The 52536-nt window shown below is 53.1% G+C and overlaps 1 protein-coding gene and 1 pseudogene across 1 annotated transcript; one reads left to right on the top strand and one right to left on the bottom strand.

Annotated features, from left to right (window-relative positions):
• The first annotated feature begins 17252 nt into the window (after window positions 1–17252).
• On the top strand, window positions 17253–18473 carry LOC117797483 (annotated as a pseudogene).
• Window positions 18474–27593: 9120 nt separating this feature from the next.
• Window positions 27594–45135, bottom strand: PPIE (peptidylprolyl isomerase E). The gene is made up of 10 exons (XM_034649905.1): window positions 45046–45135; window positions 44008–44106; window positions 42143–42186; window positions 41647–41673; window positions 40404–40485; window positions 39793–39893; window positions 37495–37618; window positions 32087–32272; window positions 30969–31111; window positions 27594–30788 (listed from the first exon to the last, which is right to left on the bottom strand). Exons 1-10 carry the CDS (start codon window positions 45074–45076, stop codon window positions 30720–30722), a joined length of 906 nt encoding a protein of 301 aa, XP_034505796.1. The 5' UTR covers window positions 45077–45135; the 3' UTR covers window positions 27594–30719.
• Between the last annotated feature and the right edge of the window lie 7401 nt (window positions 45136–52536).

Genomic DNA, 52536 nt, shown 5'->3' with positions numbered 1-52536 from the left:
GAAAGGACCAGCAGGCCCCTTGGACCCTCGTCGTTCTCCCACACAAAGCCCAACCTTTCCTTTCTGCAGAAGTTTTTCTCCAAGTCACGGAGCCATTTGTGGTTAGAATACTTGAAGTTGTCTTTCCCATTACTAAATGCTCTTTAATCTACAGTCATGAATGTCCCCTATCCACTTTGCTTCCTGTCTGTGGCCAGTGAGGGTCAGGGGTCCGGGCTGGAGCAGACACCACACTGGATCGGGGGATTCAGGGACTGCAGCTCAGACTGAGGTGGGGACAGGACCCTTGCCAAGGCCACCAGCATCCCTTCACCTACAGCGTCACCCTTCCCCTCCCCACAACCCTGGGAACAGACATGATATTCATTCCCATCTCCCCGATGAGGACAGTGAGGCTCCGAGAGGCAGTGTCATGCCCAGGATAGCACAGCCCCTCCATGGCCCAGTCAAGACAGGCCCAGGTTGTTTGGCCCTACATCCAGGCCTCAAGGAGGTGATATTTCTGTCAGGAGGGCAGGCTTTCAGGATGGAGAGAGCTTCCAGAGGGGTTTAGGCAGAGAAACCCAGGGGATGGGGCAGCAGCAGGTTTTGTGGGGTTTTCAGCCATTTGCTTCCTCTACTAGGGCAGGCAGAGTGGACAGCCAAGGAGACCTCTGTCCCCCACACCCCAGAGCTGGTGGGTGGCTGAGGTGAGGAGTGAGCAGCAGGAAGTGGCTGTTAATCTCTGCTGAGAGCCGGGTGCCAGGCATAGGCCTTGGTCAGTACGCTCTGAATGCCACCTTCTTGGTTAAGGGCAAGGTAGGGGATTCGGGACAAAAGAGACCATGTGTGAAACTGAGGCCGGAGCCCTGTCGTCAGGACAAGCTGACCTGGGCTCAGGACCAAGAGGGGTTGTGGACATAGTCATCCTGAGAATGACCCTTAGGGCAACATCCATTAGAGTGAGTCACTGCCCAGCCAGTGTCCTGCTTCCCCAGCATCCCCGGGGTGAAGGCGTGCACAGCTTTGGTGGGAGCTGTTACTGTGAATCAAGCAGCACCCTTAGCTCAGACCAATCTGATTCCTCTCCTGCCTCTGCTGTGTGACCTTAGGCAAGTCTCTTGCCTTCTTGGAGCCACAGATTCCTCCTTGTTAAGTGGGGCTCCTAGAGATCAATGCATCGTCAAGGTTATTGTGTGATTGGTTGATAGATGGGAGGAGCAGAAAATCAGCCCTTTTGTAGGTNCTTGTAGGTGTGCCTGGGCTGGTCCCTGCTGACCTCGATCCCTCCCAGCTGCTGCCCAGCCTTGGATGGGTGTGTTGGGAATGTCCCACACTTCTTACATGCAACCCAGAAACAGATTTTAAAAGCCAATCAAAAGGTGTCTATACCTATTTTTAGAATAAAAACTAGCCCTTGAAGTTCTATAGCCTGAAGGGTCCTTGTTTCCTCCATGTAGTAACATGTAAACTGTTTTTCCAAGCCATTTCCATGGGCTCAGAGAGGTTAAATGGCCAGCCCAGGGCCACACAGCCTATCCATGACATCATCCAGGGCCTGTGGATTCCAGATGCCACCTTCTTCCCACGCTGTCTGTGCGTGTTGCATTAAGATCGAAGGCCTCTGATGCTGTGGGATTAACAAGGAGATCTTTGTTTGGTGGAAGCCCGGCCTGTGGGCGGGCCCAGCCGGCTGTCAGAAGGGCCTTCTTTATTCTGATGTACTAATTGCACGAGAACTCTTTCAGTTTGAGTGGTTTTAACTGGTAATTACCTAGGCTGTGGGGGCAGGGTGGGGGGGTTAGACACCCAGCAGGATTCTTTGCTTGTTGAAGGACCAGGCCCCAGGCCCTTGAACCTCCACGGAGTCTAATGGCAGAGTCGCCGCGGTATCAGCGCCCACGCCCGGGCTCCTGTACCTGTGCCTGCAGCCCCACCTCTCCTCTTGGCCTCACCTGGCTCCTGAGAAGCCAGAGCCGGTGCCTGCCAGGCCCCTGACCGTCCACGGCAGCCTGTGGGACCCAGAGACCACGGGCCTGTCCCAGGCCTCCGGCCCACGGGTCAGGCCTCTGTGGCCAGGCAGATGCTTTAGGAAGCCCGTGTCGTGGCTGACTGTCTCTGTAGGGAGGCCAGGGCTGTGGTCAGAGCTGGGGCCCCTGCCCCGCCTGTCAGTCAGTCTCAGACTCTACACACTCAGCTCCCCTTGGTCAGGACACGGTAGTGGGGGCCGATACCCACATGGAGCTGACAGGGTCTGTCCTCGGTGTCCCCTGTGCTCAGGGAGAGGGGAGGCCTGAGCTGGGAGGCAACCTCCCCTTCTTATACCGCCTGGACCCGCCCGCCACTGACTCCTTCCTGTCCCGAGTACCTCCCTTCCCTCCCTGGGCCTCTGTTTTCTCGTCCAGTCCACAGCCATGGTGTCAGAAAACAAGGGGCCTCCCAGCCCTGACCCCGTGGCTGTGTGTTGGAGACAGCTCGTCACAGCACCACCCCGTCCCCCGGGCCAGAGCGTGGGTCTGACTGGCTCTACCTCGGGCACCTCGGGCCAGCCCTGCCCCTGATAAGGGAGGAATGAGGCCGGAAGGACCAACTCTGCATGTTCCTCTTGGCCTTCTCCACCTGGAGTCAGAGGAGCAGTGGGTGCAGTGTTCTGGGTTGAGAAACTGAGGCACAAACAGCCCTGCAGGCAGAGGTCTAGCCAGAAATGCATGGAACCGTCTTCACTGTTGTCCAGACCCTTCTCTGACCAGACTTATTCCTGTGCCTCGGGCAGCCGAGGATGGGGGTGTTGACCTGAGGTGTTGGATTTGGGAGCGGCAGGACTGAGTGGAAATGAGGGACCTGGCCGGCGTCCTCATCAGCCCTGTGACCTTGGTCTCCATGAGCCCACGGTCACTTTCCTTGGTTCTTTTTTCTTTTTCTCTATTTAAAAAAAATTTTTTTTAATTTTAAAAATTTTTTTTAAAAGATTTTATTTATTTATTTGACAGAGAGAGAGACAGCCAGTGAGAGAGGGAACACAGGCAGGGGGAGTGGGAGAGGAAGAAGCAGGCTCCCAGCGGAGGAGCCTGATGTGGGGCTCCATCCCAGGACTCTGGGATCATGCCCTGAGCCGAAGGCAGACGCTTAACGATTGTGCCACCCAGGCACCCCCCAAAAAAACTTTTTTTAAAGATTTTATTTATTTGCTTGTTCAGAGAGAGAGCATAAGCACAAGCAGGGGGAGCGGCAGGCAGAGAAGGCAGAGGGAGAAGCGGGCTCCCCACTGAGCGAGGAGCCTGATGTGGGACTCGGGATCCCAGGACCCTGGGATTGTGACCTGAGCTGAAGGCCAGACGCTCGACAGACTGAGCCACCCAGGCGTCCCTCTTTGGTTCTTTACTAGGGAATTCTTTCATTTTTCGTGAATTTTCTCGACAAATAGTCGTGCCAGGCACAGTTCTGGTTACTGGGGTGTGACAGTGAGCCTAACCAAGTCCCTGCCCTCACGGAGCTGGCCATCTAGGGGGAGCAAATAATAAATGCATAAGCCACTGAGAGGGTTGTCAAGTGGTCCAGACAGTGACACCCCCATCTGGAAACCAGGAGCAGACGGACAGTGGGAGGGCAGACCAGACCTGGGTGGGGAGTTCTGACCTGGGACTCAGACCGAGTCTGCATCCTGATGCAACCACCTGCTGGGCCTTCCAGTCCACCTCTGGGAGCCTCAGTTTCTTTGTAAAATGGAGGCACTCGTGGTACCCAGCCTGCGGGGCTGTTCGGGGACCATGTGAGATGATGCCTGGTGAGGACCACGTGCCCAGAACCTCCAGGTCTGTGCCTTCATTTGCATCACAATTACGGTCACATCTATGTTTTGGAAAAGAGTGTAGCTCGGAGAAGTTAAGTGATTTCCCCAAGGTCACCCAGCAGGTCTGCTCCCTGTCTCCTGTGGTCTTCTATATAGAAGCCGCCTCTCCGCCCAGGTGGGGGCCTGGCCCATCATTAGGTGCATTCAGTGTGCTGAATTGGACTGTCTTGAATGTATGTTGTAAACTGAGAATCTCATTTTTAAAATATCTTGAGTTGAGGATTTTATAGAACTAATGAATGTTCATTGTAAAAAATTCATACCATATAGATTCATTGTAGAATTTCATCATAGAAAATCAGACCATACTTTCAGAAACATATAATATGGAAGCTGCTTCTAATCCTCTCTCCACTTCAGAGAAAAGCAGCATTTTAATCCTTTGGTGTAGTCTTTCCAACAAGCCCCGACATTTTATCAATATAGATACTAATATTTTATTTTTTTTTACAAAATGGGACATAAATGCCTACCGTCTTGCTCCTTCATCTTTAACAGTAAATCCTTTGTCCGTCTTAAAAGCTACTAATGTGACCATATGCCCAAAGGTGACATCTCTTATTAAAAATTAATTAATTTAATTAAATTAAGCTAAATTAATTTAGTTTTATTGATGTATAATTGACATATAAAATTATAAGATATCTAAAGTGTACTATGTGGTGACGGTATACATAGGCGTTGTTACGGGATTCTCCCCAGCTAGCTAATTACCACACCCGTCACCTCACAGATTTCAGTTACTCAATACTGTGTTATCAACTCTAGTCCTTATATTTTAAATTAGGTCCTCAGACCTTACTCAACTTATAGCTGAAAGTTTGTACCCTTTTACCAATCTCTTCCAATATCCCCCACCCCCCAGCCTCTGGGAACTACTTTTCTATTCTCTATCTCTATGGTTCTGACTTTTTAAAAAAAGATTTCACTTAGCATAGCATTTTTCACCATGCAGTATTTGTTGTTCTCTGGCTTATTTCACTTTGCACAATGCCCTCAAAGTCTAGCCCATGTTGTCACAAATGACAGGATTACCTTTTTTTCATGACTGAATAATATTCCATCATATGTACATACTGCATTTTTTGGTCCATTTATCTGTTGATGGACACTTAGGTTGTTTCCGTATCGTGGCTGTTGTGAGTAATGTGCAGTGAACATGGGAGTGCAGAGATCTCTTCAGGATTCTGTTTTCACTTCCTTTGGATATATTCTCAGAAGTATGTTTGCTGGATCATATGGTAGTTCTGTAGTTTTTCAAGGAACCTCCATAATGATTTCCACAATGGCTGCACCAATTTACATTCTTACCAACAGTGAGCAAGGGTTCCCTTCTCTCCACATCCTCCCCAACACTTGTTATCTCTTGTCTTCCTGATGATAGCTATTCTAACAGGTGTGGGGTATAGCTTATGTGGTTTTGATTTGCATTTCTCTGATGATAAGTGATGTTGAGTACCTTTTCATGTGTCGGCCATTTGTATGTCTTCTTTGGAAGAATGTCTATTCAGTTCCTCTGCCCATTTTTAAAGATTTTTTAAAAATTTATTTATTTGACAGAGAGAGAGAGAGCACACGTGAGCAGGGGGAGAGGTAGGCAGAGGGAGAGGGAGAAGCAGGCTCCCTGCCGAGCAGGGAGCCCCATGTGGGCCTCAGTCCCAGGACCCTGGGATCATGACCTGAGCCAAAGTCAGATGCTTAACCGACTGAGCCACCCAGGCACCCCTCTCTGTCCATTTTTAAGTAGGATTATTTTTTTTTGCTATTGAGTTGTATGAGTTCCTTATCTAGTTTGGATATTAGCTCCTTATCAGATCTGTGGTTTGCAAATATTGTCTTTCATTTCACAGGTCACTTTTGCATTTTGTTGGTTTCTAAAGGTTTCTCTTTCCAAGAGTTAAAGGTGGTTCCCTTTTCTCTAAAACCCTGTCCGTCCACCAGGACGGTGTCCCCTGTGAATCCTGGTAACTGCCTTCTCCCCCCCATCCATCTCCTCAGTGTTTTCTTACCCTTCTGGGGTAAATGACTAACTACTACCACCCCCAATTGACAGGGGAGGAAATGGAGTCTCAAGGAGTATAAGTGACGGGCCCAGTTCCTGGGTACCCAGATCCACAGGAGTGGATGTGAAAAGTGGATCACAGCAGTGTGGAGGCTCAGCCCTGCAGCTGGGAGGCCAGGGTGCTGGGTTACTTTGGAGGAGGACACACCGGGTTTCAGCCCTAGGTCTGCTACTTAAGAACTGTGAGATGTTGAACAGGTTACTAAGAGTCTCCATATCTCAGTTTCCTCACCTTTAACATTGGGATATGGACCTGTATCACAGTGCAACACTTAAATAGCTTAAGGCATTTGAACACTTAGCAAGTGCCTGGCAGTGCTCAGTAAGGGCGGCGAGCTCGGAGGGAAGGGCCCGCCGTGTTTATCCACACCGTCCCCCCTCCGCAGCCCAACCATGCCATCGACTTAGCGACCTGCGGCTGAGTGGGAAGGAACACAGGTTCAGGATCAGGCTGCCTGGGTTCAGGTCCCCATTCTGCCACTTGCCGTTGGTAGCAGTGGCTGCTGTGGTGTTTCCCACGTCTTCTCTTCAGGAGCGAGCTCCTGGAGGGTGGGCTGCTGACCGCCGGGTCCTTCTCTAGGCGCTGGTTAGCTAGGTGCACAGGAGCTGCTTACCCAAGGGTAGCCACCCTCCTTGGCAGCACCCCACATTTAATGACTGGTTGATGGGGGTATAAATGCCCAGCCCCCTCATCTCAAGGAGGGCAGCTCCGAATGGTCTCTAGCCCCAGAGCTCCCTGTGCAGGTGGAAGGGGCTGAGGCCTTTGTGGGGTCGCATCTCTGTTCAGCTGCGCTCAGTCCTGCTCCCTCCATTCCCTACAGAGAGTACTCTCCACCAAACCCCTGACTCAGTGACTTTTGCCCAGGAAGCCTGACCTAAGATACTTTTTATATGATTTTTTGCATAAATTATTTAATGCTCTGCCTCGGTTTCGTCATCTGTAAAGTAGGAGAGGTGATAGTTCCTATCTCATAGGATTGCTGTACTAAATGAGGTAATCTGTGTAAAGTGCTGAAACAGTGCCTGCTAAATACTCAGTAAATGTTGGCTTTATCTGTTTTTAGCCCAAGGCTAGCTAGTTAGTAGCAAGACCAGAAGTAAAACCCAGTTATTCCCTTTAGCTGCTGGCTCTGTGCCCTGAGCAGCAGCCATGTACCCTGAGCAGCCAAGGGCTCTGAATACAGTAAGGGTTCTGGGGAAGCTGAAGGCTGCAAGACTTGGGTATGGAGAAAGTTAGATTGTTCGGTCTGTGGCCATTCCTTAACTAACACTGCTAGGAACACACTGCGTGCCGTTCCCCTTCCTGGTTATCTCGGGGCCTATTCCAAAGTACAGCCCCAGCCCAAGGTCGGCTCGTTATAGTGGGAAAGATAGGCCCAGCTCAGATAACTCAGTATAGATGATGGCAAAGTGGGAGGAATGTCCCTTCAGCCACTCGGCAAACAGGGGCGTGACGGTTCAGCACAGCAGAAGACAGACAAGGTCTTCCTCTCATTTTGTGGGAGACAAACTAGGCCAGAAGAGGAGGAGGAAGGGTCTCCTGGGTGGAGGACAGAGAAGTCTTGGCAGGAGGTAACATTCGTGCTGAACCTTGAAGAAGGGTAGAATTTAGTCAGAAGGGAGTTGGAGGAGAAGGTGTTCAGGCAGAGGGGAGGCATGGAGGTGAAAAGTTCTCAGCATGTTTTGGAACTCCAGTTCCTCAAGTGAAAATCTATTCAAGATACTTTGCCTGCTCAGATTCCTTCTGTGTGCCCCTTCATGCCTGCATTCGAGCTCCTCAAGTCTCATACTCCGTGTCCAGGGTTCTAGTCCAGCTGAACCACGCGGTGTTCCCTTGACACGCCCCCAACGTGGCAGGGCTGTGAATGTGAGGCAGAAATGCGGGTTTTGGAGTCAGACACACCTAGACTCTCATCCCACCTCGGGTCCTCCTGTGAATTCATGCAGATCACGTATCTCCCCTGATCGTCAGTCTTCTCATCTATAGAATGGGTTGTGTTGTGTCCTCCAGCCTGGTTCTCAGGGATCCTGCCTCCTGGTATTCATGCCCTTGTGTAGGTCCCTTCCACATTGTGCCAGTGCTGGTCTGTGTGACCAATAGAACATGACTGTAGTGATGATATGTCACTTCTGAGATTAGGTTATAAACGACTGCAGCTTTCATCTTGGGTCCTACACCCCGCCACTCCCCGCACCCCTGCCAGATTGCTGGTTCTGGGGGAGGTCATGCTCTGAATGCCCTGAGCAACCCCACGGAGAGGCCGACATAGTGAGGAACAGAAGCCCGCCGCCAGCAGCCACATGGGTAAGCTCAGAAGTAGATTTGTTCATCCCAGTCAGTTCTTCACAGACTGCAGCCCCAGCAAGCAACTTGACTCTCACCTCATGAGGGACCCTGAGCCGGACCCACCGGCGAAGCGCCTAGATTCGTGACCCTCAGAAATACGTGAGATAATGAATCTCTTTTGTTCTAAGCTGCTACGTTTGGGTTACTGTGTTACACAGCAGTAGATGACTGACACGGTTAGGTAGGCACGAACAGAAATAGCGTGTGTAACATGCCCGTGGTGATGCCTGACACAGTTCAGTGCTTAAAAAATGGGAGCTGCCACATTATTTCCCACCCCTGTGCCTTTGCTTTGAATGCTGTCTTCCATTTCTGCTTGTCAGAATTCTCCCACCACTCTCAAATATGTTTTCTAGAAAAGTGTTCTCTGACCCCTTCTCCCCATGGCACCTTCCATGATTAGAGCATTCATCCCCTATCGTGTGTATTTCTCTTAGGATTTGAGTCACTTTCTGCCCGCCTCATTCAGGGCCACATCTTGCCCCTCTTTCTCCTGGTCCCTGAGAAACCATGAACAACCCGAGAACAGGGGCCAGATCTGACATCCCCCCTCCCGCTGTGTCCCCCAGCCCCCGTGTGGCAGGTGTTCAGGGCAGGCCTGCAAGGTGAAGGGAGGAGGAACACAGTAGGAGGCAGGGGCTGAGCACAGGGGCAGGAGCCCGGGCCTGGTCGGCTGGGGCAGAGCACAGCCCACCCTCCCTGTCTTTGTGGAGCCGACCATGGGTGCAGCATCTCCCTGGATGCTTCCCTGGGACCTCCAGTCCTCCCAGGGCTCTGCCTGGAAGAAAGTGGCTTCAGCAGGCATTCTGGGGGGTGGGGGGACCTCATTGACAGGTGACCCCCCCATCCCAATATCGCCACCTCGAGGGAATCTGGGGCCACTCATTTCACATTGTCTTTAAGTCTGAAAGAATGTGCCCACCCCTGCCCACATGGGGGCTCCTCCAGCGCTGAGGCCCAGGGCAGGGAGGTTCACCCAGTCCACCTCCTCATGGGAACCCATTCCCCACAGGAGAGAGGGATGTGTCACTGTGACCACATCTTTCTGGAAAACTCCCACAGTTCAGTTCTTTCCCCGGATTTGCACTGGGGAATCGTACCCTTGCTCAATCTCCTTGGATCTATTCTTGGCCTTGACCGACTTGATGTGGTGGAGTGTGCGGGTGTTCCCTTTTAATTTGGGGTCTAAAGCCGTCTGAGGCCTGGACCGGCAATCATGAGTGCAGAGCCATTTATGGAAGCAGCTCTCAAAAAGAGCCAGTAATGAAGACTGACTAAAAATACCTTAGAAATGAAGCCTTGGCCTCTCTGGGCAGCACTGAGATTTCTGGGTGGGAGGAAGAAGCCCTTGGATGCAGAATTGGTAGGTGATCAATTCTGCAGCTCCCCCTGGCCCCGCATCAGCCACGGAGACCTGGGTCTTGCTTTAGGTCTGAAGGGGGCCCCTCAGCCTTGTCACTAGCAGGACTAGCCGGACGGGGCCAGCGCGTCTGCCTCTGGGACCCTGGGGAGCCCGCTGTCCACCTCGGCAGCCTGGCCATGAAAGAGGGCCAGTCCCACAGCCAAGTGAAAACGTGAGGGTTTCTGGTGGAGACCCGCTGTGCTCTGGAAGCCGTTCCCAGACCAGCAGGCTGCCCCACTGTCCTGGGGAGCTCAGGGGGAACCTGCAGACACATCCCTCTCTGGGCCCAGGACAAAAGGAGCTCAATGAGAGTCCACTGAGAGCCTCCCGTTTCCGCCCCACAGGATGCGGTCCTGCCCGCAATTGCTCACCGTCCAGAGGGGCACACGAACCAGAGATAGGACCCCGGGGGCAGGGGAAAGGGAGAGGCCAGCAGACTGATCTGTGTGGGGTCAGAGGAGGACAAGGGGCCTTGAGAGCTGGACTGGGAGCAAAGTAGCCATTAGACACAGCAGGATGAGGGCGACTCAGGAGAGGGTGGTTTGGGGAGGGCCTCCGGGGGAGGGAAGAGGCGTTTGCAGCCAGAAGGCCCAGGAGCCTGTGAGGTTGGGCTGGCCCAGCTCAGGGGGGCCTGGAACCAGAGCTTGGGCTCCTCCTGGGGGCCCCGAGGGGCTGGGAAGGGTTTGAGGGCAGACAGGTTGGGAGAGTCNCGATAGAGTCTATTCTCTTAACAGCCACTCTGGGTGGCTTACTTTTGGTCAGAAACAAGACAGATTTAGGTCTTCTGAGTGATTCTGAGTTTTGTCCAGGATACAAAAACAGCCAAAGCTTTTGTTGGTGTAGGACTGGTGGGCTCAGGGTGTGGCATCTGGAGATCTAGCCCGTGAGCGGTGCAGGGCCTCAAACGTGGAAAGGTAGAATGTGGATGGTGGTCATGGAGGGTGGAGGCCACCACCTCCCCACAACGGGCCTCTCCCAAACGTGGGATCTGGAGGTTGGGTTATCAGAGACTGGAGGAGAAGGCCGGGGGTCCTATTAGCACCGTTGGTGATTCATGATCGTGTCTTGTTCCGGAAGCCACATTATGCTGATTCAGAAAATAAATTCATTTGCTCCTTCCCCAGACAGAGGCTGGTTTAGTGTTTGATTGTTTTTGGCAGCTTTTATAATTATGTAGAAAATAAACATTTTGAAGTGCCTGTTAAGCCAGGTGTAGTCTGTTCCCTATGCCCAGTGAATACTTTGAGCGGGGCCCTTCATATTTTGCAGTGTATCTTTGGGATTGTTGTGTTAAAGAGCAGATTCGTTCGTAATTTTGTCAGGGTGCTGCAAAAGGATATTGCCAGATTCCTTTCCAACGCATTCCTACCAGCCATGTAGGAGAATGTTCTTATCTGCTCGCACCTATCTCAGAGGCCACACTGAGCACCATGTGGAGTACTGTCTCCCCTTCCCCATTACTTTTGAGCCCATAACCCTCCATATTCCACTCACAATGGAAATGGCATCCCCTGTCTTACTTGTTTTGTTGGTGGTGTTCATATTGTGTCTCCCGCATTAGATCATAAACTCCATCGCAACAGAGACCTGACTTACTCACTGTATTCCCAGTGTTCAGAACAGTCTCACATATAGTAAGAACTTAATACATTTGTTTCTAAATTGAACTTGATAAACTAATGAAAATTAAATGAGCAAATTAGTACATTTATTTAGAAAAAGATCATTCCAAATCTCTCCTTCCTCTCCTTCCCATGGCTTTGAAATTTCTGACGTGGCCTCCTGAGGGTATCACATCTTGGCACAAAGTAGGGAGGCTGCAAGTCAGGCTCCTCCAGAACTCCTGTTGAATGGCTACTGTTCCCAGTCCATTGCCTGGCTGTTTACAAAGCCCATCCATGGCCCCGTGAGGAAAGCTGGACCGTGCCCTTACTCCCCATTCATGGAGGAGATGAGGCCGGGGGTAAGTTCGGACCTGGTTGGTGCAGGGTCTGGCCTGACCACTGCCACAGCTCCCAGTGTAGCCCTAAGCTGCTTCTTGGGTTAAAGTAGGCTTGGCCTGGGGACACCTGGGTGGCTCAGTCGGTTAAGCGTCTGCCTTCAGCTCAGGTCATGATCTCAGGGTCCTGGGGTCGAGTCCCGCATCTGGCTCCTTGCTCAGCAGGGAGACTGCTTCTCTCTCTGCCTGCCACTCCCCCTGCTTGTGCTGCCTCTCTATTTCTGTCTCCCTCTGACAAATTAAATAAAATATTTTTTTAAAAAAAGTAGGCTTGGGCTGCACTTGGTTAACAAGGGGGAGATAGAGGTGCCAGAAAATGCTTTCCCAGAGCATCAACTTTTAGAAAATCTTTCTCCTAACTCAGAGCAACAGCCACTGAAAAGGGGGCAAATCTTTAGGTTACTTCTCATCCTTCCAGCTGACTGTCAGATGAAGGAGCTTTCCTTACCCAGTTCCACATTGCAGGAAATACCACTAATTTCTGATGAAAAGCATCACTTTCCTAAAAATGTCCCACCTTCTAGAGCTTGCCTGGAATAGCCAGGGTGGGCAGTTGCTTGTGCTGAGCTACTGGGTGGTTCATCGGTTTCACAAACCTACAGGGTGGAAGCTTGGAACTGGGCTCAGTTCAGGTGCACAGGGGTCTCCTGACCCCGCACCCCACGTCAGCAAGGGAGGGAGGCCGCAGAACGTGGTCCTCCCGTGGAGCTGGCGGGTTCGTGGGTTGTTCCTCAGCCCCTCAGATCCGACAGGAAATCAGCGGCNGGACCCCAGATCCGACAGGAAATCAGCGGCAGGGCTGCGGCCTGAGATTGCCTGTCGTCCCACAACCCACTGGTCAGCCCCACAGCCTTGGGAGCAGATCCGTGTTCACAGATCCGGTTGGATGCTCCGAGAAGAGTCGGGTGAAGGGCGTGACTGAGCCACCCTCCTTCACTCTCTGGGCCAAACCCTGTCACAGCCAGGGGCCTAGACCCACGGCATCCTGCACGTCCGGGATTCTTACAAGGCCCCGGAACAGAGGTGGTCCGTGCAGTCCCTGAGTCCACAGAAATTGCCACCAAAGCTGTGTGTGTGTGTGTGTCTGTAGGGAGGAGGGGACGTGTGTGTCAGTGTTCATGGCACGCATCCCCGGTGCGGGTCCAGAGCCCTGCCTTCCACGCTCTCCGCGTGTGTCAGGACATGGCTGCCACCCGGCGTCACAGCCTCTGCGGCTCCTGGCTCCCGTCCGCACCTGCGCTGCGTGTCCTGCACCTTGTTGGAGGGTGGACATCCTATTCCTTCTCCTCCGCGGTCTGGGGAGGAAAAGCCCATCTCCTGTCAACATGTGTGTCCACCAGCCCCGCCCAGCCGTTGGCCTGTCTCTCGCTGGACACGGTCCCCACCGCGAGGACAGGAAGCGCTCCCCACATCCGCCTCCGCCACCAGCCTGGTGACTTGTGGTCACTGAGCCCAGTAGCCAGAGAGAGAGTTTTTAAAAAGACTCACAGACATGTCATTAAAATCTCAGTATTGGGTTTTGGGGAAGGTGCGGGGCGGCTCCCACCCCTGCTTTCCGGAAACACAGATTTGCGGTGTTTGAAAGTGACAAGAGGCTAAAGTGACCGGTACTAAATATACTGTCCTGGGCATTTCCGGGCAGAGGGGGAGATGTGGGATTGACTCGCCACCCCAGCCTCCTGCCCAGACAGACCAGCCCCGCCACCGGCCCGCCTGGGCTCCCCCNCCACTGGCCCGCCTGGGCTCCCCCCTCCAGCCTGTGGATCACCTTCCCCTCCCTGCGTATCTTCTACCCCCCCAAAACCACATCGTGCCCCTGCTGCCCAGGACCCTGAGCCCCACTGGCCAGAGTCACAGCCCGGGCTCCTAGACCAGAATTCCAGCCCTCCAGAGTCAGACCACAGGCAGACTCACGGCCGGCCAGTCCCCCACAGCGCTGACCTGTGGACGCCCCGCACTGCACACCTGTGCCTCCGAGGTCCCCTCTGCCTAGAATGGCTTCCCTGCCACCTTCTCCACCCGACAGACTCAGTCCCATCCTTCAAGGCCAGTTCAGGTGGCACCTCCCCTGGGAAGCCGGCTCAGATCCCACCCCATCGTGGGACCGTCCAGCTTCTCTGGGACCTGACCAGGTGTCATCAGGAGCTGTCACTGCTACCTTGCACCTTCTTGTTCCTTTCCAGGTCTCCCTCTGACCCTCCTTCCTCCTTCACCTTGTCCCCAAACAGGACCAGCCATCTTTCACCCTTTGCTGTGTTTATGGCTGTTGTTCCCCTGCCTGTGCTGTCTGTTCCTCAGCCCTAGGCCTTGGTTCAGGCTGGCCCCTTCCTCTGCAGTGCTCTCCCTTGACATGGTGGCACAACCACACTCACCCCTGCAGGCCCAGCCCCAGTGTCAGCTGCAAACCCTCCCTCTCCCCCAGAGTCCCCTGCATGTACATCGGCAGACTCTGGACAGCCCCCGCCTCAGAACTGGCCGCCCCTGTGGCCCTTTTCTGCCTTGGGTCTGATGTCAGTCTTCCCAGAGGAGGGACCTGCCCTCTGTCTCATGCTTGGGTCCCAGAGCCAGCAGGGGGTGGGCGGGGCAGGCTGGGTTTAGGGCTTGGGGGCCAGAAGTGGACGCTGCTCTTGCTGGCACCACGGCGTGCTGGGCCCTGTGCTGGACACCTCAGCACAAGCCCCGTCGCGCCCTCTCAGCGCCCAGGAGGCAGAGCCTGGGAGCAAGCCCCTTTGCAGAGGAGGGAGCCGTCCCCACCCAGGCTGCCTGGGCCCCCAGCTCCCCCCGGCTCTGCCCAGAGCACAAGTGACCGGGGCCCGGCTCTGTCTTGCAGTGGAGCGTGACCGCACCCTGGGCCACCAGGAGCCCCACTGGAAGGAGTTCCGCTTCGACCTGACCCAGATCCCAGAGGGCGAGGCAGTCACAGCCGCCGAGTTCCGGATTTACAAGCTGGCCAGCGCCCACCTGCTCAACAGGACCCTGCACATCAGCATGTTCCAGGTGGTCAGGGAGCAGTCCAACAGGTGCCTACACCGCACCCGCCTCCCGAGGAAGCCTGGCCGGGGAGGGGACACTTGCCAGAGGACAGAAGGGGAGCTCCCTGGGGAGCACACCCTCAGAGGCAGAAGGATACTTGGCCGAGGCCTCGTGTCACTGTGGGGAGAGGCCCAGCATCGGTCCTGCTGCAAGTCCCTGCCCTGCTATGGGACCTTGGGCGGGTCACTGAGCTCCCGAGCCTCAGTTTCCACATCCGTACTGGGCCCAGTAACACCTTCATACAGTAGATACAGAGAGAGAAGGCACGCGGGGCGCCATCCTGAGCCAGGCAGGGTAGGTGCCCCCGAGTGGTCCCCTAGGCGGGCACTGGAAACACAAAGGCAGCGGTGCCGGCCCTCGGTTAATTGTTTTTTCATGTCCACAGGGAGTCTGACTTGTTCTTTTTGGATCTTCAGACGCTCCGAGCTGGGGACGAGGGCTGGCTGGTGCTAGACGTGACAGCAGCCAGTGACCGCTGGTTGTTGAGCCGGAACAAGGACCTGGGGCTCCGCCTCTTTGTGGAAACGGAAGATGGTAAGGCTCAGGGTTGGGCAGCTGCTGGCACAGAGCCGGCTGCAGCCACCTCATTTGGCCCTGGAGGCCTGGCCTCTCTCAGCCCAGTGGCTGGGGTGATAATCCCCTACCCACTTTGGGGGTTCAGCAGGGCACAGAGGGTGAAGTTCCCACAGCAGGAGGTCCCCTACCATGACAGTCTCCCTCCTCTCCTTTTGCAGAACCAACATTTCAGTCGCTNTGTCGCTAAGAGGGAGTCCTTTCCCAAGAGCAGCTGTGTACATGGGGCGTTTCCGCACTGGACAGGGCCGAGGGAAGGTGGTTATACCCTCAGACTCAGATCAGAGAGGCCCGGGTTTGAATCCCAGCTCTGCAGTGCTCTAACCCAGTGACCTTGGCAGGGTACTTACCTTCCAAGCCTCAGTGTCCTCCTCTGTCAAATGAGGATTCACACCTTCATTCTTGTCCTAGGTAGCTGGGGGTGAGGCTCTGGTGTCGCAGGCAGTGGAGCGGGGAGGGAGAGGCCGAAGGTGGGCACAGGATGGGCGGATCTGAGCTACAGCAGCGGCCCTGTGGCTGGGGCTGGGCGGGCCAGGCCAGGTGGGAGAGGAGACTGAGAGCTGCAGGGCACATTCTGAGCATGGGTGAACCTGGGCCCGGTGTCGGAGTGTTGAGGGCAGCTCCCTGTACTACGCGGCAGTGGAGGACGACAGGATCTGAGTCAGGTTTTTAGAGACGAGCCCTCTNAGCAGTGGAGGATCTGAGTCAGGTTTTTAGAGACGAGCCCTCTGAGACAGCCCCTCGAGGAGGGCATCACTCACCCTCAGTGTGACTATGCTTAGTGACTTAGGCTTCTCGAAAGTGCAGTGGGGATGGGGTGGGGACGTGAGTTCACAGAGGAGAAAGCTGCCTGCCCTACCGCAGCAGGTGATCAGGTCTCACAGGAACGTCCTGTACATTGTATCCCCTCGATGTGATGGATGGGAAGGGCCCTTCATCTCGTGGTCTTCCCCCCAAAACCCTGAACCCCATCAACCGTGAGAGAAACGTCAGACAAACCCAAATGGAAGGACATGCTACAGACCGCCCGACAAGTACTTCTCAACACTGTCCAGGTCGTCAAAGACAAAGTCTGATAGTGCAGCAGCCCAGAGGAGCCTAAGCAGCTGCGACAACGGAATGCCACGTGGGGTCTGGGATGGGGCCCTGGAGGAGAAAAAGGACGGTGAGATCCGAATACATCGTGTTTAGCTTGTCATCAGACGCCAGCGTTGGTTCATTAGTTGTGACAAGTGCACGGCGCTAACTTCNTAACTTCAATGTTAACATTTCTCAGGGAAACGGGCCCTGGGTGTCCGGGAACTCTCTGTACTGTCCTTGCGGTTTTTCTGTAACCGTCAACTATTGTAAAATAAAACCTCAGCATATGGATCCAACATAGGCCCACCCTGACATCAGCGGGGACAGTAGTCTGGGGGGACAAGAGCAAAGTCAGGCCCAGGAGCACAAGCCTGCAGGGGGAGCAGAGAGGTGCTTGCTGGTAGCAGCGGAAATGGAGAAAAGTGGATAGAGGAGGAATCGTGGAAAACATGGATTGAGCCGGTGGCCATTTTTAATAGAATCTTTTTGTTTCCTGCCTGAGTAAAAGTCGAGGAGAGGCCGGCTTGAGGGAGCAAACCAAGAGGCCGCAGTGTTATTGAGAGTCCTGGTTGACGTCCAGGTGGAATGTCAGTTGGGACAGGTGGGTGCTGGAGTCACAGATGTGGAAGCACTGACTTCTAAGTGGACTGAGAACCATGGGACCGGAGCAGGTCACCCAGGAAGGGGGTGTCGATGGAGAAGGAAGGGGACGGCCCAGAACCCTGGGGCCTCCCAGATGGAGAGGGCTGCCCAGAAGGGACTATGCAAGGATCTCCTGCCCGCTGGGGTTTTGGACTGGAGACAGGCGGCCTTCCCGCCAAGCTGAGCGCCCAGGGTCGGTCTTCCCCTCAGAGATGCCGCCGTGGGGCCTCTGTGGGCATCACTCCTTCCCCATCGGCCCCCAGGGTTGGGTCGCCTGGGCCGGGAGGTGCGGCGCTTCCAGAGCCCCTCAGAGCGTGGAGGGGCCGGGGCGTGGGGGGCCACCTCGTCCCTGTGTCCCCGCCCCTCATGCCCTCCCTGCTGTGAGTGGGCGGCTGCAGGGGGGCGGGAGCCCGGAGGGGGAGTGCACTCAGGCGACCCTCTGGCAGCTCATGGTGGCCCTAGGGCGCTGTGTCCCCACTAGCCACTCAGAGCCCGTGCTGGCCAAGGCCGAGGGCTGTGTGCATGGCCTGGCCACCAGCGCCCGTGCCTGTGCCAAATTCTACATGGGTCCCGTGGAGGCCGCGAAAGACATCTCCGACAGGGCCAAGATCATGGTCGGCGGCTTTGGGCTCTGCGGAATTCCAGAGACCCTGATAAAGGTGCTGCTCAAGGCGCACATCAAGGACTTGACTGTGGTCAGCAGCACCGTGGGGGTGGACGACTTCAGGCTGGGCCTTTTCCTGGAGACCAAGCAGATCCCCCGCACCATCGTCTCCTACATGGGGGAGAACGCGCTGTGCGAGCACCAGTACCTGTTGGGCGAGCTGGAGCTGCCGCCCCAGGGCGCCCCGTCGCTGCAGGGGGCACCGGGGTGCCCGTGTTCTACACGCCCACGGCCTAGGGGACCCTGGTGCAGGAGGGAGGTGTTCCATCAGGTACGCGCCCGGCGGCCACATGGCCATCGTGAGCCAGCCCCGAGAGGTGAGGGAGTTTCACGGACTGCTGTCTTCTGGAGCAGCCGGTCACGGCTGGTTTTGCTTTGGTGAAAGGCGGAAGGCCCACCGCACAGGAACGTCATTTTCAGAAGAAGCCCCAGGAATTTCAATGGGCCCTCGTACAAAGCCGCAGAATCCTCAGTGTTGGGCGTGGAAGAAACTGTGGACGTGGGGACGTTCGCCCCCGAAGACGTCCACATTCCTAACATTTGTGTGGACTGCGTAATCCAGGGGGAAAATATGAGAAAAGAATTGAGCGTCTAACGGTGCGGACGGAGGAAGGTGAAAAGCCAGGTCTGTGGGTGACCTCAAGGCCCACATCATCGCACGGCGGCTCTTGAATTCGAGGACGGCACGTGCGCCAGTTTGGGCACAGGAACGCCCCTGGCCAGCAGCTCCATCAGCCCGGATGGAGCTGTTCGTCGTCGCGGTGACGGTGGGCTCCTGGGCTCGCGTCCGTGTCCGTTAAAAGAGGAGGTGGATGGAGATCTCAGCCGCGCGCGTGAGCAGACGGCCAGCATTTTCNACCAGGCCCCTGAAGAGGAGGCCGCCGAAGAAAACCAACGAGCTGCCGCACGCGAACAGACTTCCAGGGATCTTTGGTGAGGTCCGGGGCGGGCCTGGGGCTGGGCCCAAGGACAGCTCGGGGGACAGAACCCTCCGGGCCCTCTGTAGGATCAAGCCTGTGGGCACCCCCAGCACTTTCCTGACACCCTCTTTTGCCTCCTGTGTCCTGAGGACCTGCCACTGCTCTCTCCGTCTCTGCCACCCAGAAGCGCCTTCTCAGCCCTCCCCTGGCTCACCAGGGCTTTTTCTAGAAGTCTCTGTCAGCACCAGGTGCCCCNGGGATTCCCAGCACGGTGACCTGGCTAACCGGATGGTCCCCGGAAAGCAGGTGAAAGGCATGGGGGGAGCCACGGACTTGGTGTCCAGCGTCAAGATGAGAGTGCCGGTCACTGTGTAGCACCGCACCAAGGACAAGGAACCCAAAATCCTGGAGAAATGCACCCTGCTCCAGCCTGGGAAGNCCCGAGGATCCGCAGTTGTTTATGTGAACGTCTTCCCACCAGACTGAGCCCCTCAGGATCGGGGTTGGGCCTGCCCTGCCCTCCTGCCCTCCTGCCCTCCTGCCCTCCGTGGGGAGTCAGCCCTTTGGCCTCTGTGGAGCCACTCCATCTGCGGAGTGGGTGTGTCAGGAGAGCTGGGGTGAGGTCAGGAGGTGTCTCTGCAGAAAAAGGGGAGCCACCTGACGGCTCAGGGTCCCCCGGGCTGTGTATTGGAGCATCGGGGGTCACAGGTTGGAAGTCAGGGGAGGCTGGGCTGAGTGCAGGGTTACTCTNCGCCGTGCGGACCGAATCATCCCCGAGAAGGCCGTGTTCGATGTGCACAAGAAGAAAGGCCTGATGCTGATCGAGCTCTGGGATGGCCTGACGGTGGACGACGTCAAAAAGAGCACGGGCAGGGGCGCCTGGGTGGCACAGCGGTTGGGCGTCTGCCTTCGGCTCAGGGCGTGATCCCGGCGTTACGGGATCGAGCCCCACATCAGGCTCTTCTGCTGTGAGCCTGCTTCTTCCTCTCCCACTCCCCCTGCTTGTGTTCTCTCTCTCGCTGGCTGTCTCTATCTCTGTCGAATAAATAAATGAAATCTTTATGTGAACGCCTCCCCACCAGACTGAGCCCCTCAGGATCGGGGTTGGGCCTGCCCTGCCCTCCTGCCCTCCTGCCCTCCTGCCCTCCGTGGGGAGTCAGCCCTTTGGCCTCTGTGGAGCCACTCCATCTGCGGAGTGGGTGTGTCAGGAGAGCTGGGGTGAGGTCAGGAGGTGTCTCTGCAGAAAAAGGGGAGCCACCTGACGGCTCAGGGTCCCCCGGGCTGTGTATTGGAGCATCGGGGGTCACAGGTTGGAAGTCAGGGGAGGCTGGGCTGAGTGCAGGGTTACTCTTGCTATCGGGAGCCACCTGGAGCCCTCGAAGATTCTCGATCGAGCTGGGTCTCGGCACCAGCAGAGCTGCAGGATGGGTTTTGTGACACCAAATGCACGAGTTTTACTTCATTCATTTGTTCAACAAATGTGCCCAGTGGGGTGTCCCCGCCCTGGAGCTCCCCGGAGCAGGACCCCCAGAAAAGACCCTCTCTGTCCCTGCAGATGACGTGCACGGCGCCGACGGCCGGCAGGTTTGCCGGCGGCATGAGCTCTACGTCAGCTTCCAGGACCTCGGCTGGCTGGTAATTTCTGAGTCTCCTCCCCCTCCTTAAACGACAGTCCCCACCTGGAGATCCTAAGGGTAGCTCCAGGAGGAGGCAGAGTTACAGGTGACTCTAATTTTCTCATGCATTAGCTTCTTCTGTGTTTTCTGAAGGGAGAACGTCTTACTTTTATTGTGAGAAGGTGCTTTGTGGTAAAAACCATGAAAACAGGGATAGTCTGAATCCTCAGCCCTAACGTGTCAGATCTGCAACAGGGAAACGGAGGCCGGGCCGGGCCGTGTGCGCACGTGTGCTGGGCCTGCAGCTCTAGGGGTCGTGGGCTGTGGGCGCAGGCGGGGAGGACGATGCCCGGTGCCGACTGCACGTGAGGGGGCAGAGCTGTGCCCGGCCCCGCCTGCTGAGGGTCTCCCGGTGGTGCCCGGCCTCTGGGGGGAACCTGCCTGGAGGGACCCTAGGGCTGGCGGACTGGCCTGGGGCTGGGGGAGGGTCAGGGGCAGCCTCGTGCCATCCTGTGCCGGGTGCTAGATTCAAGGGCTCAGGACGGGGCATCTGGATGGGACTCACCTTCTCCCGTTACCCCCCAGGACTGGGTCATCGCCCCCCAAGGCTACTCAGCCTATTACTGTGAGGGGGAGTGCTCGTTCCCGCTGGACTCGTGCATGAACGCCACCAACCACGCCATCCTGCAGTCCCTGGTCAGTACTGCGTCGGCCGCCCGGGCCGGACCCACGGGGAGGGGGGCTAGCACAGCCGGGTGGATGGAAGCCCCTGCTGGGGCGTCAGGGGGGCTCTCTCTGCCCAGAACCTTCCCTGCATGCACGAGCGGTGACGGCCACGCCTGTCCAGAAAGTGGTTACTGTATGGCCGTGCTGGATGTGTAGACCCCTATACGCCCGAACCTGCATACACCCGCCTTACCCTGCCTGCTGGCGCACACCCGTGTGCACTGCACACGCACGTGTAAGGCCTTCACGGACAGGTGTGGGTACCCAGATTTACAAGACATGCTTGCTCACGGGCAGACACACGGCACACACGTAACAGACGTGCGTCCCTCCTGGGGACCCGTGTGCTCTGAACACACACATCACCGTGTGTGCGGGCGTGCTCGGCTCCTGGGACGCAATGTACGTGGGGTGAGTGACACACGCCTGCGTTCAGCCGCCCGCCGCGTGTGTGTGCAGGGAGGGTCACAGGTGTGTCCTGCGGAGCTGCTGGGCTTCGGCCTCCCCTGCTGTTCACCTCCCTGCTGGTGCTTTTCCCTGGCTCCGCAGCCCTTGTGCTTCCCACAGCCGATCCGGCTTCCCGTGCTGTGGCTGGGGTGCCACCACAGGCTGCAGAATCACTGCTATGACGAGCATTGTTGTCACTGCTTGTTGCCAAGTGTTTTAAATATTTGTTGATTCTAGAGTTGAGATTTCTTTCTAGAACGTTTAGGTAGAATCTTCCTTCCTGGCTTCCCATCCCTACGTTAGTCTAGAAGCAGGTTAAGTGATGCCTCTGAGTGAGAAAGTAAACCTATCAACAGCAGTTTTGACCCTGTGGTGACACTGTCTGTCTCAGATCGAGTGGGATTGGCTGCTCCCTGGAGCCCCTGGACTGGCAGAAGCTCAGGAGCCATGAGATGCCTGTGCTTCCTCAGACCCGCAAAGGCGTGTCAGCTGCTGGTTGCACCTGCAGCTCCCGTCAGGACAGCTGGGTGGGCTCGGGCTGCAGGGCAGAGTGGGGGGGCCGGGAAGGTGACATTGGGGTTGGGAGGGGCTGGCTCACAGAGCCTTAGGGTCCCACCTAAGGTGCCAGGTGGGTGGATTGATTTCCAAGTAAACTGAGAAGCTGGTGCAGGGTTTTAACAACACAGGGTCAACGATCTGACTTACTCTGGAAGCGTCTGTGTGCAGTGCGCAGTTGGATGGGGTTGAGGGCAGGGCAGGGAGGGGGCTGCTGTGGTGACCGGACAAGGGGTCGGGGCAGCTCTTGGGAGTAGGTGCGGGGTGGAAGGAACCCAGGAGCCTGCAGGTGAGGTCGGGGATAGGGAGCCTTGTCTGGGGGCAGAGTCGTTGCCAGGGACGAGGTGGAAGTGGGAACAGCAGTTCTGCACCAGCTGCTCTGTAAGGTTGAGGTGCGGTTAGATGTCAAGCAGGGTCAGAGGCGCGGCCAGGCTGGAGCTCTGTGAGAGGGGCATGCGGCTGAGCTTCAACTCCTGAGAACAGATGAGCTTCTCTGGGGAGACTTCAGACCCCGGAGTGGTGGCTAGGACTGGCCTCCTCTGGGGAGGCCAGGGCAGTGATGAGGGTCTTGGGGTGTCCTGGGGGCCAAGAGAAGGAAGCATTTCCCTCTGGGCTCACCCTCCCAGCCCTTCTCCACACAGCAGCCAGGGGTCCCACTAAAGCACAACTGAGCACTTTGTTCTCAGCTGAGAAATTTTGCCTCACCTCCCATCATTCTCCGGAGGAAGGCTGAGCCCTTGGCCTGGAACACAGGGCCCCTCATGAGCCGCCCTGCCGACCTCGCCAGCATCCCCACATGCCCCTGTGCCCTTGTCTTCCTGCACAGGCTCCGTGCCAGGATGAGCTGAATGTCCCACCTTTCTGCCTTTGCACTTGCTGTCCTCTCCACCAGGAGGGCCTCCTCCCCCACCCTGGGCCCAGCCACCACCTGCTCACCTGCCCGCCTCACGTCTGTGGCCCTTCCCTGCTGGGGGCAGTCACCATCTCACGCTCGCAGTGCTGAGGGCCTGTTTGCTGTGCTACCCCCATGGGTCCTGTTTGTCTGCTGGAATGTTCCCTGTCTCCCCTTCCCTTCCCACTGAGTCTGAGAGCAGCGACCGTGTCTGGGACGTTTCTGTGCCCCATCCTGGCAGGGCTGGCACAAGGCACGTGTCCTAGATGCGTTTGTGTTGGAAACGGGAAAAGTACCAGTATACCCGTTTGGCAGAAGAGAAGGTGAGGCCCACAGATGTGTGATTTGTACCAAAGATGAAGCAAGTGACCCTCCACTTTGGTTTCCCAGGGGCTCAAAACCAAGCTGAATGCAAGGGCACGTTGGCCTCCACGGATCATTCTGTTTGGTGCCAGATGGGGTAAAAGGCCTTTCTTCTGTCACTCAGCTGACAAAGCTCTCTTCTGGGGAGAGTCTCAGGCCGCACCCCTGCGGTGCCCAGTTTCTCCCCAGCGCCCCAACTCAGGAAATGCCCTCCCTGGTTTCTAGCTACATGCAGCCCCACGGCTGGTGCAGGCGGGCAGTATCCCCCAGTTTTGTTCACATGGGCTGCGAACACCAAGCACTCCCCACCCAGCCCCCACACGTGGAGCCGGGGAAGCTGGGGGCAGCAGCACCCACGTCCCGCCTGGCTGGACTTCCCCACGGAGGCCTTGGCCTCCCCATGGGCCTCTGAGTGGCAGCCGGGCCCCAGCCAGCCAGCCAGTGTCCTTCCAGCAGGCTGGCTCAGAGCTGGGGCGACAGGGACAAGGTGGGCCCTGAGGGGTGGGGGGAGCCAGGCTGCCAGACAGGCTCCCCCACCCACCAGCTTTGTCTAGGTCCCACTCGGCAGCCTCCGAGAGGGCCGGCAGCCCTGGGCTGCAGTAGGCTTCCTCTCCTCTCCTGCCTCCCTCCACCTTGGCCGCCTCCAGGTGGGGGGCCTGGACCCGAACCCGGAGTCACGGAGTCACGGGTAGTGTAGCTGGCCTGCCGAGGCTCAGGAGAACTGTTTTTAGGAGGCTGAGAACAGGCCGCTCCCTCAAGCAGGGTCCTTGCTGGCAGTCAGGCTGTTAGGAGGGTCGCAGGTCTTGCACCCGGTCCCCATCCCTCCGCCCCACGCAGAGCACGGGACTCGGCACCACCTCGGCCTCCGTGCCCTTTGTCTCTGGGTCTCCATCTGCCCAGAGCAGGAGCTGCCTTAGAAGTCATTACCAGGGAAGTGCTTTGAGGAATAACCGCGTCGGACACCCCAGGGGTGGACCTAGGATTCTAGGCTTTGTCCGGTTCTGTGAACGTTCACTGGCCCGCATTCGGGAGGGGAGACAGACCGCAAACAGCTAACGGGGACAAGAGGTGATCAGAGACATCGCAGAAGCGCAGAGAGGAGCAGAGGGGACCCCGGAAGGCTCCTGGGCACACCATGTGCCGGGGCGTCCCGTCTGAGGGGGCCGCGTGTGCCCTGAGGGCAGTGGGGCAGGGCAGGGGTGCAGGGGGACGGGGTGGGGCACGTCTCCGCGTGAGCAGCTGCCTGGGCTGCAGGTGGAGGATGGAGCAGGGGAGGGTGAGCAGCTGGAGCCCGGGCCGGCGGCAGCTAGGGTCGGGGGTTCCGGGGGCAGGCCCCCGTGTTCACGCCTGTGCCTGCTCCCCGCTCTGGCCAGGTGCACCTGATGAAGCCAGATGCGGTCCCCAAGGCGTGCTGCGCCCCCACCAAGCTTGAGCGCCACCTCCGTGCTCTACTACGACAGCAGCAACAACGTCATCCTGCGCAAGCACCGCAACATGGTGGTCAGGGCCTGCGGCTGCCACTGAGGCCCCGCCCCCGCCGCCATGCTGCCCCCCGCCGGCTCAGGCCCTTGCCAGAGGCAGGAAACCCTCAAACCCAGCCTGACCTCAGACAGGTTGGCCCTCAGAGATCAACGTATCTGCTCCTCTCTCCTTCCTGCCAGGGCTGGATCTTCTCCAGGCCCCTTTGCCCGCTTCCCTGCCTGAGGTTCGTGACAGTTTTTTGCCCTCCAGGCCTGGTGGCCTGAGTCATCAAGCAGGTTCTCTCCCAGCCTCCGCCTCCAGAAGCAAGTGCTGACCAACATTTTAGGGGTTGGAACAAGAGTCCTGTCTGAGGACCTATCCATGTCCCTTGCTGGCCCAGGCTTGGTGTAATATGGGGTGAACTGAGAGGCACCTAGGGCCCAAAATGGCTACCTTGGGCTCTTTGCTATCCATTTCAGGGCGTGGGTATGTGTAGACAGGGTCTGGCCCACTTCCGGTTGCCTGCCCCTCCCAGGCATTTTCTGGGCACCTTTGTTAGAATGTGGACTTGCCCTCATTGTTGTGTCGTTGTGAATCTGAATTATCAACCTGCGGGTAGGCATGTGGGTCACCTCAAGAACGAGCTGAATGAACCACATGATGTAGGGCAAAGGCCAGTGGCATCTGTCTCCCCTCATCTTCCTGTCTTGATCTGCCCCTGCTGTCTGGGGAAGAGGTGCAGGGCATGGACATTTGGCCTTTGTAGAAACAAAAAACTTGGAGTGAAAATGGTTTGCCATCTTCTGCTGTGCTAAGGAGCAACCCACTTTACCCACAGCAGTGCCTCTGTGACCCTGGGCAGCCTGTGGCAGGGCTGAGGGCCTCCCAGCACCTGTTTATGTGCAGAAGTTGTCAGAAACAGGCTGTCACTGTAACCTGCGTCACCCTGTGTGCCCAGGAGTGCTGTCCTCTTTCTTAGGGCCTGTGAGCCAGAGAACAGGTCCCTGTCCAGGGGAGTGACAGGCAGTAATTAGGCTGGCCCTGGGTGGGGAGGTTCCCGGAAACCAGTGTTCCTTGGAGCAGCCGCCACGGGCAGCTGGAGTGTTTACTGGATTTCTGACTTGCTAAGCCTGTAATTTACCTGCTGGCACAGAGTCCAGCTGCCCGACCCCTGAAATACTGTCATTAAAAGCAGCCCGTGGGCCCACCCCACCCCACAGGCACAGCCCGGCTGCCATGGAACCTCCCGTGTACCCAAGGATGTGCCTCTCAGCAGTCACTCTGCACCCCAAGGAGGGGCCCCGGGACAGCAGGTGTGACAGCGGGTGTGGACGCTGGGGCCCTGCTGCAGGACAGCAGCCCCTCCACAGGGACCGGGAAGGGACTCTGGAACAAGCCCAGAGGAAGAGACCCTCCCCTGGTACACAGAGGGTGGGCCCAGACCGTCTCCAAGGTGGTGAGTTCCCCATCAGTGCAGGAATCCTTAACTCTGGCCTAGATGTTAGGAGACTGGACTTGTAGGTGGCTTTCCTCTCTGGGCCTCATTTTCCACCTGTACCTGAAGGCAATGGGCTTTTCGGGTCTCCAAAGGGCCTCCTGCCAGGAATCTGTCTCCAGCCCTTTCTCACACTGTGCCCAGATACAGCCTTGTGACCCCGAACTCAGGGCTCAGGTGGCAGTCACAGATCTGAGTTGTTAGTAATAGGGAACCTGTTTGCCATTCTAGTCCTTCCCTGACACTTGTCTTCCTAAACTCAAGGACTGTCTTTTACGCAAATATAAATTTGAAATTAGCCAATTATTTTAACAACTCTTTACTTCACCTGGTATCCTCAGTGCCCAGCCAACAGCCTGGCACAATTAGGGGTGCATCAGGAATGTCTGTCAATTCACTCAAAGGTTTGTAGACAGGGAGTGCAGCTCATCTGTCAGGCTGAGCACGGTACGAATGCCTGGAGGTCGTAACCCTCCTTTTGCATGCCCAACACCAGAAAAAGCTGTTGCCTGCCTACCTGGGTCAGACCTCCAGCAACCTTTGCTATCCATGCGGTCACTGAGTGAGATCAAATGGAAAAAGCCCTGAGCAGTGAAACAGTTGTGAATGGATATAAGGCCCATGCATTTCATCCTGTTTATTGCATGATATTACATGCGTTTACTGCATGCCTTGTATTCCCAGTTATCAGTTTGCTGAGCCAAGCACGGCAGCTGCGGGGAGCGGCCCCGGCCGGCAGACACACATTTCCAGATGCCACCATTTCCCTTTCTCTTGCTGAGGGCACGGCTTGTTTATCTGGTTGCATAGGACAGAAGGATAAATATGGGCGGGTGGTCAGACCCACCGACAGCGATGAGGAGTCAGTGACTGTCGCCAGGAAGGGAGGGCATGCGGGAAGAGGCTAAGGAGAAATGCACGGCGGTCAGTCTTGGTTTGGGCCGTGCAAGTCAGCACATTTGTGCATGGTTTTCTAACCATGGTTCACGGTTTTCACCCGTTCTGGAAAAATCCCTAAGAAACAGGAAAAGAGGCAGCATAGCAAGAGCACAGAATTTTGGAGTCAAATGGGTTTGAATCTGGTTTTTCTACTGTGGAGCAGGACATTGGCTCTTCCCTTCCAACTATTATAGAGATCAGGCATGGACATCCACATTTAGGACAGTGTCTGCCACATAAACACGCAGCAACAGGGACCTGTTGGCGTTACTACAAAAGAATTTCCTGATTTGCTTAGTCTGTTCTGTGCTTGTCCACTAAACCTCCTCCCAGAAAGTGTTCTGTAGGTGATGGAGTATTTACTTCAGAGCTGTGCTTTTTCCTGAGAAATCTACACCCTGCAATCGTGGAGGGAGGACGTTGTGTTCTCACTGCTTTCAAGGCCTAAGGAAAGTGCCTGGTTATGGCCACGAGTGTGAATCTTTCCCTGTGTTCCCAGAGGCAAGGGGAGCCCACCAGCCTGCTGAAGGTACAAAGCTTGACACACCTTTTGAAAAATGGGTTTTTCATTTATTATAAAAATAATTCTGTTTTGAGGAAAAATTGGGGGAAAAAAGCCAACTAAAACCATCACAGTTGTATAACTCAGATAAACACTAATATTTTGGTGAATTCATTTCTAGGCTTTTTTCTGAGGATATACACATATAGCTGTTTACATATTATAGATATTTTTACAAAATTGGGATCATACTGTCTTATATAAATTACTTTGAAATGTGCTTTTCCCACTTTATTATGCAGTACAAATTTTCCTGTTAATAAATATTTTTTGAAAACATGGCTCTCTAGGTTTTTAACCCCAGAAGCCTACGAGACTCCCTGTTCGCAACTAAAAAGTAGGTCCCTACTGCCTTCCCAGGAGGGTTGCTGCCGGCTGCTGTGACCAGGCCGAGAGCCCACAGCGTCTGAAGGCACACGTGCTGTCAGGGAGGGGCCTTCAGCAGCCACGGCCCTGACCTCAGGGCCACAGCCCGAAGGAGTCCACACACCAGCAAAACCCAGCTGTGTTTGCCACAGCAGAGTAACGTGCACACAGACCAGGAGGCCACCCTGGACGGGAGCCAGGCAGACCGAAGAAGGCACTCTGTCCTTTGGGCCACAGCAAAGGCCGCATGGCACCCTTGAATCCAATTCCGACACGGCAGAGCCTTCCCACGTGACAGAGGTCTGGGGTGCTGTGACAGCCAAACCAGGCAGCTGGGCCACTGTTCCTCAGGCTCTGGGGCCCCTCCTGCCTGGCAGAGAAGAGCCCAGTTTCCTTGGGTCATCCCAAAGGATCTAGGCTAATTATAGGAACCATGGCTGTGTCTTCCCCCAGGGCCTTGGGCCCCCTACCATAGACTGAGGCTAGAGCCCAGTAAATCTCCCAGGACCCCATTAAACTAGGAGGAGGCAGGCTGAGCTAGCTATCCCAGCTCTGCCATATTCTGGGTGACTGGGTGACCTTTACAGCATGTCATCCGGGCCTTGGTTCCCTCTGTATCGGGTTCCGCTGTGGATAAAGTGATAACACCTGTGGACACTCTGGAGAGCACTGGGAGAGGCCCTGGTGTCCAGTGGGTGCTACCAGGGATGAACAGAAAGCAACAAGGTCATTGTCACAGAAGTCAGTCCTCTCTTGGGAGGTGGCCATGCTATGCCCTTTATAGACATCCCTTCCTGGTGATTGACCTGTGATGGCCAGAGTTTGCCCTCAGAGTGGAGGCCTGTGCTTTGAGGGAAGGTCTCTTTTGGGAACTCCATAGGGTCAAGGGTAACCATGTGGTACACCCTAGTCACAAGGAGACAGAAGCCCTAAGCAGGAGCTCAGCCAAGGGCTGGCAGTCTGTCGGGAGCACAGAAGCCAGAGGCAGGGCCAGAATGCCATCATCCCTCACAGGAGCGCTCCTGGGCTCACCAGGGCAGGAGGCACCAGGCTTCTCCGGCACCTGGCTTGTCCAGATCTCAAGATGAAAAAGCCCAGCCCAGTGGATTCTGAACAGTCCCAGTAACCCAGCCACAGACAGGTGTCTAGTGGCCATGGGGCTCAGTGCCTGCTCGGGGCTTTCAGCAAGTGAGCGATTCATGAAGGCCACCTGTCTGAGCAGTATGTGGAGAGGGACTGGCAAGAGAAGCCAGCCTGACTTGAGCTCCAAGCAGCGGCTGCATTAGGAGGACCAGAGCTCAGCACGGGGTCGGACCATGTGTTTCAGCCATCAGCAAACTCTTCCTGCAAAGTCAGTATTTTAGGCTTTGAGGCTGTGTTGGTTCATTTTATGTGTCAACTTGGCTAGGCTGTGATAGCCAGTTTTTGCTCAAACACCAGTCTAGATGTTGCTGAGAAGGTACTTTTCAGATGTGATTAATGTCTAAAGCAGAAGACTAGAAGTAGCACAGATTACCCTCCATAATGTGGGTGGGCCTCATCCAATGAGTGGAAAGCCTTTAAGAGAGAGAAGACAGACTGCACGATGGAGGAGGAATTCTGCCTCCAGACAGCCCTCGGACTCGAACTGCAACATCAACTCTTCCCTGGTTCTCCAGCCTGCTGGCCCTGCACAGTTCCGACTTGCCAGCCCCGACAACCACAGAGCCGAGTCCTTTACATAAATCTCTCTCCATATACGTATTTACACCCGTCCTACTGGTTCTGTTTCTCTGGAAAGCGCTGACATAGGGACCATACAGGGTCTGTCCCAGCAGTAGGGAGGCAGCCACACATAATATGTAAACGGATGGATGTGGCTGTGTTCTGGGAACTTTATTCACAAAGAAGCGGCAGGCTCATCAGGCCCACGGAGCCGGGTGACCTCCCGCCTCCAGACAAGCAAGCACAGTCCCTGGCACAGAGAAGGCACTCTGAGCCGTACAACAGCATTTACGAACTCTGCAGAATGGGGGCGCCCGGCTAGCGCAGTCAGAGCGTGCCACTCTCGATCTCAGGGTCAGGAGTTCAAGCCCCACCCTAGGCGTACAGGTTACTTAAAAAAAAAAATTCTGTAGAACGAATATGAAGAAACGAATCACTGGGAGTGATGAAGTACACTTGCTGCCTCAGAGACCGGCGGCAGGAGGTCAGGGGTAGAGGCAGCAGAAGACGGGCACTTCAGGATTTCTGATTTCCACTGTCCTGCCAGTGGTCTGGCAAGGGTACCTGGCTTGAAGACACAACACCTGGCATCTTGGGGAATTCCACCCAAGGGAGAAAATAAAAGCTATGCCCTGTCCCTCTGCCAGCCTAGTTCAGCAGGACAGCTTAGCCACAGACGCAATCTCTGACAAGTCCCAGGAACTAGCTGGACTCGGCGGTACAAGAACTAGGATTTATTTTACCAGGAGCCCCACTGGTGGGCCCAGGAGAAGCTGTGGCAGCAAAGGCCTGGAAAAGGCCACGTGCAGCCCGTCCACAGTGGGGAAGGCGGCGCCTCTGCAAGCTCCCGGGCCCACGGCCACACCTGGGAATGAGCCAGAGGGAGCCCAGGCCATGTCTGCGGAAGAGCTGCTCCAAGCTGACCCCAAGAAGGGCCATGACACACACCCCTGCGCCACAAAGAGGGACACCCTCACGTGCTGGCTCCCAGGCAGACGGCTCCCAGATACGCAGGGGCGGTGCAGAGACAGCCTGCGTGGACTCACACGTATTCCCCGCAGTCAGCAATGATCACCTTCTGCTTTGGTTTCCCGTCCTTGCTGCCCTGGGCCTTTGTGGGGACAGAGGAAGAGGAGAAAGCAGGGAGGGTGGAGAGTAAGGAGCGGCTCAGGGACACCCTCCCCAGGTGCTCCCCCCCCCCCAAGCAGCCTCGGCCCCTCTCTCCGGGCCACACAGCGCCCACTCCAGCTCTCCCGCGGGGCTGTGCACCCAGGGCCGGGCAGCCCCCCACCTCAATCTGCCGCAGAACGTCCAGGCCTTCTGTGACCTCCCCAAACACCACGTGCTTGCCATCCAGCCAATCGGTCTTGTCGCACGTCAGGAAGAACTGGGAGCCGTTGGTGTTGGGGCCGGAGTTGGCCATGGAGAGCAGGCCTGCGGGAAGGAAGGCGCATGTCAGCCCCTGCCCCTGGCCCCCGGAGGGCCGTCTGTGCAGGAGAGGGAGCAGTGGAAATGCTGCCGAAGATGACCCAGGATGCAGGCCCAGGATGCAGAACTGGCACTGGCAAGACGGATGCTGTTGGCATCTGTGGTGAGAGTGGCTTCAGTGAGAGGTGGGGCTCGAGGTCTGGCTGCAGGGGACAGATAACAAAAGGCAGGAGTCTACACAACTTTCCAACAAGTTTTCCCTACAAGGGGCTTAGAGGCACGGATGACAGCTCACACCAGTCAGAGAATGATTTTTTTTTTAAGATCGATACCACATGCTGTTCTGCTGCTAGACTGATCAAGCAGAGCAGAGGCCGTGGACACAGGCAGCAGGGGGCAGCTACGGCAGCCATGCTTCCAGGGAGGAGAGAGGGGATGGGGTCCAGGCCACGAGCAGAGCGGCCGGCCGCAGGGAGACAGCTCAGGCCCTGTCCTCGGAGGGAAGGCAGTGCGGGCATGTGGGGGGACGCAGGAGGCCATGCATCAGCTCGGAGGGCAACGTGGAGGCTTTGGGAGCGAAGGGAGGGAGCAACCGGCGTGTGTGACAGGGATGAAGCATGATTAACTGAGGGACCCTAGTCACGCTGCCCAGGCACCTGAAGAAGTGTAGTCCTAGATTTCAAGATGACCACTCAGCACAGTCACTGTCTTTCTCTAGTTGCTGGGTGACCGACCACTCACAGAAATACATCTGACAGAAACGGGGCAGCGGGGTTGAGGGACTCAGCTCACCACAGCGGGCCCCAGAACCGGCCAGAACACAGTGGGTATGCACAGGGTGGGGGTGGGAGTGGACGGATGGAAGCCGCTTCCCCGACTCCGGCCAGGCCACTCGCTGGCTCTGGGTCACCGGCCGGCTCGCCTGCAGACCCGAGCCCCCCGCGCCCACTGCGCTCACCGCCGTGCCCCATCGGCTCCCACCTGGTCCCGTGTGTTTGAGAATAAAGTTCTCATCGTCGAACTTCTTCCCGTAGATGGACTTGCCCCCTGTGCCGTTGTGGTTCGTGAAATCGCCGCCCTGGCACATGAACTGGGGGATGATGCGGTGGAAGCTACTCCCCTTAAAGCCAAAACCCTTCTCGTGGGTGCACAGGCATCGGAAGTTCTCTGGCGGGGAGAAAGGAAAAGGTGCGGAGGTCAGAAAACAAAACCTGTTCCTCGGCCGTGGGTGAGCTCTGCCTCGTGTTCCACGGGAGACGTGCAAGGGAGCCAGCAAAGCCGCTAGCGAGATGCCAGGGGCCGTGGGGCCCCATGGACAGTCCCAGCTGAGCTGCTTCGACCACATGAAGATGGGCTCTGGGATGGGCCGTGCAGTGGGCGTGGGGCCGGGGTTAGGAGCTGGGGGGCGGCATCAGGAAAACCATAGGTGGTGCAGCGTGGCAAGCACCTCTGGCACACTCGTGGCCATCGGGATGGGCATCCGATACTAGTCAGGGCAGTGGCTGCCCATGACAGCTACCCCTTCCCACCACTCCTAGCCCATGTACTCTAATAACACAGGCCTCTGAGGAAACAACAAAGCAAAAACACCCCTCCCCCCGAAAAACAAAACCTCTGTAGCTAGATTCTGATAAACTATATTTGTTTGGTGTTTGTAAAATATGTCATGTATTCCAAACCTTTGTGATCCTCACATTGTGAAGGTCTAGAGGGACTCTGGTGAAGAAGGAAAACTGACCACCTGCAGTCCAGCTCCGCCCCACTCTTCGTGGAGGGCAAATGCCTTTTTTTTTTTTTTAAACAAAAACCAAATAGGATCTTGGAAGAAAACACAGGGGCAAATCTTCAAGAACCTGGATGTGGCAACAGTTTCTTAAATACGATACCCAAAGCACAGATTACAAAAGAGAAAACATAAATGACCTCATCCAAACTAAAAACCTTTGTGCATCCAAGGACCCTCAACAGACTGAAAAGGCGACCCACAGAACAGGAGGAAGTATTTGCAAATCTCGTCTGGTGAAGAGTTCAACACCCTGAATACGTAATAAACTCCTGCAACTCATAACAGAAAGACAAACAACCCAGTTGACAAATAGGTAAAAGGCATTTCTCCAAAGATCTATAAATGACCCGTAAGCTCCGCACCGTGAGCCATCAGGGAAACGCAAATCCCAACCAGATGAGGGGCCGCTTCGCACCCACTAGGACGGCAAAATCAACAGAAAGTGATGAGTGCCGGCAGGAACACAGAGAAACGGGACCCTCATACCTTGGAGGTGGGAATGTAACGTGGTGCAGCCACTGCAGAAAAGAGTTTGGCAATTTCTCAAAAAGGTAAACACGGAATTGCCATGTGAGTGCACTTCCACCCCGAGGTATATACACAAAAGACCTGACAACGGGCATTAGAACACATACTTGTCCACGAACGTCCACGGCAGCACTATTCACGACAGCGCGAGTGGAAACAATGCTCATATCCATCAAAAAATGAACAAACAGCACGTCGCATATCCAGACAATGGGATATTATTCAGCCACAGAAAGGGATGGAACCCCAACACATACTGTAACATGATGAACCCCGAAAACGTGCCAAGTAAAAAAAGCCAGTTACAAAGGAAGGGACCACATATGTATGATTCTATTTACAGGACATGTCCAGACCAGGCAAATCCAGAGACAGTAGATTAAGGCCACCAGGGGCGGGAGGGAGGGACTCAGAGAACGAGGAGCGGGTTAATGCGTTCAGCAGTTCGGTATTTTGAAGACAGCGGTGATGGTGGTACAACACTGTGAATGCAATCAATGCCACTGAACCGTACACTTAAAAATGGTTAAAAAGGCCAAAAAAAAAAAAAAAAAGAGAGAGACAAAGAGGGGAGACAACAGCAACATTAAAGTTTTGAAAGCTAGAAAACAAACAGATGAAGCACACCTGTCGTAGGAGACTTCAGAAAGCTGAATCTCGGTCCCTGCGCCCCGAGGCTTATAGCAGCAGCGACAACAGCCAAATTACGGAAGGGGCCCAGACGTCCACCGATTGATGAATGGATAAAGAAGATGTGGTGTGTGTACACAATGAGTATTACTCAGCCACAGAACAGAATGGAACCTTGCAGTTGCAACAATGTGGATGGAACTAGACTGTATTATGCTAAGTGGGATAAGTCCGTCGAAGACAAAAGCACATGATTTCTCTCATATGTGGAATTTAAGAAATAGAACAGGGGTGCCTGGGTGGCTTAATCGTTAAGCGGCCACCTTCAGCTCAGGTCATGGTCCCAGGGTCCTGGGACCGAGCCCCGCATTGGGCTCCCTGCTCAGCAGGGAGACTGCTTCTCCCTCTCCCCGATTGTGCTCTCTCTCTCTCTGTCAAATAAATAACTAAAAATCTTTAAAAGCAACAACAAAAAGGAACAAAACAGATGACCATAGGGGAAAGAAAAAAGAGAGGGAGGTAAACCACTAGTGAGGAATCACTAAATTCTACTCCCAAACTATTATTATACAATATGATAACTAACTAGAATTTAAATAAAAACTTGAAACATTTAAAAAAAAAAAAAAGAAAAAGAAAGCTGAATCTTAAGCTGGTAGAGCTGAGAAGCAATTCGCTTTATGTTGCAGAAATGCCAAAAGCTCAGGTACAAGTGCAAAGGTAGTTCTAAAAACAGCAAAGTTGGTTGAAAGGCCATTTAAGAAAATAGCCAACCCCCAGATCCTCCCTCCACCTCCGCAGGCAGCCGGCTGGAGGTCTGCTCTCTGGTAGGTTAAAGCAGAGGTCTCTGGACTGGGATATACTAGACGTGGCCGGGGGCTGAGGTACCGTAACGACAAAGACAGATGAGATGAAAGTGTATATACTGCCCCCATCTCCCGCCACCATGATGGCTAGTAACTGGACGTAGCGCCTCCAGCAGGAGATGAGACTCTTCTCGGGCGACTCCAAGCTGTCCGAGAGAATATAAGTCGGGTAATGGACATCCAGGCTCTGACAGAGAAAGACCCCAACTGAATCACCCCACAGTGGAAGCTGCAGCCAACAAGCTGTAGCAATGCCTAGGAAGTTTCCAAGCACATTGTTAGGGCCCCATTCTTACATATAAATATAAGGAAGGCATCCCATGTGAAAAGCAAAGACCAAAACAAACAGACCAAACACAAAGCAAAATATAGTAACTCAGGAAAAAGTGACTTGAGACATAAACTACAGGAAGAAAAAACTTTAGTAATGTCCCCAGAAAGAGGAAATGATATTACCTCTGGGAAATAAACAGAGTGCTACAGAAAAAGAACACTTACGAAGGTTCCAGAAAGAAGACAGAAATCAGAGGGGACAAAAGCGAAGAAATAACTGAAAGAAATTTTCCCAACCACAAGATAAAACACTGTCCTGTGGGTGTGGTACAGAGTAATGGCCCCCTAAAGACATCCATGCAGTCCCTGGAAGCTGAGAATGTGTTATGGCAAAAGAGCCTTTGCAGATGTGACTAGGGTTATGGACGGACCTCGAGATGGGGAAAGCAGCCCAATTATCCAGATGAGCCTAAGATAATCATGAGCCTGTGACAGAGCTTTTCCCAGCTGAGGTTAGAGAGATTCAAAATGTGGGAAGGACTGGATCCATCACTGTTGGCTCTGAAGATGGAGGAATGGGGGCCGTGAGCCTCCAGAAGCTGGGAATAGCCCTCAGCTGACAGCAGCAAGGAAATGGGGTAGGTCGGTTCTACAGATGCAGGGAACTGAATTCTGCCGAAAACCTGAATATCTGGAAACCTCCTCCCCTGGGGCTTCCGGTCAGGAAGGCAAGGACCTGGCCACCACCTTCATGGTAGCCCAAAGGATGTCTGGCCTACAGAATGGGAGACAGTAAATTTGTGTGGTCATAAGCCACTAAGTGTGTAGTAATCTGTGACAACAGCAAGAGGAAACTAATACAGTGGGGCCCACTGAATATCCAGATCCATGTAAGATCCATCCAAAAGCATATGGTTTCAGAACACAGGACAGATACCCTACAAGCCTCTAGACAGGGCAGTCGAACAGCTCTTAAGCACTTGGCTAGTGTAACCAAGTAAATGAATTTTAATTTTATTTAATTTCAATTTAAATAGTCACATATGGCTAGTAGCTACTATACTGGACAGCTCAGGACTAGAGAAGAGAAGTTTTATATAAAGGATCAAGAATCAGAATGACATTAGACTTCTCTAGAATTCTATACCCTAACTATCCATCAAGTGGGAAGGTACATATGCGGAAGGATGTTTTCTACTAAAATGAGGGACTACACCAAAAAAGACGACAACCGCGAGTCCAACCTAAGAGGTGAACACAGGAAACCCCACGACACTCGCTGGTGCAGTGAGCCTGGAAAGCCATGGTCCAGGCTGGGGAGAGTCAGAAGGCTCCAAGGAGAAACTTCCACAGGAGAGGGAAACTGACAGAGTATCTGGTGTGTGTGAACATGATGAGAGATTTACACAGGCAGCAGAATTAGGGGGAACATTGGGAATACAGTCACAGAAGACAAAGCCTGTGTGAAAACAAGACAATTACAAATCCCAGGAAAGCAAAATGCTGTGCATGAAAGGCGGTTACTAAGTACGATGCTTACATAGTCACAATACCCTACGGCCTAACCAAGCTTATGGTAACTACCTGAGGAAGATGAAGGGGCAGTGAAAGGATTGAAAAAGCCGATTCCTTATCTCAAGTGAGAAGCCAACAAATGTTTAGAACAAAAAAACCCAGAAGTAGCAACATAAATCTCTTCTCTACCAAAATGGAGGTAAAAACCCAAAGAACCAGCTCGGCGTTGAAACGGGCTGCCTGCGAGGAGCAGCAGATGGTGCTGGTGGGGCGCTGAGGTCCGGGGCCAGGACCGGGGGCCAGGGGACTGCTGTTTTTCAAAACAAGCTTTGTGAAATGAACTTTTTAAGCTGTATGTCTACAGAATAAAATTTAGTTAAAAAAGAAAGAATGAATAGAAGTCAGTATTTACACTAGAAAGACTCAAGAAACTGTTCGTGAACAGCAGTTACTTCTGGAAAGTAGAACTGGACGTGGAAAGGAGGGAAAAGATGGACCTTTTCTACCGACTTCCCTCAGTATGGTTCGAATATGTGTGTACGGTTTTTTGTTTTGTTTTGCCACGAATACATGTTTCCTTGTATTTAAAAAAAAAAAAAAAAAAGTAAAGCAGCACCTGTAAAGCTTCAAAGGTGCCTGGTCGCATTCATCTGTTACTAGACCCCAGGATCTGAGATACCTCAAATCAAATCAGGTCAGCAACAGTGTCAAGGGCACAAGGACGGAGGCAGTGAGCCCCTTGGGAAGGCCCACTGCTCAGCCCCCAGCGTCCCGCCCGGCGTCCCGCTCACCTGCTGTCATGGGAACAACGTCGGAACGCAGCAGCATCTGGATGCGGCCGGCCGGCTTGTTGCCGATCTTGATGTCCATGTACACCTGAGGGTTGGACCGGGCCTTCTTTGCCGCGGGCTCGCCCTGCGCGCGGGAGAGATCATGAGGTCGGCGAGCACTCCGGCTCCCCAAGCAGAGCGCGCGTACTCTGCACACGCACCGGGAGCCCAAGTGCAGGAGCTGCAGCGAGGGGCCGCCCGGGAAGGCCCTGGGCCACGGAAGGGGCGGCAGAACGCAGGGGCCAGCCGGACCCCCAGGGACGGGACCCCCGAGCACCGGCTACCTCAGCCCCGCCCCGCAGGCTCGGGACCTCGTCCCACTCACCCTCAGACGCGCCAGCTCGCTGCACCCTGGCCTGCGGTCACAGACCCACACCTCCCTGCCCGCAGTGTGCGGCTCTCCACACCCACAAACCCACCTCACTCCAGTCAGACAGCACCTCCTTCTACGCTCGGCCCCGCGGACCCCCAGGCTGGCGACAACGGAAGCCAGGGCAGCCCTCTGGCGCGCTCAGAAGACAGTGGGGGAGGGAGGGACCCTGATTTCTACCCCAAGGAGAGAAGGCTAAGAAGAGGATAAGGAGACATTTGCAGGCATCACGTGTTCCAAAGAGAAAAGTCAAATGTTCATAACTGGTTTGGGATTGTTTAGCCGACGTGTGCTGAGGTCCGGCGCTGAGGGCAGGCTTGCTATTGTCTACCGCCAGCAACAGCAGCAGCAAACATGCACAGGGCACTTGCCGTGGGCAGGGGGCTATTCTCGCTTATGGTAGCTCATCAACTCTTTACAACCACCCTGACGATCAAGCCGTACCACTATTTATCCCCATTTTATAGGTGGGGAAACGGAGATATAGGGAAGTGCAGTCACTTGTCCAAACCAAGAGGGCGGTAAGTAGTGAGGCTGGAATTCGAGCCTAAATCATCCCACCCCAGCCCCGAGCCCGAGCCCGTGCTCCAAACCGCATTCCTCCACCTCGCTTTTTAATTAGTAAGATGCTGAATACAAGGCCCCTACCCTCACAGAACCCCTGCCTAGATAGGGAACAGGTAATAAACACTTACGCCGTCTGCACACAAGCAAGGAGTGCAGGGAAACAGACTGGGTTTCCAGAGGGTGGAACGAGATGGCGAGGTGGGGGGGACAGGAGCTAGGGAACATCCCTCAACTTATCCCTCGGAGGGCGATGGGAGCCACTGAAAGGTTAGCAGGAGTCAGGGGATCAGTCTGCGAACAGATCATCCCCGCGGTCCTGATGAAGGGACTAGAGAGCACTGCACTGGAGACTAGTTTGCGAGCTTCGGCAAGTATGTGCAGGAGAGGCTGCTGGGGGCAGTGGGACAAACGGGGGAGGGGGACTCAGGAAGGTTTGAGAGGAAAACTTAGCAGCACGTGAGACGTGCTGGCTCTGTGTTAAAGAGGGGCTCTCTGACTGTGAAGGCCATGTGTGTGCTCTGCTTTGCAACCGAACTTCCGGCGTGGGTCGGTGTGTGCGGATGGATGGTGGCAAATCAACGAGATGGAGAGCAAGCTGAGAGAGAGGAGGGCACCCATTCCGGGCAACTCGAAGTTGCCTGGGACACGTAAGCCCGAAATGTCTGCAGCCTGACACTAGGAACAGAGGCCAGGAAAAGCGACAGCACAGGAGAGGCTGCCAAAAATCCATGACTGCTACTGTTTCGGCCAAGAGGAGAAGGGAGAGTGATGCCCTGAGCCAAGAAAGAAATCCAAAGAACAATGCTCACAGAAGCCCAAGGAGCCAGCCAGAGAAGGATGCCCAGAGTCAGGAGAGAGTGCCGGCAGGCTGCTCTGGGGAGGGAGAGCCTCGAACCTGCGTGCAGACTGAGGGAAGGTGCCAGCACCCCGGCCTGCGTCCCCTGCATCGGGGCAGGGACAAGGAGACCGTGAGCCTGTGCAAAGCGCTTTAGTGAAGGAGGCGCTGGGCAGGAGGGTTAAACAGGAACACTCACTGGCCTTCCTCACCTCAGGCAACCCCAACCCGGGACTGGGGGGGACTGGGCAGGACTGGGCAGAACTGGGCAGGAACGGAGCCACTCGTTACACAGAGCACACAGGTGAGAGACCTAGAGCTTCTTTCACTCACTCAATACCACCTTTACCACAAAACTAAGACTTCGTTTTTCATTCTTTCTGCTTTTGTATACATATTTGCAAATTTCCACAAAAATTAAAAAAAAACCCAGTCCCCTGTGGAAAGTGCCAGCCCCACCCGGGGAAGCACATGCCTTCGATCTCACCTCCTGGGTTTCCACTTTGGGGGGCTCCGACCCTTCTTCCTCCTTATTCTCTTCAAGAGTCTTCCCAGAAAACTTCTTCAACCAGTCATCATCTGACCACACTGAAAGGAAAAGAATGGAACACGTGCTAAGAAATTCAAGCTGTCGGCCAACTGCTCACTAGCTGCTTTGGTCAGCGAACTGGAGCATGCTCAGCGGCCCTCTCAGCCAGAGGCTTCGGCTGAGGGAACTCCCAAGTATAAAGTTTCCACTGGGAATGTCAGCCCTGAAGTCCAGCTCTTCACAAGGCTAAGTTCCGCCAAGATGGAAGGAGTAGCCTTGCCAGTTCCAGCCCTTGATGGGAACATCTCGGGAACGAAGTGCTGAGGAAACTGGGAAAGAGAAGAGATCAGGCAGGGTTTCTCTCATAATGCAAACAATTACTCTGAGAAGCTCAAACTCTTTCTTATTCCTCACAAAGGTGGCTCATGCCCTCTGCCAACATGAGCCATCCCCTACTCCTAGGCACCCAGAGCGGCGCTCAGCACCTGCTTCCAAGTAAATAGGGATAAAAATGCAACTAAGGCCACACTGGAGGGCGTGATGGGGAATCCGTGGTTGCCCCCACTCACCTGGTCTGGACGAGCCCTCCTTAATCCTCATTGGTTTTGCCAAATTCACACGAATTGTCCGTCCAAAGAGCTCAGATTCATTCTGAAAAGATTGAAAACCCAGCTGCTTTCATTCTGTCAGGTTAAGGGAGTCAGACAGTTTTGCATTTGTTCTGATACACCCAAGACACGCTCATGATTTATTCTCCCTTAATCCGTGAGCCCCTAACAGCAAGCTCTGTGCCCGCCGCACAGCAGCCCCGGGGTTGCAGGCAATTTCCCCCCACCACACACCTTTCTTTCATACTAGCAAAGACCTGTGCTCCTGAAAGTGACTCCAGGTCCAGAGTGCCTTGGGCTTACACGGATACAAGTAGCTTCCAAGTACTTGAGTTCACCTTCAAAAGCCAAGATCCGCTTTGAAATGGTGAGAAATGACCTCTGAGGACTGAGGAATATGTTTGGTGAATGGGTAACAGAACAGGAATAAAGAATTTTATCATCCAAAGATAACTGGTACCAGGAATAGTCACTTCACAGAAATCCATTCAGAGCAGTGAAGAAAATTTCACAGTAAAAAGTGAAGGAAAAAATAAAAAGGACTGGGACTTTATTGTGATGAAACTAAAAATAAGGGAAATTAATTTGGTATACATTTCAGGTTTAACTACGTACTAATTTGTAGAGCACAGATGTAACGGGTGCCAGTTAATTTGCAGTGTTTTTTCCAAAAAAATTCTATCAACACTATGATAGGACACCACTGCACTTCCTATCTGATGTGAAAATCACAAAGATCTCAAAGAGGGCACAAACGCCCCCGCGTTTCATCATTACTCCCAAAGACTCTCCAGGATATTCAGATCACTGGCATCAGTAGCATACCCTGCCATTGTCCTTACTGGAAGCTCTCCTCACTTGTAATTGGTCTGAAGCTTCGTGAAATTCTGCCTCTTCTGCAAAATAGGTGATTTCACTGTGCAACACAGTGTTTGCAACTGCTTATCCTAGACATGGGGCAGCCAGTGAGAGACTGGCCAATAACAAGGACTCGAATGTATATCACTGTGAAACGGGGAAGGACGCTTGAGTAAGGACCAATCGTATAAATGATCAATTCACAGTGAATCTTTTCACACGATGACAGCTGTTGCTTCCCCGTGCAACCCTGTCACTCTGGCAGTTCGGCAAACCAACAGATGCACAAGGACCCTCTGTGCCACCCAAAAGCAACTTCAGCCAGAGTGAGGATTCTCGGCCATACCATGTTGTCGATAGCCGCGGCGGCATCCTGCCGAGGAAAGACAAGGTCAAGTTTAGCTTCGTGGCGTCTGAACACACACTCAGCAACAGAAAAACAAAGTAAAACAAAACAGGGGAAAGTCACATCTATACCTCCTGCCTAGGTTGTATGTGTGTCTAACAAAGCGCGCTTCCTGGCTGAGTTTGGAGCTGGCGGTGCAGCAATCTGCCATCTAGGGAAAGGCCTAAGAAATACCCACCAACGCGGCCGGGCCAGAGCGCTCGGGGAGCAGAGCTGCAGGAGCTCGCGGAGCAAGAGGGGCACGGCTGTGCTGTTAACAGTCTACAATCTGATGAACTGTGGGAAGCTTTCCATCAAGCAGCACTTCCTGTCTCTGTGGAAGCATCAGCAAGAAGCCTAGAAACCTAACCAAACGGGAGACCAGCTGCCTTTGTAACCAGTAACAACAACTAAAATAAGCCAAAGACTAAACACAGGTAACACAGAATTTTCTCACCTCTGCCAACTCAAATTCAACAAAAGCAAATCCTCGGTGCTTTTCTGAAAAAAGGGAAAACAAAACCAAGTAATTACCATGGGGGTGCAATGGGAATAAACACGCTCACAAGGAAAATCAATCACGTGCCGTATCCTGACACTAGAAATTCTACCCAATCACTATTCTGGAACAAGGAATCTCCTACTTCGATTCTTCCCAGTTTAAACAACGTTTCAGGCAATATTGAACTTGTAGAAAACATGGCTAAATGATGAACTATACTTTTAACCCTTCAGGCAGTCAGTTCTTCTACCATAGCCAAATCAAAACCTTAACCTCTGCATACAGGGCAAGTAGAAACATGAAGTTATTTAACTTCTCAATTATTGAGCCCACAGTTTGAGCACCAACTGTGCATAAAGCATGAATCCTAAAACCTGGATTAGGATGCTCACTCCTTATCCTCCGAAAAATGCTGATCTCACTAGAAAGGCCAAGCACAACAGTGTTAATTTAATGAAACCAACTAACTTTAGAGAGCCAACATAACCTTATAGGCGTACCTCGTTTTACTGCACTTCGTTGCACCTCATAGATCTCACAGTTTTTTACAAAATGAAGGGACCCCTGCATCAGGCAATTCAGTTGGCACCAGACTGACTCACTTTATGTTTTCTGTCACATTTTGGTAATTCTCACAGTATTTCAAACTTTTTCATTACTATTATATTTGTTATGGTGATCTGTGATTGGCGTTTACAACTCGCCGACAGCTCATATGATGGTTAGCATTTTTAGTAATAAAGCATTTTTTAAAAGATTTTATTTATTTGAGAGAGTGTGCGTACAAGAGGGGGGAGGGGCACAGGGAGAAGGAGAAGCAGACTCCCTGCTGAGCCGAAGGCAGATGCTTAACTGACTGAGCCACCCAGGTGCCCCTAAAACATCTTTAAATTAAAGTGGTACTTTCTTTTTTTTGACATAATCCTATTGCACACCTAATAGACTGCAATATAGTTACCGTAACTTTTATTTGCACTGAGAAACCAAAAATTTCATTTGCCTCGTTTTATTGAGACACTGGTTTGGTTGTGGCGATCTGGAACCAAACCTCTAAAGTATGCCTGTATTGTTTTTTACAGATAAAGAGCCCGGGCCCTTGCTAATAATCAGGCAGGGTTGATGACAGATTTAGACCTAAAACTCCAATCTTAAAAATGACAACTAACTGGGATGTCTGGGTGGCTCAGTCGGTTAAACGCCCAACTTATGATTTTGGCTCAGGTCTTGATCCCATGGGTTGTGAGATCAGGCCCTGAGTGGGGCTCCTTGCTCAGCAGGGAGGCTGCTTGAGATTCTCTCCCTCTGACCCTCCCCCCACTCACACTTTCTCTAAAATAAACAAATCTTAAAAAAAAAAAAAAAAAGACAACAAAGGCAAGACAGAAAAACTGCACTGCATCTATGATACCAATTGAAGGAAATCTCCAGGAGAGCAGAGGCCAAAGCCCCTTGGCTGGGGCTGAGCTTCCCTGCTGCCTGATTAACATTACAGCTGCCAAGAAAGGGGCGGGGGGGGGGTACCCAGCAGGTGGTTTGAAACAACAGTCAGATCTCCATGTAGCTCAAAACCTATCTTCCTACTGGGCTATTGAAAATTTGTTATCTCATATTCAACAGATGAGACCCTCTGCAAAGTTATGTTATAGTTTATAACCACAAGCCTCAGAACATTTCTTCTGCATCAAGATCACTGTTCTGCTGCCCTAATGAGGGACCCTCTTGAACTTTCCTACATACCAACCATATTTAGAAGGCATATTTAGAATTTTTTCAAGTTCTCTTCCTCTTAGGATTCTGAACATGCCATGAAAAGGACTCACCTGTTTCATAATCCAGAGGAATCTGAATATCTGTGATGTCTCCAAAAGGGATAAAGGCAGCATGAAGAACTTTGTCGTCCACCTCCTCTGCCAACCCACCTGCAAAGATGCCAAGCGCCCTCTGAGCCACTGTCCTCCATTCTCTTGAGAAGTCCTTGCAGCCCAGTTAGCATGTGATAGCCAAGGACAGGAGTTGTTCCATCCAGTCCTTTGTGTACATGTTTCTCATTTGCTCCCTAACCCATACTTATGAAACACATCTCTTCACCCTTCTTGCAGACGCTCATCCCAGCGCCAGGATTACTGCAATCGTTTAACTGGCCTCCCTCTCCTCCACACAGCCAACTAGAGCGATCCTGGGAACATGCATATTTTAACCCATCGCTTCCCTGCTTAAACGCCTTCAAAGATTTCCCACTGTCCTCAGGATAAAGTACAAACTCCTTAGCAGCGTACACAAGGCTCTTTATAACCTGGGCCCTGCCAATCCCTTCACCCTCTTTTCTCTTTGCTTCCTCAGTTCTCTGGGTTTCCCGGAAGATGACCCCTTTGCTCCATGTGTAAGGCTATTTCACACCTTCGAGTTTTTGCTCTTGCTGCTCCCCTTCAGTAAACACAACTGCCCCTACTTTCGCTACAAAGCGCTCATCAAACTTCGCTGCGGAGGTTATTTTCACTTCTATCGGCTTAGTCTGGGAACTCCCTCCCTTAGGGCAGGCAGGGGCGAGGGCTGAGCCATCGCTGCAGTGAGGGTCTGTAAAATGAATGAGCGCGAGGATCTGGAGCCTCATAATATTCCTCTACCAACTCTTCCGGCCCAGCAGGTGAAGGGGTTCCCGTTAGAGCTCAGCCGGCTTGGAAGGTGCCGGAAAGACAGCTACGTCTGGGGCTAACTCCCCGAAGCAAAGCAATACCGCCATCGATCCGGCCTAGACAAAGGTTCGCCACTCTCCGCGACCGTGGACGCGTTCCTGCCCCACGCCGAGCCCCACTCCGGGCGGGTCAACCCCGATTCCGCCTAGCTCCGCGCCTGCTCACCCACGTACAGCACACGCTTGGTAGTAGCCATCTTGCTCGCGCGCTCACCCGCCGGAAGCCGGCATTCAGCCCGCCCCCTTCCCCACGGTCCCGCCCCTCCGACCCCCGCCTCCGCGTCTGGGCGCTCGCAGACCCCGCCCCCAGCTGTCAGTCAGCGTCGGGGCGGTGGGAGGTGCGGTTCCCTGAGTGAGTGCGCTGCAGCGCCCCCACGCGGTCGGTGCCGGGTGCTGTGGAAACCGGCCTGGGCCGAAGCGCCGGGCTCCGCGAATAGTAACCCTCGGTAAACTACGGGCCACCCTGCCCCACCCGCGTGCCCTTGGACAACCTAGCCGCTGTAGATGGTTTCTACATTTTTAAATAGATGGGGAGAATTTTTTTAAACAAGCGTATCTTGTCACAAGTGAAAATTTATGAAATCCAATTTTCAGTGTTTATAAAGTTTTATTGGAACACAGTCATACTCGTCTCTTTTAGTATTGTCTGTGGCTGCTTTCACACTACAAGATCTGGAGACCTACCTGAAGTATCTACCCCTGACTCTAGGAAAAAAGTTTGTGACTCTTGGAGTAGACCAATACATAAGTCACAGATTGCCATTTGTGGTAGAAGATAATGGGGCCACCTACTTTTCATAGAGCTGTGGGTTAAGACCTCTTTGAGGTCACATTTAAGCTGAAGCCTAGGGGCCCCTGGGTGGCTCAGTCGGTTAAGTGCGGGACTCTCGATTTAGGCTCAGGTCATGATCTCAGTGTGGGCAGCTGGAGTTCTGCTCTCCACCTCCCGCTCCTAGCTGGGCACAGCCTACTTGAGATTCTCTCTCCCCCCCCCGCCATACCCCCCCACCCCACCAACATGCGTGCACTCACGCTCTCTCTCTCTCTCTCAAAAAAATAAAATAAAGTCTCCTCTAAGCTGAAGCCTAAAGGAAGAAGAAGCAGGGAGAGGAGGAAGCAGGGAGAGGATTTGAGGGCAGACGCTTTTGCACACTCAAGGCATGGAAAGGCCAGAGGGTGCAGGGGAGGACCATGAGGTCAGGCAGGAAAGGTGGGCAGGGGCCACAGCAAGTGGGGCCCCATAAGCCATGTGAGGAATCTGGCAGCTTGGAGAAGCTACTGAAGGTTATAAAGGGGAGTTAGTGGTCACATTTTATATTCTAAGATAGGGCTCTGACCATTGTAGCCAGAAAGGATTGGGTGGAATCCTGGAGACCAGGTTAATGCAGTTGACTAAGAAAGAGTTGTGGCTTTTTCTCTCCAGTCCACCCTCCAGCTTTTTCCTAGGGTGATCCTTCTTTAAAATAAACCTAAACTCTCCAGAGCTCCCTTCTTAAACCCTGATGGATGCTGATAACAAGAGTCCTAGAGCCCTTGACAAGGGGCCATGGCTCTGTCAGGTCAACCCCAACCTCCATATTAATTCTGGCCCTTACCACATGCCTTTTCCCTCATCTCTGCCTCTGCTCCTCTGTTCTCTACTTCCGCCATCAGGAGTTACCCACCAGCCCTTGTCAGAGGTCTTAGTTAAGCTTCACTCACCCCCGCCCCTGCAGACAGAGGCCACAGCCCCCAAACCAGGAAGCCAACTGAAAAACACACCCTGTAACTATAGTCAGGTGTGTCTGCCTGTCCCACTTTGACACCAAAGCCTGAGCCTGTTGTGTTCCCAGAACCAAGCAGTATTTGATCTCACCAATTTCAGGCCAAACCAAGGAGATGCTCATAGAAATAAGGCTCTGAGATCTGATTATGGCATCTCTTTGGGTCCCTGGCACAATTCCAGACCAACAAGCTCAATCTCAAGAAGAATCTGCCAGGTATCCTTTACGTGGGCATGGCATAGCGAAAAAAATCTATATTTGATCTTTGTCTCTAGTCCCTGGCACAGTTGCTCCTGAGCTCCTGCAGCTCGGCCACATCACAAATTGAGAAGTATTTATTCATGAAAACCTGGTGAACTTCACAGAAGAACAGTGGTGTTTTGCCTGGGGCTGCTCTCATGTCTTCCTGCTTCCCCTCCAGTTCAAGGAGCCTCAAGGCCACTGTGGCTCAAGTGGAGTGAGCCGTGGGAGAGCAGTAGGAGGTGAGGCCAGAAAGACCACTGGGAGATCAGATCATGTAAAGCTTTGCAGGTGATTGTAAGAATTTTGACTTTTATTCTGAATTCAGTGGGAAGACACCCCAGGTTTGCCCGGAGGAGTGGCAAGACCTGATGTGTTTTAGTGGAACCAATCTGGCTTCTGTGGAGAAAGAGTGAGGTCAGTTAACAAGCTATGGCAAAAATTCAGTTGGGAGATGGTGATGTGGACTGGGGAAAATAGCAGGGGGGGTGGTGAAAAGTGGTGGAATTCTGGATATATTTTGAAAGTAGAAGGCAAAGAATGGGAGAGAAAGGAGTCATGCTATATGTTTGTTTGTTTTATACACTGCTGGGTTTTACTTTAGGAGTTTTGCAAATATTTTAACAAGCTTGGGCTAAATTTTCTTTTCTCATACTAGCATCCCAGATTTGTTTGGCATCCATGAATAGGCCCACAATCATTATCTGCAATTCTAGATTGCAAAAAGTTCTGAGAACTCACAATAGGTGTTTTTTTTAAGGGAGAGTACTTTTTCAGCAACCTCATTTGGCAGCAACACCTGATCTGAATTGATGTGGGGCTATTTGGAGTTTTTATTTATACCACTTTATGCTGCAAAGATATTAACATATTTGATTGTCGGAGCTGGTCCAGACTTTGCTGGCGGTGTTACACACAACTTATACACTGCATTATCTTTCTAAACTCCCAAACCCCAAAGAATTTAGATAAAGGGTTGCAGACTTAGTTTAGCCTAATAAAATGAACTGGTCAACTTTCTCTCTCTCTCTTTCTTTCTCTTGTTATTTGAAGTCGTTTGTATAAGAGAGGGGATAATCTCTTTCTTTGATGTGGGGGACACTCATTTGTAAAACTGTCTGGGTTTCATGGGCTGTTGTTATTGTTGATAGTAGGTAAATTTTCGTGGGAATCCCTTTTCTGATGCCATGGTGCCCTGAAGTACCCAGCCGGGCCGAGCCTTGCTGATTCCGTTTGAAGAAGCCTGATCCTGCAATTCAAACATATCAGAGACACTACAGGCCAGTGGTTATTGGGCCACTTGATTTGCAGAAACTACTGTTTTTTTGGTTGAACAGTTTGGGAAGAAAAGAGCTTTTCGGAATTGTATTTTGAGTAAATATAGAGTGCAAATTTTAATCCTACCTCTAGGGGGCAGTCATGGACCACAAATTTGTACACTTGGAAAAACCGATGTCAAATAGATTAAACTGAGTGCCCTTTTAGGTATATGTGTATTGTTTTTCCCACTTTACAGATGAGGAAACCGAGCCTTAGGATAGCTAAATAACTTAATTAGTTCATGGAAGTTGTAAGTGGCATAAAGTAAATCTGGGATTTTAGCCCAGATCTATTGAGCACTAGAGTCCATGCTCTTAATAATACTATATTCTTGGTCTCTCTCCCCCTCCCTTCCGTTAGACAGTGTAACAAAGTGGTTAAATATACCAGCTCTGAGGGGTGTGATGACCCTAGGTCATGATCCTAGGGTCCCGGGATTGAGCCCCACCTTGGGCTCCCTGCTCAGGGGGAAGCCTGCTTCTCCCTCTCCCACTCCTCCCCGTTTGTGTTCCCTTTCTCGCTGTCTCTCTTTCTCTCTCTCTCAAATAAATAAATAAAGTCTTTTTAAAAAAAAACACACCAGCTTTGAGGTCAACCTGCCTGACCAGGAAGGCTTGGCCCATATGAGTACCTGTAGGGAAACATGGCCTCAGGAAACCGATTCCCATGAAAAGTAAGCCACCTACTACACCTACCAATGTCTGGCTCTATCACTGACCCGCTGTGGGACCAAGGGGAGGCTACTTAACTGCTCTGTGGGTCGGGTTCCTCATGGTAAAAATGAGATGATAAGGAAATGTATGCTGAGTCTGGAGTATCTACAGATAGGCTTACCTACTGCACGACTAGCTTATATTGCTAATAAAATGCACGAAAGCATTGGCCGGGGCTCAAAGCAACTGCTTCTTGGAGAAAGAATCAGAATCTACAAAAAGAAGAGCCTGGTGATGAGCATGTCATACTTGTGATCTGTGCCTCAGCTGCACTATTTGGACTCAACCTAATGACTTTTGGGGTTGATAAAGTTCCAAAAAGTTACAAATGGAATTGGGGCTCAGACCCTTACAAACCAAACAAGCCTGTGCCGACAAGCTGAAGGCCTGTTTAACCCAACCCATCCCCCTCCTGCTGAAACTGGGGGTGCCGACAAGCTGAAGGCCTGTTTAACCCAACCCACCCCCTCCTGCTGAAACTGGGGGTGCTGACAAGCTGAAGGCTTGTTTAAACCAACCCACCCCCTCCTGCTGAAACTGGGGGTGCTGACAAGCTGAAGGCCTGTTTAAACCAACCCATCCCCCTCCTGCTGAAACTGGGGCCGTTGCCTTAGAAGCTCACCCTTGCCCTTGGACGGAGTCAATTTTCACAGGGCCTGTTGAGCCCTTGTACATTACCTACCTTGGAGGAAACCTTTCCTGCATCCTGAGTTGTTTGCTAACACTTAATCTGAAGATGCAATCTCACATGGCCTCACTTCTGTGCTGGATCAAGTTTCCCTGCTTTACCTGGCAATGCATTCAGTTTAATACTCACTACATAGCAGTATTTATTTTTCCTTTTATTAGGGATAACAGTTCCTATCTGATCAGATTACTCTGACAATGAAATGAGGAAATGCGTGTAGGGCACTTAGAACAAAGCCTGAGGTGGTAAGACTCAGTAAGTGTTACTGCCATTAGTTCCACACGTATTTTCTTCAGTACTGTGATGTCACATGCTAAGGGATATGTATAGGAAGGGTCCAATCAGGAGGTAGAAAACACACTATTTGAGCAGAGAGAATTTAATCTCAACGATTGTCACCTAGGTATCAAGTTATTGACGAGTTAGCTGACAAGGCAAGAACAGAACAGTAAGGTATCTTGGAGGCAGCATTTGCTGGAAGCAACTGGGCTGGGAGAACAAAGGGAAGAGGAATTTAAAATTTTAAAACTCAAACTTAGTGGAGAGGCCATGCAGAGCTGAAGCTGAGCTCTCTGAGGAGGGGTGCTGTTCCGCTGTGGTTGGAGTTTCTGAGCGAAGCAATATAAGGCTGGTGTCCCAGTGTCGTGAAAACCCAAAACTAGATTCAGCAAGCCCCCCAGGAAGGATCTGCTGTGATCTTGGTGAAGAAGTGTTGCTGGATGATACAAGTTTGGGAAGCCATCCCTTGTACCACATGTTGACAGAGCCTATAGGGAACCTGCTTTTGGCAAAGCAGAGATGTGGTTGGCAGGCTCCCTGCCCCAGCATCATAAGGCAGGGTGTGGAAGGGTGGATTAGAGCTAACAGACAACAGTTTAATGAATGGCACCCTCCCTGCCTTTGGCTATTCAGCAGGCCTACGCACACATCTTCAAATATTTGAACTTCCATAAGACAATAAAAACAACTCTATCTTTCTACGTAACAAAATAAAACTGTCCTTTATACAAATGGAGACATCTAATCTTTCCCCCCAAATGAGAAGATGCAAAGTTGCAATAATGGTTGTGTCCATTTTTGAGACTTTCGTACATCCATTTCTAAGATATGCTAACTACTCCTCAAATTCGGTCATAATCCCAACTGAATATTCAGGTGAGCTCATCATCTTCTTTCCACAAGCACTCTGGGACATTCAAAAGAATTCATCCCACACCATGGTCCTTGTAGTCACCATCACCGCCGTAATGACCAGGGGAAACAGCCACTTTGTCCCTTGGCACTTTCCATAGGCACTTCATCACCATGGACCACGGGTGATAGTTTGATTAACTGTGAAGTCTTTGCGTGCCACAATTGCTTTCATCCCATTGTCCCTGGGGAAGGAGGTCAGCACTGAGTTCAACCCCAAGAGCACGACCAAAGCAATGCCAAAAACATCCCCTTCTGGCACGTTGTCTCCCTCAGCGAGGGTCCAATCAGGAGACAGAAGCCCACCAATGATTGAACAGAGAGAACTGAATATAAGTAACTGCTAACGAGATGTAAAGGTGTTAATGAAGTCACTAAAAGGGCGACTTAAAAACCACCAAGTTACCAAGTTACTCAAGTTACTCTGAGCTGAAGGAGCTCAGAGAAGAGGGGTGAGTGATCCAAACTTGTGTGAGTTTGGAGGATGGCACAGCAGAGCTGGAACACAGGCCTCAAACGACGGGCACTGCTTGGAGGATGCTGGTGTCTCTGAATCTGGAAGAAGATTCCATGGGGCTGAGACCTAGACCTTTTGGGGACAGGGCACTGGCTGGCTGGTGCTGGTAGCTCTGAGATGGGCACCATGGGGCATGTTTTGCAAGTGGTAGGGAGTTGGACCATGGACTCAACTGCTGTTGCAGGAAGATGCTGCTGTCACTAAGGAGTCAAAGCATTGCTGGAGTGACACAGAAAGTGTCAGCCACCTCGAGAGCCCAGGGGAAGTTCACAGGGCACAGCGCCGGGGAGTTTCTTCCACTCCCATCCTTGCGTGCTCCCTCCCTGTCCAGGCATACCTCACAGGTAGTGCGGATTCCCCTCCAGAACACGGCAATAAAACAAATATCGTAATAAAGCAAGTCCAATGAAGTTTGTGGTTGCCCAGTGCGTGTACAAGTTAGTTTGCACTGTACTGTAGCCTAAAAAAATGTACATACCTTAATTAAAATATGCTTCACGGCTAAAAAATGCTAACCATCATTTTGCTTTCAGCGAGTCGTAATTATGATCACAGATCATGGTAACAAATATAATGAAAAAGTTTGAAATGTTGTGAGAATTAGCAAAATGTGACACAGACACATGAAGTGAGCAAATGCTATTAGAAAAATGGTGTCACTAGATCTGGTTGATGCAGGGTTGCCGCATTTGTAAATCACACACAATATCTGTAAAGTCCAATAAAGGGAATTGCGATAAAACGAGGTATGCCTATACTCATTATGCCTTTTTATGGCCTTCTTTTTGATGCTTTGGCACCTTGGGGCCTTACTGACTCTGGGGGGGCTGCCTACATCATCGCCTTTAGAGGTAGGGGGCTCCTGGCTGGCTCAGTCGGTTGAGCGTCCAGACTCTTGATTTTGGCTCAGGTCACGATCTCAGTCGTAAGGTTGAGCCCCCTGTCGAGCTCTGTGCTCAGCAAGGAGTCTGCTTGAGATTCTCTGCTTCTCCCTCTGCTCCTTCCCCTGCTCTCTCTCTCTCTCAAATATTAAACAAAACCTTAAAAAAAATAGACATAGCACACAATTTGCCCTAGAGCATGCCTTCCATATGCAAACCAACCACCTCCTCTAGGGGCCTCTCCTATTCAGGGTCACTACTCACCTGCTCTAATCACCCCTGGGCCAGGTACCAGACAGCTAAGGACAGCCCCTGTACCCCAGAGCCCACTGAAATTATCCAAA

This window comes from Ailuropoda melanoleuca, chromosome 2 (assembly GCF_002007445.2).
Source record: "Ailuropoda melanoleuca isolate Jingjing chromosome 2, ASM200744v2, whole genome shotgun sequence".
Taxonomy (NCBI): Eukaryota; Metazoa; Chordata; class Mammalia; order Carnivora; family Ursidae; genus Ailuropoda; species Ailuropoda melanoleuca.
This window is presented reverse-complemented; position numbering and strand designations above follow the sequence as displayed.

Bases quoted from the DNA above. Each gene is read 5' to 3' on its own strand.
- PPIE (XM_034649905.1), bottom strand. From the start codon at position 45,076: ATGGCTACTACCAAGCGTGTGCTGTACGTGG. The intron at 37,619-39,792 runs GTGAGATCGAAG...TCCCGCGCGCAG, and splicing joins CCAAAGTGGAAACCCAGGAG to GGCGAGCCCGCGGCAAAGAA. The intron at 32,273-37,494 runs GTGAGCGGGACG...TCTCCCCGCCAG, and splicing joins CGTTGTTCCCATGACAGCAG to AGAACTTCCGATGCCTGTGC.